At 41.9% G+C, this 71640-nt stretch overlaps 3 protein-coding genes across 3 annotated transcripts; all 3 read right to left on the bottom strand.

Moving 5' to 3' along the window:
- Nucleotides 1-16078: 16078 nt before the first annotated feature.
- hace1 (HECT domain and ankyrin repeat containing E3 ubiquitin protein ligase 1) lies at nt 16079-43565 on the bottom strand. Its single transcript, XM_079561311.1, has 25 exons — nt 43173-43565; nt 41741-41795; nt 41462-41551; nt 38462-38566; nt 36940-37015; nt 36609-36740; nt 36262-36344; nt 35254-35350; nt 34379-34480; nt 34172-34278; nt 32831-32981; nt 30320-30503; nt 29846-30023; nt 28448-28516; nt 28253-28340; nt 26947-27058; nt 26738-26835; nt 26533-26620; nt 26285-26434; nt 25980-26176; nt 21500-21631; nt 18934-19032; nt 18180-18250; nt 17372-17485; nt 16079-16481 (listed from the first exon to the last, which is right to left on the bottom strand). Exons 1-25 carry the CDS (start codon nt 43249-43251, stop codon nt 16379-16381), a joined length of 2760 nt encoding a protein of 919 aa, XP_079417437.1. The 5' UTR covers nt 43252-43565; the 3' UTR covers nt 16079-16378.
- A 1458-nt stretch (nt 43566-45023) lies between these two features.
- popdc1 (popeye domain cAMP effector 1) lies at nt 45024-59314 on the bottom strand. Its single transcript, XM_079561357.1, has 8 exons — nt 59161-59314; nt 52924-53171; nt 51231-51355; nt 49382-49569; nt 49166-49274; nt 48921-49088; nt 48698-48839; nt 45024-45175 (listed from the first exon to the last, which is right to left on the bottom strand). Exons 2-8 carry the CDS (start codon nt 53153-53155, stop codon nt 45054-45056), a joined length of 1086 nt encoding a protein of 361 aa, XP_079417483.1. The 5' UTR covers nt 53156-53171; nt 59161-59314; the 3' UTR covers nt 45024-45053.
- A 4592-nt stretch (nt 59315-63906) lies between these two features.
- popdc3 (popeye domain cAMP effector 3) lies at nt 63907-70613 on the bottom strand. The gene is made up of 3 exons (XM_079561362.1): nt 69934-70613; nt 65874-65982; nt 63907-64477 (listed from the first exon to the last, which is right to left on the bottom strand). Exons 1-3 carry the CDS (start codon nt 70437-70439, stop codon nt 64052-64054), a joined length of 1041 nt encoding a protein of 346 aa, XP_079417488.1. The 5' UTR covers nt 70440-70613; the 3' UTR covers nt 63907-64051.
- Nucleotides 70614-71640: the final 1027 nt, after the last annotated feature.

The raw sequence follows: 71640 nt of genomic DNA, 5'->3' as shown, positions 1-71640 counted from the left end.
CATGTTTAGTTCATTGCCCATTACAAAATAAAAACATAGTCCTAGGGTTTAGTGGTTCTTTTGTCAAGAAAATAATTAATAGGTGCAACGGGCATGTCCAAATATGGACAAAACTAATTAACTTTAGGTTTAAGTGAACAGGGCATATGATCAAATATGGTGCCTGTCTTTTTCAAGCTGTCATTTCACTTATTTCACTACGTCCTCCAAAACCAACACATAAATCATCATTTAGCACAATTATTCACCAATGAAATGTGTGAGTTTCATCAACTTTCCATGGTTAGTTTTCAAGTTATGTAAAGAAATGTTTCATGAATTTAGCCAGACTTCAGAGAAAACAGGAAGTTGAGAGTGCTGATTGGTCAAATGCCACAGTAGTGGGCTCTGTGATGTAGGGTGATCTCTTCTGATTGGCTGAATGAGGACGACACGCTTCTTTACCTTATACTGATGTACAGCAGGGAGGCCATATGGAAAGTGGACGGAAATGACCAAAAAGGGTTAAACTGGGATTATGCCATTTAGCACGGCAAAAAGTTAAAAGAACTTGCAGTCACTTTTTTTCTTTCATCATGTCAGTATTCTACAGGGAAAGATTCAAAGTGATATCCATAAATAAATTGTGTTGCCCCATTCACCCGCAGAGTCTGAGTCTGAGTTAGTTTGCGCACATATAGAAATTCTCCCTGCCTTCCGCTCAGACAAAACAGATCTCCAGCAAACGAGCTCAAACTGTTTACCCACTCGCTCCATCTCCAAAACATGCCCAAACTTTACAAACTTTCCTGACACTGTTTACGACGCGCGCTCAGTCTGCGGTGAAATCTTATGTGGACGCCTTAAAATCTCAGTAAATCCACGTCTGTCACCTGCAGTGGTACGTAAAGCTGTGCAAACAAACAACAAAAGAGCAGTAGATCCAGGCGGCGCCAATTATGGGAAAGTGCAGAACAATAGGACTTATATAAGGATTTAGGTTCGTATTAGCTCTTTAGCTTAATGCTCTCACTAAAGCAGACACAGCACTATCCTCAGCTCAAAAAAGGCGATCGAAAAATGTATTTTGTTTTGTTATTATTATTATTATTAGATGAAGAAGAAAAAGAAATAGATGACAAAGAAAAGAGGAGGAGGAGAAGAGAAGAAGAAGAAGAGAGGAGAAGAACAAGATAGGAGAAGGAGAAGAAAAAGAAAGGAGAAGAAGAAGAAGAAGAAAGGAGACAAAAGTAGGAGCAGGAGGAGGAGAAGAAGAAGAAGAAGAAGAAAGGAAGAGAAGAAGAAAGGAGATGGAGAAGAAGAAAAAAGAAAAGTAACAGTGATGAAGAAAAAAGAAGAAAGGAGAAGAAGAAGAAGAAAGAAAAGTGACAGTGACAAAGAAAATCGAAAAGAGATAAAGAAGAAAGAAAAGGAACGGATACAAAGCATACGACAAAGAAGAAGAAAAATAAAGAAACATATTGGGCAGAAAATGGGCTGGCAGTAAAACCAAACTGAGATGAAAGAAAAGAAAGACAAAGAAAGATGAAGAAAGGCGCTCATGCTTCACATCTACAAGTTCCCTGGTTCGATTCCCACCTGGACGGGGCCTTTCTGTGTGGAGTTTGCATGTTCTCCCCGTGTCTGTGTGGGCTTCCTCCGGGTACTCCGGTTTCCCCTACCACTAAAACATCTATAATAGTTGAATCCTCCAGCCAGGTGGTACTGACCATCAGCCTGGCTCCACATCTGGAAATGGGCCCCTGGGCACAAGTTCCGTTGTACGTTTGTTCTATAATGACAAATAAAGCACCATATCTGTATCTTAAAGGGGCTAGATGCAAGTTAGCCATTTTATACTCACTATTGCCACCTCAGGTCATACGTGTAACTGCACCTTCTATATTAAGCTTGTGCATGACGGCACTTCGGACCCGAATTAACACCTTTTTGAGTGACAGTGCAGGATTTTAGAGGCAGTTGTGGTGAATATGTCTAAACCCACACCTTAGGACATGGCTGGAACATGTAGGGGGAGGAAATACTTAGTTTTAACATGTTTAAACTCTGTATAGTCTGTATAAGAAGAAGAAAGGAGAAGAAGAAGAAGGAGAAGAAGAAAGGAGGAGAAGAAGAAAGAAAAAGAAGGAGAAAGGAGAAGAAGAAGAAGAAGAAGAGGAGAAGAAGGAGAAGGAGAAAGGAGAAGAAGAAGAAAGGAGAAGAAGAAGGAGAAGAAGAAAGGAGAAGAAGAAAGAAGAAGGAGAAAGAAGAAGGAGAAAGGAGAAGAAGGAGAAGAAGAAAGGAGGAGAAGGAGAAGAAGAAAGGAGAAGGAGAAGAAGAAAGGAGGAGAAGAAGAAGGAGAAAGGAGAAGAAGAAGAAGAGGAGAAGAAGAAAGAGAAGGAGAAGAAGAAGAAAGGAGAAGAAGAAGGAGAAGAAGAAAAGAGGAGAAGAAAGAAGAAGGAGAAAGGAGAAGAAGGAGAAAAGAGAAGAAGGAGAAAGGAGAAGAAGAAGAAGAAGAAGAGGAGAAGAAGAAAGAGAAGGAGAAGAAGAAGAAAGGAGAAGAAGGAGGAGAAGAAGAAAAGAGGAGAAGAAAGAAGAAGGAGAAAGGAGAAGAAGGAGAAGAAGAAAGGAGGAGAAGAAGGAAAAAGGAGACGAGGAAGAAGAATAAGCCGCTCTTCTCACATGCATCCTTCTGAACCGTCTCACCTTTATTGCTCTGACATTGAGCAATACATGTTAAATGTTTGATCTGATTATTACAAAACCTTCAGTGTTTTGAACCAAACTGGCTAAATTGTTCTCGCAAAACCTTTTATTTGTTGTTGAAATCTTTAAATAAAACTCCCACTCCCACACTCATTTCAGATAAAAGCAAAGCTCAAATCTGCATCCGCTTATTCCTGCCCCAGAGAGCGCTGACCTGTTTTTTCTCCCCGCTCTATAGCTCTCGAAGCGTTGGTGTCAAGTAGGTCGAAAGTTCAAAGTCTCTCTCTCCATCTCCTTCTCCTTTCTCTCTCCCCCCTCAAACTAAAAGGTCGGGCGATCAAAGTGCGCTTCCACCGTTCTCCGTGACCTCTGTGGCTCAGTCATGAATACACATCAGCTCCGGGGTCGCCGGTTCAAGTCCGTAATCCTGTTTCTGAGCGTGACCTTTTCCCGCCTCGCCCCGACATTGGCGACGCTGTAGCCGCCTCCGCGCTACATCACACCAGGGACAGAGCACTGCAGAAAAAGAGGCGGCTTGTTTAGATGGAAGTCCTTAACTGACTCTTCGAGGCTTCATGTTCATGGGTGGAGAAAAACTTACCTTGTGTATTGTTGTGTTTGTGCATGTCTGCTACAAGTGGAAGACAAGAAGAAGAAGAAGAAGAAGGAGAAGAAGGAGAAGGAGAAGAAGAAAGAAGAAGAAGAAGAAAGGAGAAGAAGAAGAAAGGAGAAGAAGAAGAAGAAAGGAGAAGAAGAAGAAAGAAGAAGAAAGGAGAAGAAGAAGAAAGAGAAGAAGGAGAAGAAGCAGAAGAAGAAGGAGAAGAAGAGAAAGAAGAAGAAAGGAGAAGAAGAAGAAAGAAGAAGAATGGAGAAGAAGAAAGAAGAAGAAAGAAGAAGAAAGAAGAAAAAGAAAGAAGAAGAAGAAGAAGAAGGAGGAGAAGAAGAAGAAGAAGGAAGGAGAAGAAGAAGGAAGGAGAAGAAGAAGGAAGGAGAAGAAGAAGAAGGAGAAGAAGAAGAAGAAGGAGAAGAAGAAGAAGAAGAAAGAAGGAGAAGAAGAAGAAGAAGAAGAAGAAGAAGGAAAAGAAGAAGAAAGGAGAAGAAAGGAGGAGAAGAAGAAGAAGAAGAAGAAGAAGAAGAAGAAAGGAGAAGAAGAAGAAAGGAGAAGAAGAAAGAAGGAGAAGAAGAAGAAGAAGAAGAAGGAAAAGAAGAAGAAAGGAGGAGAAGAAGAAGAAGAAGAAGAAGAAGAAGAAGAAGAAGAAGAAGAAGAAGAAGGAGACAGAAGAAGAAGGAGAAGAAAGGAGGAGAAGAAGAAGAAGAAGGAGAAAGAAGAAGAAGAAGGAGAAAGGAGAAGAACAAGAAGAAAGAAGGAGGAGAAGAAGATAGGAGACGGAAATTAAGAAGAAAGAAAAGTATATAAGTAAAAAGAAAAGGTAAATATTCAATTTAAAATGTTTTGTGTGAATGAGGCACAGGCTGATTTTTATTTTCTTTCTGAAGGTCTTGGGCAGGAATCTCCAGCCTCCAGCCTAATAGCAAACGATAAAAGTAACAAAAGTGTTGTGTTGAAACATCCTCTGAATTCCACCTAAGTCACATATTTGCATTTGATATCAAAGCGCGAGTAGCTTTAAAGTGACAGCCTGTAAGATTGCAAGATGAGGAGAGAAAGAGAGCAACATGAATCAATAAAAGTAAACAGTCAAGCTCCCTCACCCTCCCCTCCAAAATCACAGGAAAGCTCACCTCATTGGTCAAAGTCATGGCACCAGGGATTCTAAACTAATAGTTTATATGATCAGCAAAGGGAGGGACTTTTGTAACAATAATAAAAAACAATAAAAAATAATAATAATGGTGCCATCTTTTGCCAAGTCAACCACAACAATAAACCTGGGCATCTCACTGGATTGATTGTTGCCTTTTATCAGCCTATGCTGGTAAGATGTCTTCAATGGAAATCACTAAGCTTTCATTTTTGTCCACTGGCAAGCTAACAAATCAATGGCAGCTTATTTAATGCAGTTTGAGAGCAGAACTGTTCAGAGCGGGTCCGGTGATGGTGTGTTATAGAATAGGGGCAGAAGAAAGGGAGAAAGTTTGGTTTGGTCGCAACTTTTCCTAAATTCAAGCTGTTGTCTTAATAAAACAACGTTGCAATTGTTAAGAGTACCATACATATTAGATTTGATAACTTTACATCCAGGACAAAGCTCATTAAATCAGAAAACAATCTTCGATACCCTTCCTTTGTACAGTGCACAAAGATGGCCGCTGCAGGCCTTACGCACGACGGTTGCTGCAGTATCGATCGACTGTTGCTCAGATCCTCCTCCAGTTTTTCAGATGTGTTTTCCCAGAGCGCCCAGGCTTTGGAGCTGGAACGTGTCCAGTTTAAATGCTGTTCTGACCTTTCACTCCTCGGCGCGATGCCTCATATCTGAGACTAGATGTGGGGAAAGGTTTAAATACACAATGCTGAGCTGATGTTAAAATATTCAAACTCTCTCTCTGGTCTTGAAGGGGTATTAAGCGAAATTGACCCGTGCTTTGTTAACGCCTGCTGCAGCGATTTAATATTTCACTTGTCCGTCTGAGTCATGGGTATTTCATATTTACTGTACATGCTTATCTAGTCCTCTCAGGTGGATCGGGCGGACTAAACCAAGCCTGAACCTGGATGTGATCAGACCACTGGACTAAGGGGGAAGGGGGAAGGAAGAACATGAACATTGTGAAATTCATTTATATAGAGCAGTGCGTTCAACACTTGATCCAGACTCTAAAGTGTAACCGTGGACTTTTCTCCTGATTGCCGAGTCCCCTGTGACAGAGAGTGATTCAGCCCCCGCTCTGTCCCCGTCCAGGCAGTTATTACTTCTGCACCTACAACCTTATATATCTTCTATAATCTACAAGTCTGTGTGTCTACAGATGGATCTGCACAGAACAAAGGAGCTTCTGCTGCCTTTGAATCTACCTCTGGCTGAAAGTAAGTCAGTTCCACAATGGGGCACGACAGCAATTTGACCTGGATAGGAAGATTTATTGACATGTGTATTAGTTTTGCTGATCGGACCCCGGCGGTAGACAACGGTATGTATGAAAGTCAGTATGGATGCTTGGAGTTCGGGATGCCTTACCCCGGAGCCTGGACGCTGGTGGTGGTATGGAGACCCATGAAGAAAGCAGCAGGGAGAAGACGTGGGCAGGAGAGGTGGAGACGGGGCGGAGGTGGGTCGCAGCACAGCTGGGACGGGAATGATCCATGATTGCCGGAGGCTTAAAGCGGGACCGAGGGCGATGATTGGCTGCTACGGAGGTGCGGCTCTTTACACTGATGGCTGAGGTGGAGGTGTGGCCCTCACGGAAGCGATCATGGGCTGAAGGTCGGTGACGCTGAAATTAGTCTACCAGGTTGATTCACGCCTAGGCTTCATTATACTGTTTGGGATTACGATGGGAAGTACTAAAATTATAAATTGTGTACAGTTTGAAGTCTGTTGGGAGCGGTCTTATTAAAACCAGTAAAAACATAATTACAATAAGAGATTAGATAAGAGCATGGGTTTTCATTTCAACATCCGCTTCACACATTTTCCTCACTTTTGATACATTCTTCAGATGAAACAAATAATAGCAACTTGGTCAGGTTCTAAAACAAAACCTGACCCCAAGATTTCTTTTGATCAGGTTTTTTTAATCAGGAGACTCTGGTTTGTTTGAATTTATGTGAAGCAGGGTTTCCGTGGGGCATTAAACATAATTAAAAGTTATCAAATTAATTATGCCAAAATGAAGGCCTTAAATGTCATTAAAAAGGATTCACACTGTCATTAAATCAAATGGTCAACTATTTTTTACTGTATAAGTCCATAAAAATACAAACAATATGGCCCAAAAACACATTCAGTTACAGGTTTGGCTGAAATTGTACAATGTTTGGCTCCAAAGTTCTCCATTGGATCTAATTTGCTTTTAGTTTAGTTTATTTGTTTATTTGAGCAGTAAACATTCTGCTCTAAAGGAGTGGGCCGAAGCAAAGAGCTTATGTGAACACCCCCAAAATCAATACAGTAAAAATTCTCATTTCACAATAATACAAGGAACATAGTGCAAAGGCAACAAAACAACAAAGAAAAAACTGCAAAATAATGGACTATTCACTCGCAGTATCCGATCAAGATTTCTTTTACATAAGGCATTACATGGCTGAAACGCATATACTGTATACATTCTACAAAAAGGAGTAATACTGATTATGAAACTACAATTATAAAGCTTTCCTATGTTTGATGGAATTTTAGCACAAAAAATAAGCACAGATTTGCACGTACATACTTCGCTGCTCCCTGTAGAAACCCTGTGAAGGTAATTTGAAGAGTGCCTGTTTAGGACACACAACACAAAACTCTCATTTAAAGATCAATATATGTAAAAGATTAGACACAATGTCAAAATCATGATTAAGCTCATCAAGAGGCATTAGGTACAACAGATATAAAACAGGCCCCAGAACTGAGCCTTGGGGAACTCCACAAGACAGATTGGCCACATCAGAGACATGTTGTTGATGGTAACGCAAAAACTCTAGTCCCAATCTTTAGGAATGATTAAATGGCACATGTGAAGCACTTGATTCCCTCTGCACAGTGTGTTATATCCGTATGGGACCGGCTGCACTGAGAGTGTGACCACATACAGGGCAAAGTACTAATGTAACAAAGCACAAGCAGAGAAGCTTTGACAACAGTTCCAGCTCATCAAACTGTCCCATAATCCCAACGTTGCAAATGATTAACTTCTCAACTTCCCCTTCTGCTCCCAAATTTCCATATTTTTTTTCTTTTTCAAAGTACACTCTTTCCAGGACCAGTCACAGAAGTTGACCCGAGTCCACCCCGCCGTTCTTATTCCAATCCATCACAGAAACAACAAAAGTGCCAGGCCTGTAGCTGCGGAGCTAAGTGGGCCATTTACATAAAGAGCCTAATCAAGCTGTCAGCGCCCGCTCAGAGAAGAAACGATTTAAAACTCCAAAGAGGTCAGAAATAGTGGAAAATACTCAATAATCGCGAGTTGTCGGAGTCACGCAGACCAAAGGGAGAGATTTAAGGGGGATTTCAGCAGTTTTGGAACAATGACCCTGACTCTGTTTTGCCAAAGTCAGAAATTTTCTTCACAATACATGTCAATATGAACAATTCTGCATTTTTATATGGAGCTTTGTGCCTGCGCTATAGTAACCAAAGGAGTCATAGGAACAGAATTACAGCGACACTTCTCTCACTCTGTACCAGGGCTGCAGTCGTGACAGGGTTGCAAATGGCTGGAAAATTACAGATAAACTTGTGTGCTTAACCTTTTTTTTTGTCTGTTGATATTCAAAACCAAATTGGACACAACACTTTGGAGTTTCGAGTTGGAATTTCTTATAGGTTGTGGTTTCTGTGCTCCACATTGTTTTACTGGATGCTTTTGTACGTCTTTGCCGTGTTTTTGTGAAGTTCAGTGTTTTTTTTTTTTTTACTGCAGAGAGTCCATAATGGTCCACCAAGAGCCTCCACACCTGCAGCACAGTAGAGGCGACACAAGAGTTGCTACAGGAAACAAAAAAAGGGGCAAACGAGGAGAAGATGGTGAAAGACTTCCTCTAAAGACATGCTGGTCTCCCCTGGCCTTAGCCAATCCATAAACTGGCCGCGTTAGATTGGTTGAATTTCAGCCTGCCATTCAGCGAGCGGGGGAGGCGGGGCTTGTCGGCCGCATTTGCTGGTTGTAGTTTGGCAATGGCGGCGGATACGGAAGCTCTTCAATCCGTTCTGGCTCGGCTCCCAAACATCCAGAAACTAAAATTGAAGCCTTGGAATGCGCAAGGAATCCCCCAATAGTTATGATTGAGTTGTGATCGCTGCTTCACTCACTCTGGCGCATTACATACGTCACGACCAAGAGCATTAGCGAAAATCAGATCCAATAGTTTCAAAGGAGTTCACCCCTCCCACCTGATAACAAAGCTCAATTGTGAAGGTCCAGACCCTTGTATGAAACGCAATGAGTACGGTCTGGTAAAACCAGGCGTATGCTGGTCAGGTTGGCCCCACTGAACACAATTTTGCTACACGCTTGTACAATGACAAATAAAGCACTTACTTGCAATGTCATTCTGTGGGTTCTTTCTAAGGGAAAAATGTTTTTTCAAAGAAATACAGATTTAACACAAGTTGGAATCCAATGTAATGCTTTTCAGTTAGTTCATTTGAATGAAAGGCTGTTGTTACATTGTGAAAGAGGAGTTCAGATGTAGTTTTCACACATGGATTGGCCACAGCTTAAAGGAATATAGGCCGCCGTTTTTACATAGTGAGATATGTTCTTACCCGAGCTTAGACGAGTTAATTTGTACCTATCTGGTCTTCACACTTGCCCTCATTCACGTGAACACAGCACAGACGGCCTCCTCTCCTCTATAGCTCCAAACGAGGTGAAGAAAAAAGCTACCAAGCTCTTCCACGTTTCCCCTATTTAAATATGGTTACGTAAAGTGTTACACGATAAAGTATAGATACACAAAAGGAAACAATGTGGATTTTCTGAGAGGATAAAAAGGTGTATATATATATACATATATATTGTACGCCGGCAGTAATATCTTCACTTTACTGTGTGGATGTCGAACTACTACTGGTATTATTACGCGTGAAGACCAGACAGGTACAAATGAACTCGTCTAAGCTAAGGTAAGAACATATCTCAGTATGTAAAAACGGTGACCTGTTCCTTTAATCCTATTGAGGATCTGCTGGAGGAGGCTTTGCACAGTGGTCACACTCCCCCATCATCAAAACGGGATGAAAAATGAATGCAATACTGGATCCTTTGACATTGCAATAGCATATTGAAACAATGCTGTATCAAAGCTAAAGGCGCTACAACCAAATATTAGAGTATGTGACCTTTTTCTTTGGTCAGGCGGTGTAGAACAATCTCCAGAGACTGACAGACTCCGAAAACAATATAATAGACTCTCCCCCAGGTGAATCCAGAGTCGAGCCCATTTCCAAAAGCTCTTCTTTGTAAACCCAAACAAAAGACTGTCCTTTTCAAAACCTGGTGCTCAACATAACGGTTCTTTCTCTGCTGTGATGGCTTAAGTGTAGTCGAATCCTTATGCTGCAGTTCATATCTGTGCGTTAATTCCCGTTAATTTCAGTGAATGAAAAAAGCACGTGTTAGACAAAGCTCAGTAGAGAAGCCCACTGCTTTATTGTACAAATAGACAAAACCAGTTCCATTGGGTACAATCTTAAAGCAACTGATGATAAAATACATCGGCATATATATTTACATACGGTCCTATGTGATTTGTATACAAAACAATACTGGTCTTATATTCCAAACAACGATACAAACAGTCCCTTTAGTCAGCAGAAAACAATAGAAATCCATAGAGTACATTCAACAGATAAAATAAAACATTTTTCAGCATGTGGCTATTGAGTAAAACACTGTGCGACCAGACTGCGTAGATGAATGAACTGTTTGAAAAGCTAAAGTGAAGGTCGCGTACGGATTTAAGGTAGAAATGTTATCTTAAAGGCCCTGTAGCTGTTTTGTTTTTGCTTTACAAACAAAAAAAGAGGGAGCAAGTTTCAACTGCGTGTCGTGGTGGGACAAACTCATTCCAAACTTTCCGAACGCATTTCTCAGAAAGTTGGGAATGAGTTCTAAGCACGTTCCGCAAACTTCAGGAGCAAAATGTGGCTTTACAGTCATGGCGACACTAACAAGAAGTTCACGCTCTTACGAGAAATGTTATTAGATGTTGCTAGAAAATAAAATCAGGTCCAGCGTGTCATCAAGAAAGCACAGCAGTGTGAGCCAAGCCTTGTACCATCAAGAGCCTGGGAATCGCTACGACAAACTTTGGCCGCAGCAACAATTCACTCTTCAAACCACGGCACAGTGGAGACATTGTCATTGTATGACATTAGAAAAAATAAAGACACTTAAAAACCCCTTAACCCCCACCTTCACCTAGCACATTTTCTCCAGATTGACCCAAAAACAAATATATAAAAAGTAGGGATGTAACGATTCACTCAAGCCCTGATTTCGATTTCCGATTTAAGTTCCTGATTTAATTTTTAAAAATAAAATTAAAGGGACTATACGGAGTTTAAAATGGTAAAATGATCTAATTTCATCCCCTAAATGTTCCAACAATGTGCTAAGGTGTAGAATGAGACCTGTTCACCACAACTGCCTAAAATCCTGCACTGTCACTCAAAAAGGTGTCACTTTGGGTCCAAAGTGCCGTCATGCACGCGCTTAAAGCAGTACTAAGTAACTCTTGCCCCTAGAGGCCATAAGCACAACTGCAGGTATCGTAGCAAGTTGCGATTTTTTAACTTATTAATTGTCTTGGAGAGTAAATACTACGCTGACAGAAAAGACAAAGGGAGGGATATTGTACATCCAATTATACAATAGAAATATTTTTTTTCATTCAAACTTGGCTGTAAATACTGTTTAAAGTGACGCTAGCCCGCAGTTAGCTTTGCCCGTTAGCATGCTAGCTTCTTCTTTGTGATTCTATTAGTTTGTATTGGTTGCTCCGGTCCGGTGGCAGTCAAGTTGCAGAGACTCCAGGGGGAGATGAAAGACCCTCCAATCATCCCATAAACACTTGTACTACCCCCACAGGGACTACGAAAAGGATTTATTAAGGTAAACACGTTACTTAGTACTGCTTTAATATAGAAGGTGCAGTTACACGTATGACCTGAGGTGGCAGTAGTGAGCATAAAATGGCTAACTTGCACCTAGCCCCTTTAATAACTCATTCATACCAATAGATGTTTCTTTTGTTTTAACATCTGCATTGTTGTCCTTTTAACGGACTGTAACTGTTTAAGTAATTGAACTAAATGGTGCGTTGATGTGTTCCTCGGAAACTCGGGCAAACGACTTCCCCAGTTGGTGAATTCACGTGGAAAACGACTTCCACACCCGACTGCGGAAATCAGCTGATTTGTTCTTTATCGACTTTTTTGTCTGGGACCCCAAAAAATGACACATAAACATCACGGGATCCCATTGTACAAAGGTATTGCCTCTTATACACTTGATTTGTTTAAACAGTTTATTTTGAATAATTGAATGGATTTCACTAATTATAGGCTGTTTTACACAAATATATGCTAAAAATCTGAGGTAATTCCAAGTTCCAAGAAACACTGCACTATGTAGTTTCAAATAGGATATATGTATTGAAATCTGATTTAATTTGGCTGCAAACGTTAGAGAGATAGATTTAACTTTTGCGTGACAACACATTTTAAATTCAACATTCGATTTTGAGTTTAAAATAAATATGAATGAATTAACACCTTTTTGGTTTTGGGGATCGGAAGATTTAACTAAATAAGGTAATAACTACAACTACAACATGAAACGACTACATTTGGAATAAAAAAAAAAGTGCACTTAATGCTTTAATGTCCTATATTTTACAAACGCTTGTTATATTCCTGTACAACCTGGCCCACAAATCGCCATTGTTGCCAGCAGAGGATTTGAAGTGGACCAGCTAATTGCAAGACGTGCCATGTAGTGAAGGCATTCTGAGCGCTGAGATGCTAGAAAGCCAGTGTAGCACAAGTAGGACCTTTAAAACGAGCCCAAATGGGGACGTTTTGGTCTGTGGCCTGACCCTATAAGCTGTTGTGGGATTTATAAACACAGATATATTAATTATGTATGTGTTTCTGCGGGCTGAAAAACGCTGAGCTCGGCCTTTTGCCACTAAACGCTCCGACTTGGCACCGAACAGTAGCTCCGCCATTGTTTATTTAGGCGCTCGAGCCAGCTTTGAAAAGGAATGTTTTGTGTTGACGTAAATTATTCAATCAACTTGCCTTCTGCTTTAGGGAAGTTAGAGAAAAAAATACATTGAAAGAAACATAATAGTATTGTCAAGTATAACGAGGAAATAATAATTTACGCCACACAATGCCATTTAATCATTCCCAAACAGACTGGAACAACAGTTTTTGTGTTATCATCAACAACATAATGTGATGTGTCCAATCTATTATGGTGTTCCCCAAGGTTCTGTTCTTGGGCCTGTTTTATTTCTGCTGAACCTTAGGCGTCTTGGTCAGCTTAATCGTGATTTTAACATTATGTCTAATCACTTTTAACCAAATGGGATTGTACTGCATCAACAATTAAACAATTTCACGAACATAATAAATAAATAAAAAAAGATGGCATCCTTGTTTTGGCAACAGCGGTGACAGCAAAGTACCATATTTTCCGGACTATAAATTGCACTTTTTTTCATAGTTTGGCTGAGGGTGTGTCTTATGCTCCGGAGTGACTAATATGTGATTGTTTTATTCTTTTTCATTCAAATATATAATTTCACATGCCGCTAGAGGGCACTTCAGGCTAATCGAGCAGCAGAAAGAAAGTTTGGAGTGAGCGAGAAAATTGCGAGGGACTTGAAAAGCGGAGGTCACTCTTATAGGGAACGAGTTTCCAAACGAGAGCTTGAAAAACGTGCTGCCGGGAGAGGCTTGTCAGCGGTGCAATTGCGCCTCTGTGCCCAGGTCGTTGCCATGGCTATTGTTCGAAAGTGACACTGAGGATGAAGATTTCAATGGATATAGCTATTTGGAGTGAGATCGAGAGTTTGGTATGTTCTTTATGCTATAGTTTATCTGAACTGTTATGTGACGTTAACACCTATTTAATTCATTGTTTATGCTCCATGTAGCGAACCATCAATGTGTTACGTTTCTTTTTTTTCTAGGCATTTTTTGGCTGGTGCGTCATATACTCCGGAGCGACTTATAGTCCGGAAAAAACAGTATGTAAGTTTACAATATTTCAATATAATAACATCAATTCACTGATTGCAAAGATAGATTGAACATGCTCATTTATACCGAATCTCTTATGTCTCCGGTCCATCCTATGCACCTCTGCGATAGAGTTCTTAATGAACTTCATACTATTCAGCACGTTATGTCTCCGTCAAGTCTGTGTGAATAAGCAACAAGTCGGAAGCAGCCAGAATAAATCTATCTAGTTTAATCGCACTTTTACTCTTACAAGGTGGAACTTTAGCCACTTGTTTCTGTCCTTAAGACGCTCCTGAAAAAACGTTTTTTTCCCTCGTCTCCTTTGGACATATTCAGGCAAAAACAGTGAGCCATACGCTGAAACGAAGAAGTACAGATCAGAGGAGTTCAACAGTAGAAGAAGAAACCAGGTAGAACTGACAAAGGGGATTAAACAAAACTGCATGAATGAAGTGAAACACTACTCCAGGTACTTTTTTGATGTTACAGCATGTATCCTTTAACCTCAAGCTCAACAAAGTCTGATTAAATGTGATTGAAATACATTTATACATGGGATATTAAAGTGGAATATGACGGACTGGAAACATAAAAGATTCAGTGTGAAGGATCAAGCCGGTAGAGTCGAAGGAAGGTATGGGTCCCCTCTTAGTAGAAGCCATTGTGAGCTCTTTGGAAATCATGCCAGACTTGGACGGTGTTGCTTTTGGCTCGACAATGACCTGGACAGGGCCCGTTCGACTGGCTTTCCTGCGGACACTCGATCAAAAAGTCACGGGTAGGACTTGAATCTATAAGATCACGTTTTTTCCCCATGTTCTTAAGCCAGTAAAACATAATGCATAAAGGAATCAACTCAACTATACAGTGCTTTCAAATTTCATACTGAAATCCATCTCTTGGGCCCGGCCTTTTGAGACTTTGTGGTTTGCACTTTGATGGACACAACTTACCAAACCACTATTTGACAACAAAGTTTCATCGACAAGGCTTAATGGTACAAATGCATTCCATAAATACGTCTAAGCGTGAAAATATCTGCTCCGTGTGTTATAAAAATAGATAGAGGAGTGTATTTCTGCAGCAGCTCGGTTCCCATCCAGCAAAATATACAAAGTGAGTCTCAGTGGGACAGTCGCAGATACTTCAGGTTCCAGCTTTTGACATTGTGGAATAACATCTTTCCCAGGACTTAAATTGAGGAGTTTGGACGAGTTAGATTTATTAACTTAGATGTTGATCATCTTGACTCATTTGGTGATGTTTTGGTGGCACAGCGGCAGAATGGTTAAAGGATTGAGAATCAAGCTGTGATTAAAATACAAACACAATTATATATGGCAACTGAGCAGCATTTAGCTGCCGTGATGGTTTTGACATGATGCACGCTCACAGCGGGGGAGAAGGAGCATTGTCGAAGAGATCAGTATTGAACCATCTGTCCGCTGTGTTTATTGAACGTAAAGTTAAAATTGAGGAAATGCAAATAATCTGCTCCTACTTGCATGTCTTACTGTGAAATATGAGCCTTAACATTGACGACACAGATTCTTCTTTGAGACTTTTACGCACAAGTTTAAACACATTTAGTTTAGCTTCATGTTCACTGGTTCTATTCAGGAATCATATGATATAATTTATATTTTTTCCAAACTAAAATGAGTCGTATATGTTTAAACACCAAAAGAATGCAAATGAACAGAGATTCATCAATGGTGGGCAAGATGAGCTTTTGACGGATATTTTGTGGCACCAAAATGATGGAGAGAAAATAATCGCCAGCGAAAACAGTGTTTTCAATGCTTTGGTTTCTAACCTTGCCTGCAAGCAAAATTCTCAGCATTGCTGTGTGGGAGGGTGTAACATTTGCACAACAGCATCCAGCAGTTTTATCGATACTAATTAAAATCACGGTGACAACAGAAAAACTCGAGGAGCTGCTACAGACTCGCAAACACACGTTTTTCAAAACTAAATATCTAATGGATTTTGAGGTTTGTTGTTCCGAATCCGATTGGCTAAAATGAGGCTCGATCTGCAGCAAATGCTACGTCAACGGTTCGTCCCAGCCCCAAACGCTTTAAACAGGATCAATCCCAGATTAACTAGTGGCTCTTGTCCAGTTTTCTGGTTTCCTCAATCAACATTTAAAACAAACAGTTGGCAAATCTGGTAAAACAACGGCCTGATAGCTGACTGGTTAGAACTCTTCTGAAAACGAAAAAATTCCTGGACTTTCGACTCAACACGAACATCAAACTGAGGACTTGGGACCCGACTCAGCCTTTTGAGTTTCTGGGAGGCAGTGGCTCGTGACTCAACTTGAAGTTCAGGCGAGAGAACTCAAGTCCTTGGCACCACCGACCTCGTAACCTCGTACGCTTTTATAAACAAGCTCTGAATAATGGTTTTCAGTTCGAAGGTCGATGAATGCCTTAAGAATCAAGCGACTCCATTGAGTGGACACAGCTTGGTAAACAATAAGAAAACTCTTCCTCTTAAATGTGCAGGACATGTGACTCAACTGGATTCTAACCTTGTTGAAATGATTTGGACTTGCACATTAAAAAGGTAGACTTGTAACTTGATGTCCTGACTTGAATTTGAACAAGGACGACTGATACATACATTGTCAAATCATCCGCAACAAATCTAGCTTCGTCCAAACTCCTCTAGACACTAATATTCTCTGTTCATGTCCTTAACTCATAAACACAGACAGTAGAGTAGGTTGGCTTGTTGTATGAGGTTCTGCTTAAAGCCATGAGGTACCCGGCAGCTTTACGCCACAGTTCAGCCTTTGTGGAGCTACGAGAGGCTTCGTTTTAAGCCATGGTGTAGCCGTAGCTTCCGCAGTGCAGGGCGACCAGCAGCCTGTCTCTCAGGACGTCCTGGCTCGGGTAGTCAGGGAGCTTCAGCATGTTGATACTGACAAACCAGAGAGAGAAACATGAACACATTTAAGATTTGAAGTTGAATTTCTGATCAGATTTTGAGTCTAAACTAGAGCTGCTTCACTCCAGCTGAAAACCTCTGAACCGTTTCCATATTGCCAAAGGTGTTATTGTTAAATAGACGTGGACACAGCACCCTCTAGTGGAGACAGGCTTTGTTGAGGTTGTGTAAATTCAAGAAAATCAGAATAGAAAGGGCAAAAGCTCTGAACTCTCGCCTGAACCGAGCACATTTTCTCCAGTAGACTTTACCCAAATCTAAAAGCTTCTTGAATAAAGTGTCAAAACAGCGACGAAAATGAACAAAAATGCGACAAAACCGCAAGAAAAAAGTGATAAAAGAGTGATGGAAAAGAGACAAAAAAACTGTGACGAAAACCCATTCAAAAAGCAACGGAGACAACACGGCAACTGTGTGAGGAAAAAGATCAGTTTAGTTTTTTAGGTCTTAGCTTTCAAATGAGGCGTTACACACTGGCCTATAGGCTGTGACCTTTTAGATTTGGGCAAAGCTGAACTGGAGACAATGCATTCGGTTAAGGCGGGGGTTAAGAGGTTAAACAACACATTATATGACCATTACAACATACAATGAGTTTACAATGTTACCATTACTTTTACTTCAATCACATTAGACCATTTTTATGTTTCTAAGAATATGTCAATCCCTTGTTTCATGCCCAAACCTTTGTCCTTGGTTATTCAATTCCACAATTTAGTAGCGAAACGTCAGCTTCTAATCTAGTAAGTCCACCTGAGTTATTTTGATTGATAGATTTAATTCCACGACCGAGATGTTTTGCAGATGTTAATTTTCATTTCTGCCAGTGCTCCATGTGTTTGGTGTTGATGTGATGCTCTTACCAGGTGCTGGACGTGGGCAGCAGGTGGGCGGTGTATGGCACTGCGGTGATGGTAAACTTCTGTAAACCACTTCCTCCCATCAGGAACGCGAAGCCTCCGTGAGGGACCCGTGAGCTGAAGTAAAGCATAAAGAGTTCTTTAAACAGTATTTAACTTTGTGAATAATATTGTACTTGTGCAGCAATCATTCTTTCACTTTTCCATTTGAATGCGTGGAGAAACCCCAATACACACTAACGGAAAACATCTCCCTCACTGTTCTCAGTTGTCGACAAAATCACTTTTGGCTCGCATTTCTGAGGTCCATGACTTGGTACAGGTAAGTCCTGACTGTATTCTGTTTACAGCTTTGGCTTTGTTCATGAACATTTTGCAAAACGTTGTTATTTTGTTTTTCACGATCAGAAGAAGCTAACAGGCTAATGGGCAAAGCTAACTGTGGGCTAGCGCCACTTTACTAAAAACGCAACATGCTACGACACCTGCAGTGGCGCTTGTGGCCTCTAGGGGAAAACATTACTTACAGCTGTCCTTTAAAGGAACTAGATGCAAGTTAGTCATTTCTATACTCACTACTGCCACCTCAGGTCTTACGCGTAACTGCAGGTTCTATATTAAGCTCGTGCATGACGGCACTTCTAACTTCTGCAGGATTTTAGAGGCAGTTGGGGTGAACAGTTCTGAGCTCATTCTACACATTAGGACATTGCTGGAACATGTGGGGAGGAAAATACATAATTATAACATGTTTAAACTCCTTATAGTCCCTTTAAAGACACAGAAATAAAAATGACAAAAAAAAACATACCTCCCCGTTACAAACTGTAGCAGTAGAACTCTCTCCTCTTGGGTCAGACTGCGAACCACGGCCCAGAACCACTGCAAGAATAAGACGTAAAACACGTGTGGGAGGAGGATGTTTCTGCAGGACCAGAAGAACTAACAGAGCAGGGGAGAATTCACTATCAGTGGGTGTTGGATTGAGTGAATGCGCCGGGTTTCCTTTTTAAATGTCCGGGAGTGTTAATATTTGGGTGGGAAAAATGATACATGAACAGCTATATAAAAATAGCATTACACACAAGAAAGAGCCAAGTTGTTATCAAAAAAGTGACACAAAAAAGCCACAAAAAAATCAACAAAAGCGCAACAAAAAAGTGATGAAGGTGCCACAAAAAAAGTGACAAATAAGAGATGAAAGTGCAGCAAAAACCTGACAATAAACTCAACAAAATAGTGGCAAAAATGAGATGGAAAAAGACAGTGAAAAAACAATGCAAGAAAAAATATTTTCAAAATGTCACACAGAACATTTAGTTTATAAAATCTCGATATAAAATCCAGTAAAAGTATGAAAATATTGTTTTAGCCCATTAGCTGATAATAATTTTTACCCTTTACCATCTTTACACTTTTTACAGTACAGCCATCATTGAAACCAGAAAAAATGGCCTTAAGCTGCTCCACTAATACACAGCTTTTGTTCTTTGCTGATTCCGACCATTGAAATGTTAATTCTGATTTGAATGTGCTGCCTGGCTGTTCATTAAGCAGAGCCCCACCTGAATGACTGGTTCCTGTGTGTCGTATCCGCTGGTGTAGTCCGTGTTCTTGTACCAGTCCTGCACATCGATCTCAGGCATCCCAGACAGCAGCAGCTCCTGTACAGACAAACAGCAGCAATATTGTTAGGTGTTCCTGGCCACATTTTTTTGTTTCCCTCATTTTTTGAGAACCAACTTGGTGGAATAACCATTAAGGAAGAGAGAGAAGTGGATAAAATGATGTTTTCCATTTACTTCATCCAATTATGTCATTTCTGAGGTCGGGACAGGCGTGGTCACAAGTGTTGACCACTGGACGCAGTAACAGCACCCGCAAAAAGGGGGCAGTATGTCAATGTTGGACGTGAACACGGAAACGGCTAATAGACTGATGAATTTCTGATTTGATCTGTGTTAACCGCTTAACAACGACCTGAACACATTTTCTCCAGTTTGGCTTTACCCAAATCTAAAAGCTTAAAAAAGAAGCGGCAAAATAGCGACAAAAACAAGGATGAAAACGCAACTAAATTGTGACAAAAAAAAACAGACAAAAAAAAAAGTGATGAAAGAGCAACAAAAACGTGGCAAAAACACAACAAAAATTAAGCAGAAAGAAAAAGACGCAAAAAAGACAAAAACATGACAAAAATGGGACAAAACGACAGAAAAACACAACAAAAACAGCAATAAAAAAACCAATGAAAAAGCAACAAAAAAACGGACAAAAAAGTGACGAAAACACTACAAAAAAAGCATTGAATAAGCAACAAAAACATAGCCTGGCATCCAGACTAATCTCCGATGTTTATTAATTAATAAACAGGAGACTAGTCTGGCGACCCTGTCGTAGAAAAGCTACTGCTTGAGGCGGGACTAATGTGGGACAACCGAAGCGCATATCAGCCAATGAGAACATAGCGGATGTGACGACAGAAACAGCGACAAGAAAGTTGTCGTCATTTGGACATTAACAATGGTGCTCCTGCCACACGGAGTTCAGTAAATGACCTCTGTCGTTTATGTCAGAAAAACTTAAGAATACAAGCATACCGGAGCATTACGTGAAGTGGTTGCTTGTGTTGAAAAACTACAAAACAAAGGCGCAACAACGTGACGCCCGTTCAGGGAGCTGCTCTGATTGGTCGGTAGGCTCCATATCGCTGAGTCACTTCCTTTGAAAGCGCGCAATGGAGTGTTGCCAGACCCTCTTCTGTAAAGAAGCAGAGTCTGGATGGCGAGACTAACAAAAACAGCCCAACATATGACAAAAAAGGGATGAAAACATGACAAAAACGCTTCAAAAATGTGACAAAAGCACAGCGACGTGACAAAAAATGTACGATCAGTTTTGTAGGCCTTAGCTTTCAAATCAGGCATTACACTGTTGACCAGTCGAGAAGCTTTTAGATTTGGATAAAGCTGAACTGGATATAATGCACTCGGTCGGCATCGTAGACTTGGTTGAGCCGCCTCTCTTCCTGTTTGAAATGTCAGTCTCGCTCTGACCAGTGTGGGAAGCAGTAGCCTTGCAACTAATCAAGGCTGGGACAGAAACTATAATTGAATCGCCTAAAGAAGTAAAATGAAATCAGTGCTAGAGTGCAAAGAGATAAAGGAAAAATCGCCCTAAAATATCGGTAAAAAATATCGGCCATGCATATCGGCATCGGCCTTAGAAAAACCCTTATTGGTCGACCTCTTATTTGAAGCTGTTGGCGAAGCATTAGATGAAGAGCTCTAAGGGAAGCAGATCATACCCCCATAACTTTTTATCAAGCCTCTTAGATGAAGGTTCTTGAGTCGTCTTCTGTACTTTGGAGATAAAGTGTAGGACATTTCGCCTCTCACCCAAAAAGTGTCACTGACAAAGCCTTTTGGATGACACAGGGTCAACTCCAGAGTATATACAGACAACTACGGAGTATAGAAGATGACACAGACATCTTTTTATCAAGCACATGGTTTAAATTGCAAAATCAGGACTGGTATTTTTCCAGTCTCCACTCCACAAAGCTCCACAAAGCTCCACAAACAAACAGCCCGAAAATACTCAGTTGGACAAAAACACTGAAATGTTTTTGTGTCTTTTTTCTTTGTGTGTGAATTGTTTTGGAAGAGAGAAGTCATGTTTCCCCCCCGTTCCCTTTGCTTGCTTGGCATTTCCCCATCTAGGCAACAGCGAAAACGGATCCTTCCCTGATCAGTGAGAATGTATCCTTGAAGCCTCCGTATCGTGTCCCGGTTGTCAGACACGGAGCGATGACAGTGCGACCGAGGCATGTCCAACAAACGCGCGGCGGGATAATCAGGGCTGCGAATCGATCCGCGGAGCGCAGAGAGGGAGAGGACGAGAAACTGCCAACACAGAAAAACCTTCATCTGATACAACAGCAGGAGGGAGGGGCCTCAAGGTGACCCCGACGACATGCTTCAGCCTGAGGGATCAATGGACGCCACGCACGGACAGGAGCACAAAAGCCCAGGGAATGTAATAACTGTAATTGGGTCGTAATGTTGCCGGGCTGTAGTCGCGAGGTCAGGACGTCTCCTTTTTCGAGGATGGACGCGTGTTTGCACTGACCAGTTCGTACTCGTCGAAGAGCTGGATGAGCGAGGGGGGGATGAAGGTGTGGAAGCCCTGAAGGAAGGCGTTGATCTGGGGCTGGATGGCTCTGGTCATCCGCAGCTCCGTCACCAACTGCACATACTCCCCCTGAAGACAAACGCCAGCAAACAGCTCACACAATGCAGTTCATAAAACACAGTTACCAAGGAGGTGATAAAAGTCTACAGTGCAATATGGAACTCATAAGAGGCTGCCAAATAAGAGAGGGCACTGGTACTGTGGGCTAAAGAACAATGAAGAAAACAGGCTTTTACAGTATTGGCTATAGGCATATTGAGTCTATGCATATGAGCACCTTTACCTCATTATCTTAAAGATGGGGTATTATGTTTTTTTCAATCACATAGCACCAGTCTATATCACACTACAACGATGACGAAAACTTCTGTTGGTTTGTAAATGCAGTAAATTAGAATAACTGCCTTGTGTAAATTGCTCTCTCAAAAAGGCTGTAGTGAATATCTCGAAATAGGCCTCTGTCTCTTTAAGAACCTCTGGCCCTTTCAGACACGCCCCCTCCACACTCTGTCTGTGGCATCAGTGGGGAGGGGGTTCTGCTGAGGAGCAGTGGTTGGTTACTCGGCTGGTGACGAAAGCTCGGAGGCTTCTCCAGGAGGTGGGGGCGTTCCTAGGAGGACTCAGGCAAACCTATCCCTAAAATGGCCGCCATCAGAGTTTTTACAGATTACTCAAAAATACGTGAATGTACAAAGACAACACTTCAGGCATGTTTTTAATGAGGGTATGATATAATAACATGATGTAAAGCTTGAAAAAGTCGATGCATAATACCCCCCCTTTAAAGGAATAGGTCTCAGTTTTTACATACGGAGATATGCTCTTACCTTAGCTTAGATGAGTTCATGCATAACTGTCTTTATGCGTGCCCTCAGTCACGCAAATGAAGCATTTAGCTGGGAGAGGCCAAATGCCAACATGTCTTTGGTGTATTTGCGTGACTGAGCGCACGCACAAAGACCAGACAGATAGGCATCAACTCGTCTAAGCTCAGGTAAGAACATATCTCAGTATGCAAAAACGTGGAAATAGGTGGAAAATACATTCATACATGGGCACTAGGGATGAGCTGTTTCCTATATTTCTCATCACTAATAAAACAAATCTATTTTCCCTTAATCAATGTTTACTTTGGTCACGGAAGGTAATGGGTGAGTTATGTCTCTTTGAACAGCGGTAAATGTTAAAAAACACATCTGATCCTGACTTAAAACTATGACCCTCTTTTTATTTAGTACCAATTGGAGCCATTTTCACGGGGAAAAATCTGCCCTAAAGTTGGTACAAATCAACGATAAGTTTTTACTATGTGGTATTTCAGACAAAAAAATTATCCATGAGAAGAGATTTTCAAAAAACGTAGTTTTAATGTGGTCCTAGAAAGCAGCACATGTGATGGTCTCGGTCAACTGCAGCACAGAGGGAGGGAGGGGAGGCTTTTGGAGTTAGAAGAGAGAGGAGCTGTGGAGATTAGACTTTGTCACATCTAAATGATCAAAAATAGAGAGCCAGGTCTGCGCTGCTGATGCAAACATATTTACAAGCTCAGAGAACTACATTTGAAAACAGGATTATTGCACTCTTTTACACGAGTTTAAAGCATAAATCTCAGTCAGGAGGAAGACCTCAGCGATGAAGCTTTGTGCGATGTGGATGAGCGATTGATATGGGACACACTATATGGTAATGGTAAATGGTCTCAACTTATATAGCGCTTTTCCACCTACATTAGGCACTCAAAGCGCTTTACAGCAAGGATCCACTCACCCATTCATACTCTCATTCATACACCAATGTACGCAGACACTGGGGGCAATGTGGGTGAAGTGTCTTGCCCAAGGACACAACGACGGTGTGCACTTTCAGGAGGTGGGATTCGAACCCCCGACCCCCGAGCGATGATCAGGTATTACAGGACTATGTTTAAAGTAGGGCTGGGACTATGTTATTGATGAATTACGATTATTAAATTATATCATACGATTTTAAATATTAATCCAAATTAATCGCACTTTATTTTAGCGGCACAGACACTTCTTCAGTTTCCTTTGTCCTGCAAGAAACAATCTTACTGTCAAACTTCTCACAGTTAAGCGCCGACATAAACGCAATTAAAAAGATCATTCCCCCAAAATAAAAGTGTTTGAAAAGATCACACAGGCCTCACATCTCCAGGAAATTTGTTAAAATGTAGGAAAGTACAAAGAAGCATCTAAAACATAAACGCAACCCTGAAATAAATGATGCTTAAATGCAATTCACTACTTTAAAGATGTTATGGTCTTACCTGTTAAAGAAAACAAAACAACTTCAAGAAACATGATTCACCTTTGTGGCTCCTTCATGCTACAAAAACACATTTGAAACATTGCAGAACTATTTTGTATGTAACCTCTTTCTCTATATCTATCATCCCTTATGTTACAGTGCCCTCTAGCGTCCGCCTGCAGTACTGCGCCCTCTAATTAGGCCGGTTCCGAGGTTTGAAGCAGCAGGAGACGGATCAATCGCTCATAGAACAGATATAGACGAGTTTGGAGAGGGGACTTCAGCTGGTCATTAACGCTACACAGCCACGGCAGAAGATATTGGAAACTGTTAAGCCCCGAAGAAACTGCTCGAGGTTGTTTTGAATATGAAACTGAAATTAATATGGGTAAAAAAAACAGACTCCGGTTTGTCGGTGTGTTTTGCACCAAAACAGATACATAAGAGGATTTTTTCACGTGCGCAGGTGAACTGGAGTTTCGAAATCCCCCAACGTGGATGTACGAGAGGAGCGATGATGGTTTTCTGTTTGAAATATAAAAGAAATGCACGGAATTTGAAAGTAGAGTGCAATGAAACGTGATAAAAGAGTGAATACAAGCTTTCACTTTAATTCAATGGTGTGCTAGCAAATAAATGGCGCCGAGATGAACACACATTGAGCATAAAATGTCGGGTAGGTACGGTCTTGTTTTCTCTCCTCAACGCAACAAAATCAATGAACGACCAAAGTGAATAGGATTACACAAACCGGCGAGGATAAAGGTGGGGCTGTCATGATAATTACTATATCGACTTATCGTTCAATAAATAACAGATAAACAATACATTTTTGGCCTCGATGACCTGGTCTGTTCATTTATTACATTTTCCCCCAATTTACACTTGTAACACTTTGATTACAAATTGAGTTACATGATATTTCATGCTTATTGCAGCTTGTGTGGTATTTTAGGATATGACTACGCACTTTTAGTTGAGTTGACAGTATCTAGTATCGTTGAGAGTCAATAACATCGTTTTACTGCGATACTTTCCTGCCACATATTGAACTTCAAATTTGTTATTGTGACAGGTCTAACTGACAAAAAGCTTATAACATGATTAAAAGCTCCAAGTAGATTTACTTAGATGTGTCTCCTTTAAAGGCCTTATACTTCTATATTTCTAACCTCTCAATTCTTGTAAATGAGATTTGGTCCCTAATGTATTGCCTGATGAAATAGCAAAAATGATAATTCTTCACCAGAATAAGTATGTTTAACAACTTTCATGGAGCATATAACAACAACTACTGTAGCAGCTAGTTCACCATCGCCAAAAAGGCTTTATAGCTAAAAATCATGGCGTTATTATATCATCTGGATTGTTAAACCTCGGGTTTGCTCAGTGGCTTCTCTGTGGTGATGCAGTAGAAAATCTCCCTTGGCCCAGAAAGGATTTTTACCATAAAACAGCCATGAAAAATGATTTCAATTGAAAGGGCAATTCAGAAAGGTTGGATTTTGAGGTGTATAATTATGTCTTTTTTAACTTCATAGACTTTTCCTCCATTTGAAATTTTGATATCGCTCTAAAAATAACTCAGACTTTCCGCCACGTTTAAAAAAAAGCGAAACTTTCGTGAAAGTCAATTTCTGTGAGTGAAAAAATGAAAGGTCCTGTTTTCTTCATTTTGAGATCAATAAAGTCTTATCTTTTCTTACAAACAAGATGATCAGTTTATTAATGTAATTTGTAATGAGAGACTTCTACACTAAATATCCTCGGTTATATGACAGGCTATTTAAGTTACATTAATATAAACAACTCACATAAAGCTATCTGATCATTATAACTATTAAACATGATATACAACTGGTGAAAGTTGTGTTTTTAAAACGGTGAGAGCCAAAGCTGATATCGGTTCAATATGAGATATTTGTAGCCGATACCCGATATATCTTATTTTCCCAGTAACGGCTCCAATATCCGTTACCAGTATCGGATCGGTGCATCTCTATTGTTTTGTATTGTGATCCCCAGGGCTATAGGCTATAAATACTGTCTAATTGTAGGCTGTTTTATTACTGTGAGATTGTTTATACCCCTATAAAATACTAAAAGGACAAAACAAGTTGTCTTCCACAGCTAGAAAAAAAACCTTTACCTTGTTGTCCTGCGTGACTTGGATACTGGTTCCCCCCGGTTTGAGAGGCACCTCCTCCATGGCTCCGAACACGTCGGTCTCCACAGAGAAGCTGAGCTCCAGGCCCAGGTCGCTGATGTCGTTGTCCAGGATCCACTGCAGGTTCTTGGCATACTCCGGGTCGATGGAGGACACATCCTGGTAATTCACGGGGATCCCTGCAGAAAACAAACACTCGAGTTAGGTCAATAATGTAACAGAGTGCAAGTGCCCTGTCTCGGGACACGATGAGAGAGTGTTTGAGTAAGAGTGAGACTTATTCTGACCGAGGATGTGTTTGTAGAAGGATCTGGTGAAGTAGATGTTGACCAGCTGTCGGTGGTACAGAGCCAGACCCAGGATCTGCCCCGCGAACCGGAAGTAGCTCAGGTGGTCCGGGTTCACAAAGGAGTTACTGTTCGGCTGGAACGTGGTGCCTGAGGGACGCACGGTAACAAAATGAGTCGGAGAAATTCATGTATGAATTCTTTCTTTCATACAGGATCCAAGAAAATGAAAATATACGGATCCGTACCATCTGCCGACTGCGTGAACAGACCGTAGTCCGGGTTGATGATTTCGCTGGACAAAATGTCGAACCACTCTCGAACCACCCCCTGACCCTGGAGAAAGAGACAAAATAAAGTGAAGTATGCAAATGGTAAACTTCCAGGCTGGGAACCTTCGAATGCTGGTATTAGGATAATGGACGGCAGCTTTAATCACGGGCTTTGACTGACCATGCCCTCCTCCCCGTGGAAGCGCACAGCGATGCCCTGCTTCAGCTTCTCGTTGGTGGATTTGGAGACCATCTCACAGCTGCTTCTGAATATGGATTCTGGGGAAAACACACGACCAGAAATGAGCGAAATGAGACGACTTTTACTACAATGCATATAGAAGTATAGATATATTTGCCAATTCAAGCCCAATAAAGTGCAGTTCTTACCCCTGTGGATGAGAAGAATGTCGTTCTCATTGACCGGCCTGTGCACCATGTCCGAGTCGGGCTGTCCCGCCAACAGGTGCTCGTAGAACCACTCGCAGCGATCTTTGAACGGCTGAAGAGTAGCACAAACAGAGGGGGAAAAAACATATACTGTCAGTGTGCAGGCATAGTCCCTGTTCAGAGCAAAGAAGAAATAATGGCAAAAAAAAAAAAGAGTATTTTGATCGAAGACTGACAATATTCTGCTATTTTAATTTCAAAACTCCACAGCACAATTACATTTTCAAGATCAGAGATTTTTCTTGTCAGTTTGGGCTCGTTTACATAATGTGTGCTTTTGATAATTGCTGTTCAGAGGGAGACAGAAGAACAAAGATATGAAATTCAGCTTGTTAACGGCAGAGATGGGTAGAGTAGCTCAAAATGTACTCAAGTAAGACTTATTTTGAAATTATTATACAGAGAGCTAACTTTGTCCCACAGAAGCAGATGAGCGCCGCACCTCACATGCCTCACAGCGCACCCCCAACACACCCTTCACCCTCATCATCCCCTCACCATGTAAACACAAACATGTGCAGGGATCGCTAAAGTTTCAATCAGCAGATGCAGCAACATTTAGCAGCTAACACAGCCAGAGAGGTTTACAAAAGAAACATCTGAGCACCCTTGCTCTGAGCTGAAATCCTCATGAAAAGTCCATGTTGTTTGTTTAATAATCTAAGTGTATGAGGCGTTCGAGGGTAGCGGGAATTTAAAGCTCTGCAATTTATTTATCTTTATTTAACCAGGATAGTCCCACTGAGATTAAGAATCTCTTTTTCAAGGGAGTCCTGGCCCCAGAGGGGAATCTATTTTACATGTTTTTAGTGGTAGGGGAAACTGGAGTACCCGGAGGAAACCTACGCAGACACGGGGAGAACATGCAAACTCCACACAGAAAGGCCCAGTCCAGGTGGGAATCGAACCTGGGACCTTCTAGCTGTGAGGCGTGAGCTCTAACCGCTGCGCCACCGTGCCGCCCAATGTATCACAAGGACAGGAGTGAGGGGGGTGGGTGAGGAGGGGGCAGAGCAGGGCTCACTACTGACACCTTCTGACAAAAAATATTCCAGGAGCTTAGCTGAGAGTAGCTTTAATTTAATGCTTTTTAATGACTTTTAAGGCCTTAACTTTGGTCAAATGAATGTATTGTATTTTAATGCTTCTTAATGCCTTTGAGAAACTGTTTGAGTGGAAAAGTCTGTTTAACAATTCAGTAGAGACATAAATTATCAGATAAATACGGAGAAAACAATGCTCTCACCTGTGCTTTGATGATATGCATGAAACGGGACATCAGCTCGGGACACTCCAACAGGAAGTGGAAGTGGTTGAAAATGATCTTTGGGTTCCTGAGGAGAAAGAAGATGGAGAGGGAGAGAGGGGGGAGGGTGAAAGGGGGGAGAGGGGTGAGTTATGGTCCGGCCACAGAGCTGACAGCAGCGCAGAGTGAACTCACCTGGTCACAAAGCACTTGAGCACCTCGTCATGTTTACACACAAACTCAATGAAGCGCGGAGACGTCATTCTGAGAGAGACGATATTCAGATTTAAGCAAAACAGACCAGAAAAAACGATAAGATTATAGAACTACAAAATGGTTTATTAAATGACATTATTATTAGTCTTTTTTCTTTGAAAAGCCAGAATGAAAACATGGCTTGAAAAAGTAAGGCAAGGGATATTCATTAATACCACACATCTCATACACAAGGCAACTCAGTGCGCCTGTAAGTAAGCATTGAGCACGTCACTGGCTTTTAAGTCTTCCACACTTTCTTCCTCCAAGACAGAGTTTTGTCTTGCACAAAAATTGACCCTGGAGCATCTCAAAGGCGCCATGCAAAAGGGCCTGTCTCACCGGAGAGAGTTGTGCAGACGTTTCATGGCAGTGATTACAAAGGACATACAGAGCCTATCTCACCATCCTGGAAATTAGTTGGGGAATAGTCGGAGACTAGAGTCGCTGCTAGTCACAGAGATGTCTTCGATATGTCCCCTGGCAAAAAGGCAAGTCTCCAGTCTCAGTGAGAACAAACAGGTTTGATTTCAGCAGAGTCTCTGCATGGTCTCCTAGAGGTCTACATGGTCTCAAGCAGCTGTGGCAATGTTATGAACACTATTTGTTCGTCGCATTGGAGTCTCTTTGAGATCTCCTTGGTATGCGACAGGTGTTGGAGACATCGCAGGGACGTCACAGAAACGTCTCACAGTTTGAGGACAGCAGGCCACCATTGCTCTGCAATTGCTGTAGTGCTTCCATATGGCCGCTAGTCTCCTATTGAAAAGCACTGGACTTTAGACATGTTAAAAACTACTTTAACGCCTGTTGTTTTTAATGGTTTTAAACACTAGACTAGGCTAGATATTCCTCCTGTGATAACGCTGGGTTAGTCACAATTAAAGAAACCAGGCTGATTACGCAAGGGCCGAGTCTACAGTGAAGATCCCGCCCTTATGCGCTTTTTAGGAACATACTTTGTCAGAGCTGGGGAGGGGAGTCTGTAAATCTGCCATGATTTCCCCCTCGACCGTAGTCATTATGGTAAACGGGGAGGAGTGAGCAGAAGCTGTCCACAATATTTACAGTCTATGCATAGACCTCTTGGTTACCATGCGGAGACCATGCTAAATGAGACCTATTATCACCGAGACTACCTGGAGACTCGCCTTATCTCCAGGGGACGTCGTAGAGACATCTCCGTGACCAGACACCAACTATCCTCTGACCGGTGAGATAGGCCCTTAACCACCCATACAGCCGCTGGTCACAAAAAGATTGATTATGCACAAATATCAAGGTTGCTTCTCCATAACGCACCTTTAAGCTTTTTATCTCAGTTTGACAGTGACTTACCCGTGAGGCATCTGGCAAGAGCAGCTCATGTAAAAGGCCTGTATGACGGCGCTCAGCCTGTTCGCCGTCATGGAGATCACATCCTCTCCGTCCACACACGCCTCTGCCTCCATGACCAGCTGAGCGTCCAGGGAGGGCGGCAGCTTGGGGCTGAGGTCGGGGGAGAACGGGGATGGGTCTAGATACATTAACATAGAAAGAAAGATTAGAAGTGAGCGATGACTCAGGTGAAATTTACATTAAAAAGCCTTTAATTATGCAAGTGACCAAAAATATATGAGTTGGTTGAGTATTAACATTTATCAACAGGCCTCCGTTTGCTATTCTTCTCCCTCCGAGTAAAACAAAACCAGGCTGAACAATAAACTAGTCATCTGGGCTGGTTTGAGACAAATTGTGCAGTATATGGGTGAACAGACCAATCAAGCTAAACACAGGACTACTTGTACTACATTTGGCCAAAGACATTAAGACCTTCAGAAGGGCCCGAGCCGGCCGAAGGGGACGAGGCAGCAGAGGAGGCGTCCCTCTGTTTGAGCAGCAGGGAGGCGATCTCGCTCCCGGAGGAGGAGCCCGAGGGGTTGGTCTTGGTTCTGGCCAGCTCTGTGGAGATCAGAACCAGCCACTCGTCCAGAGAGTGCCACAGCAGCTCCAGAGGCTGACCGGGGGAGGGGGGAGACAAAAGGAGACATTCAATTCATTCAATTCATTCAATTACAAACAAAAACATAATTTTTACTTCATCTGGTTTAGGAGAATTTGGTTTTAATCGATCAGTCGAACTTTATTTATATGGCACTTTTCATACATTCACAATGCGGCGCGAACGATTCCCATCAAGAGTTACTATAGCAACAAGACTGTCCTTCAGACACTGTATATTGAAATTAAAATTTGAATTAAAAGCTTCAAGGCTGTCCTCTAATCATCCCTCTAAGCCATGTTCACATTTGGTCCACTTGAAGCCAATCCTGTTGCATTTTCTGGAAAATCCCCTATAGTTTTTTGCAGTTGGAGCATACACTCTGACTTTGGTGCGCATTAACAATTCTAAAACTACGAAGGACCCAAACTAACAATCGTTATTTTTAACGGCATAGGACATATTGGCATGGCATAAACTATTTTAGGGGTGCAACAGGACGTACTGCACCTCTCCCAACACTGGAGAAAAACATCTTCAGGCCCGACCTCGGCCGTGTATTTACACACACGGGAGAGGGGCCACTCTTTTGAGGACCGATACATGCCCATCGGATAAAGAGCAGCTGTGGTTTGAGAGGAGTAAACAAGGCCATATATGAGAGATGAAAGTGCAAGGCCATCAGCAGATAAGATTATGGGAGATATAACTCTTGTAGAGCTAGAGAACAGAGGAGAGTGAAGATGAAGTGAAAAGGTGGATTGTCCTCAACTCAAAGAAGTGAATGGAGCGATCACGTTCAGTCCTGTCGCACTAACAGCTTATTGTTCGGAAGAGTAAAATGTTTTTATTGGTGTATGTTGAAGGTGCATTATGCAACTTTTTATGCGAAAGAAAAAAAGTTAACTTTCCATTACAGTGGTCTGCTGAGAGAGCCCCTGACCAGAAAACCTATTGGTTTTGGTCCTGAAGCGTCCTAAAGACCAATGTGATGGAAAGCAAAGGCGCCATACTGACCACTCATACAGCCGCTGGGTCAGAACAAGGTCAAAGAGGCACAAAAAAAAATGTACACAAAAAAAGTGGCATAATGTACCTTTACATGGCACTCTCTGTAGGTGAAAACAGTTAAATTCTATGTGCCTCGGTTCCTGAGAAATCCTAGCTAAACACAGGCTAGTTTTGATCAATATCACAGATTTTTTTTCTAGAAACGGAGATAATGGGGCTTTCATGCAAGACTCTCCTTTCTGATTAACTCCTCTCTCCAACACATTATGAAACATGTTATTGACTGTTTTATGGCTTGTGCATTTAAACAGCCTGGTTCTGGGATTAAAGACTTTAACAGGATGTTTCTCAGTCGTCCTTGGACTGATTTCAACCTTTCTCAACACTCAGAGAAATGTTAAAGTCTCAATTGTTTCAATCTGTCCATGAGAAGCTGCTCTGCTTTGTCAAACGCGCTCCAGAGAGTGAGAGAGAAGTGTCGACTCTACAGCTGTTCGCTACGCAACACCACGCCCCCCTCGGACTAAAAAAAACAAGAAAAGAAACGCAAAAATATATATACAAAGTCCATCCATGTCGTAATCTATTTCACTTCTGTTCATCACAGAGCTACCAAAATCACACATAAGGTGTATTAGAGTGTCTAGTTTCACATGGGACTCATGCATGTAAACACGCCACACTGGCTAATTCTGTCATCCCCACTTATACTCCCAGACATGCTCAAACTCATCCTGAACTATTGTGCATGTTTTTAGTGTTAGGGAAACCGGAGTACCTGGAGGAAACCTACGAGAACATGCAAAGGCCCCGTCCATTGATGGAACCCGGGACATTCTAGCTGTGAAGCACGAGCGCTAACTTCTGCGCCTCAGTATCACCCAGTTATACAGCACATCCAGAAAGAGGAACTTTTGAAAAGTGTCAAGAGCAACACAACACAATCCACATTTCATTATGATTAGGATTACACCTTATGTTCATCTCAATTTGAAGCTCTTTCTCAAAATTATGCAAGGAATTAGTTAGAGCTCAAGCAAATCACCACATCGCCCCCAAGCTTGGAATTAACTTGTTTCAGTCAGCAAGCTCCCCGAAAAATCTGATTCTTTTTTTTATCAAGTCAAGTTCGTCAAGCAGTACTTTTAAAATCCAGGTTTGAAATTCTCACATCTAAAGCTGCCGCGTATGTGGCCGCGCTCTCCTCTCTGTCCATTGGCTTTGCTCGCATCTGTCACAAATAACGTCATCATGATATGGAACAAAAAAACAAAAAAGAGACAGACATAAATGGATGTTGTTGATGTGGAAGTGTAGCGGATGGTGCGGACCTTAAACACTTGGCTTCGGGGCGTCTTGTTGCCGTTGTAGCCCATGTCGTTGCCGTTGTTCGGAGACGAGGGCCCGAGGCGAAACACGTGGCAGAAAATGCGGACGATCCTCAGCAAACTCTTCATCTGAGCTTCGTAGCTGCTGGACAAACTGAGGGCGGATAATACAAAGTCATTATGGCAACAGAAACAGCGTGCAATTTCATCTGACGTTGAAGGGACTAGGGAGTTTAAAAATGTTCAAATTAAGTATTTTCCTCCCCCTACATGTTCCAACAATGTCCTAATGTGTAGAATGAGCCTAGACCTGTTCACCACAACTGCCTCTAAAATCCTGCACTGTCACTCAAAAAGTTGTTACTTCGGGTCTGAATTGCCATCATGCACGAGCTTAATATAGAAGGTGCAGTTACATGTATGACCTGAGGTGGCAGTAGTGAGTACAAAATGGCACAGACCACTCGGGATCATCACGATGAATGGGGCTGAATGGAACCCCAGCTCATTACAAATAAAGAAATCATGAGTCTTACATTTTGTACTACACAGTTTCATTGAACTTGTAAAAATAATTGTTCACATTTAAGCCACTATAACGTTTTTGTTTTTTTTGTCAGTAGTGAAACAAAATTACTTTTGTCCTCCTCTATCCCTGACATTTGTGGGAAAAACACAGTGCATCTAATTAAAGCATTTGCATCAATTTCATGAACGTGCAGATTAGTTTTTTACCATTTCGGTGAAAGTGAAACCGAAAAGGGACTCTGCAATTATAAACCTGTCCTTGTGAAGAATTGGAGTGCTACAAATAGGTTAGGAATTTCAATTTTGTGGCTTCCTCTTTCATTGTTTGTAATGTAAACAATAAATCATTTAAAGGGCCTTTGTGAATGTGAATATACCACTTTCTTGATGCTTTATGTACTACAGAAAGCTTTGCCGTGCCATTAAAGCAGTACTAAGTAACTCATGCCCCTAGAGGCCATAAGCGCCACTGCAGGTGTCAGTCTTTTACTCATTAATTGTCCGTGAGAGTAAATACTACGCTGACAGAAAAGACAAAGGGAGAGAGGGATATTGTACATCCAATTATACAATGGAGATAATTTTTTTCACTCAAACATGGCGATAGCCCGCAGCTAGCTTTGCCCGTTAGCCTGTTAGCCTCTTCTTCGTGATTCTACTAGTGTGTATTGCACCTTCAACCCGGGGGCAGGGAAGTTGCTATTGTGGTTTTCTGGCCAGAGACACCAGGGCGAGATGAAAGACCCCCCAATAATCACATTTACACACATAAGTTAGTAGCAAACCAATAGTCGCATTTTGAACAAGTAAAAGCACCTGAGCAGCTTGTGTCCGTTGGTTGTGGCCACTTCAGCCAGACTGATGAGGATCCTGTGGTAATGAGAGTCGCTCTGCTGGGACACATGCTCCAGGACCTGCCGCAGCTGAGGACACGGTGACAGCAGTATTTAAGTAAGGGCTAGTACACACACAGGGATCATGTTATTTCATAGTAATAGTGGTGGTAGTGGAAAAGGGCCGTACCATGCTCTCCTTGATGTCGTCGTTCTGCGTCATCTGAACCAGCGTCTGGAACAACCGGCCATGATGCTGGATCAGGATCTCACAGGTCTCTCCGTATCCGCCCTACACAAAAATCAATCAACTATGGCAATATCTCTCATCAAACAAATACAATGGCACAGACTTTAACTCTTTACAAATTTGACATGTTAGTTCATACCCTACAATCTGAATATATGTATATAAATTAAACTTTTTAATTGTTGATTTCATATTGCTAAATTTAAAGGGACACTGAGTAGTAAGTTTTATACTCCCTACTTTTTTGCCCCTTTAAAAGTTACTTATTAATTGTAACAATATATAAGATACCTCTGACTATAACTACTCTGTTACTGAGAGTGAATTACTCCATTGTAAGATCAACAAAGTCTTATCTTATCGAATCCTAACTCCTAATGCACAGATAATGCTATTTTTGCTATATAATGCTATATAAATCTCCTCTTTGACTGCCTTTAATCAGCATCTCCCAGCAAAATACTCAAGTTTGTTCATTTTTATTTCTTTTCAACAATAAAAAGATTTTTTATTCTATTTATTGAGTGGGATGTTATGTGGTGGGGCTCCAGTAAAAAAGAAAAAAAACTACAGAATATCAGTATGTTTAAAGCAGTGTTCCCAATTGTTACTGTTTTTGTTAAAACTGAAGAAATCAAAAAACAAAACAAAAGTTTTTTGTCAAACTGACCAACAAATCAGTTTAAACTATAACATGATGCATTACAGCATGTACAGCATTTTCCTCAAATTACAATACACTCTGAGGGACAAAAAGGATTTTCAATAGAACAGCAGGACAAAAGTCAGGTATCAAGTGATAAAGCATGACTCACCTGCACGCAGAGGTCGAGGGGCGTGACGCCGTTCTTGTCGGGGAGATATTTGGCTCCTCGAGAGAGAAGGATCTGAGCCGTGTCTCTTTGGCCGTGACTACGAAAAAAAGTGCAATAGTATTTATCTCATTTGGTTCTCAACCAACTAAAACGTGCCAAGCAATAACTCCTTATGGAGAGAGGACATGTTATACAGAGGACATTATTCAGGTTTACACAGGGAGTAGCTAGTCTGATTTAAAGATTTTTAATGCTCAAATATGATATTTTTAGCCACAAATGCAAAAAAAAAATCTGTCTGTGTATTTTTAACTTCTTCAGACCTGCAATCATTCATCATGCATCTTGACCAAAGATTCTGAACAATTTCAGCCAAAAGCTAAATTAATCACTTTTTCTTTTCTTTTTTTTTATTTGACAAACATAGGCAGTAAAAATATTGGAGCAATGTCAATATTTTAAGATATTTTAAGAAATATGTACATCTATATTTAATGCCAGTTCAATTCAAGATTAAAAAGATTTATTGTCAGTTAATTTGAAATGAATCAAAATATTCATTCTCTCAAGTCCTTGTTGTGAATCGGGGGGTGGGGAGTCGGGGGTAGAAGCACGGGGAGGGCAGGGAAGGGAGGGAGTTCAGCTTCTGGATAGCCTGGTGGATAACACTGGAATCAAATGTAATAAGATAAGATAAGATAAGATAAGATAAGATGATACTTTATTAGGGTTAGGGTTAGGGTTAGGGTTAGGGTTAGGGTTAGCATTAAGCCATTAAAACATTTTAATGGCTTAATGCTTTTTAAAGCCCTGAAGAATTCCTGTTATTACAACTAAACCACTGCAGCTTTTTGGGATTAGCTTATTGCGGCCATTAAATCCCATTTTAATTTTATTGCAATTTTCTCTGTTTGGTTATTTTGGGAGGCTCGACCTGGAGTTTGGGAGTTTGAGAGCCCTTGTGTAAGAGCACATGAAAGCATTGCTGAGTCATATTTATCCACTGACCTGCAGGCAAAGTAAAGGGGCGTGGCTCCGGAGACATTGGGCCGGTTGATGTCAGCTCCACTGTCCAGAAGACACAACACCGTCTGATGGAAAACAGAACGACTGTATCACATGAAGACTAGTCACCGACAAAGCTTCAGCAAAGTGGAATTCAAAAGTACCAATACTATGCTACAGAAAATATCTAAGCCTGTGACAGTTTTTAAAAAGTTATCTTGACATGATGCACTTCAGTCATGTATGCATTTGAATTGTTTTTGTTGCTCAATCTATATAATACAGAGAGCAGGAAAGAGATCTAAAACGTATATTAACTTTGAGGCATCATTTTGTGGTCGAGTCGTTACCGTTTTGTGCCCGTTCTGGCAGGCCACGTGCAGAGCGGTCTGCCCCATGGCGTCCTCCACATCCACGTTGGTCACGTGTTGAACCAGGTCATGGAGGAGCTCAGTGCGGCCGTTCACCGCCAGCCAGTGGATCTAGAGACATTTCAGTATAACAGTATGATGCAGAAAATGAGATAATACTGAACATTGGTCAGCCAGAATATTACGACCACTTTCCTTGGGCAAGACACTTCACTCCACTGTGTTTAAACTAATGATTGTGCCGCGCAGAAACTCTGTAGGCAGGTGGTCATAATGTTTTGGCCACTATTACACTGTAGGTTTGTCTTACCGCAGTGAGCCCCTCGTTGTTGCAGATGTTGACGTCAGCGTTGTATTCCAGCAGTTTGCCCATGCACTTCTTCTGACTGAGAGAGAGCAGAGTTGAAGTTCTTCGTAAAATCATCATGGTATTAGTTTGCAAATCCTGACAAATTTAAACAGTACTTTCACCTCAACTCTGGGAATAGAAGTGTTCAAATGTCAGACTACGGTCACAGTACAGTAGCTTTTGCGAAGCTGTGGTGCATTGTTAGAAATGCACTGTCCACAGTAAGAACATCCAAATTTCACCTGTGTCCATCCATTTAGCCGAGGTCTTCGCAAAGTGACCACAACTTTATTGAAGCTTGGAACCCCTGTCCTAATGGGTAGAATGAGCTCAGACCTATTCAGCAAAACCGCCTAAAATCCTGCGCTGACACTCAAAGTTGTTACTTCGGGTCCAAAGTGCCGTCATGCACGAGCTTAATATAGAGACTGCAGTTACGCATAAGACCTGAGGTGGCAGTAGTGAGTATAAAATGACCAACTTGCATCTAGTCTCAATAAGGTCCAACAAAAAAATTGTTTGAGGGCCACATTTGTCCTCCGGGCCACATTTCGGGTAAAACATGCAATACCAATGCAATTTATAAAACTAAAAAGTAAGACTTATGTAAATTATGTGCATTGCCAGTACATTTCTACAACATAACTGTCAAAATTAAAGGTAGGGTGTGTGATAAAAACGCAACAACAACAGAGCAACACAAATGTGGCATAAAAAGAACATCTGAAAAGAGATGGATAAAGTAAAAACAACACAAGGCAAAAGCTCTGTTTAGATCAGTTGTGTTGGTCTTATCTTTTAAATGAGATGGAAGTTTCTTGTCCAGTCAAGAAACTTTTAGATTTGGGTAAGGTTGGCCCAACTGGAGAAAAGTGTTCAGTTCAGGTGGGGGTTAAGAGGTTAATGCCCAGATACTATATTTTAATGCCACAAAAATGCATTAAAAAAAGCTGCACATGTTACTTTTCTTGAGATTTGCAAACATTTCATCAAACAGAGGAAAGAAAATTGGACTTTTAACAATAAAACGTTCTCAACTTCAGCCAAAACTGCAATTGATTATGTTTTAAACCATAATCTGGTATTTTCAATGAACACATACATTCAGATTTAATGCCAGTTTGATCCAATTCAATGCCTGTATGTACAAACATCTTAAAAATGTTATGTTTATGTTGTTGTTTTGTTTTTGTTTGATGATCTAAAGGCTGCCTGTCTGCCAATCTGGATTTAAACATAAAGGGTCTCTCTTCAACTCCTAGCACCTCGTATGACCACAATAAGTTCCACATTATAGAATGCATTATTAAACCGTTTAGTCTGCTGGCTTCCTGGCAATCGGCGGATCTCAACTTTCACATCGATGCTTGTCTTGCACGTGGTGTCTGATTTCAAAGATACCACGGGAGCAAAGCAGCAACAGTGAAAGGAGGTTTTTGTCAGAGGTAATTTAATGGGACAGGGCTGTCCACGGCGTCCGTACCCGTTCCTGGCGGCCAGGTGCAGCGGGGTGCACCCGGAGATGTCCTGGTAGTTCGGGTTGGCTCCTCTCTTCAGCAGCAACACCAGGCACTCCACCGACCCGCAGCTGCAACACAAAGTTAAAGCTAGAGAAGCCACTCTCTTTCTTTTATTTCATCGCCACAGACCGGGAAACGTGCATAATTAAAGCGAACAATTGGAATGTGTGGGAGGGATTATGAGCAGAGAAACATCAATTCAGCCTTTTTAAATTTCTGATGCCAACATAATTCGTGCCAAGGAGACTTTACATAAAAAATAGCAGATCATTTGTTGTCCTTGTGAGGAGACGGATTTGCAATGAGTGCAAACCATTCAGCAAAGATGACTGGATGTTCACACTCTATTTAGTCTCCATGAAAATTTGGACAGCTTCAAACATAAGGTGAGCTGATCAATGCAAATATGTTATATCAGGGGCTATAGGGTTGGGCACCGTCAAACAAAACCAGTGTGTATCGAAAAAAAAGTTGTAAGGTGAAGAATGTGTGCTCAGTGCATGCTTTCAAATTGGTTCCCTCTCTCTTTGCATACTCCTTCACATGTAGACTAAGCCTAAACCAGTTCTAAACAAGGTCTGAGCCATTTTCAATGCATTGACGCTGGGAAACAAATATCTACCTATTGGTCTGTTAAAATGCATGAAAATGCACCAAAATGCACCATTAAAATGAAAAAAATCTCTGTTGGAGGCACTCCAGGCGCCCCTTTTAAATGTGCCCCCCCACCAGTTTGGCAAGGGCCACGGAGCAAAAATTGGGGTCATTTTTTTTTTTTTTTTCACTAAATTATCATTTTTTTTAAACTAGTACTATGTTTAAGAAGTTACTTCTGCATGTTCAATTAAAAAAAATGCTTTCATTTGTCCTTTCATTATAGAGAGAGAGAAATCCAACAGACATACAGTATAAGTACAGATGTTGTTAAGGCGCTATATAAATAAATAAATATTGATTATTTGATTATTGAGTATATGGGGGCCCTGAAAAAACTTTAGCCCCGGGGCCCATTTTACTTAAATCCAGCCTTGACTGTAGAACACGGGGGCAGGTGCTTAAAAGTGCCTTAAGCGATGTCTTTCTTTTTGAATTCTTTTTCATCGGTAGGTGGAGTACTGAACTCTGCTCTGCTCCACCACCCCGTCCTCTCACCGGGCTTTCCCCTGTCGCCCACGCCCCCTCACTCCCCGCCACACTGTTTAGACCACACACTGCTCTGATTGCATTCAATGACCTACGGAAATCTCATTAATCTTGTGAGAAACACACATTCATCTGCATAAATAAGATTTAGGATCTCGTCTTTTTGTAAACTTCTGTCATATTGCTAAACCGTTAGCCGCTAACTGTTGCTGCGTCTTCTGCGTCGAACCTTTGTTCACGTGTTTTTGCGGAGGGGCCTGTGGGGGTGTGTTGGGGGGTGTGATGTGAGGATCTATTATAATACGAGCGATCGCTTTTATTGTTTACTTCTGCAATTTTTGCCGGATGTTTTGGTGAATGGTTGGCAACAGCTGATGCATACAGGCCTCTAACTCGGTTTTATAAAATGATAGATCTGTTACAGCGCAAGAGAAGCAGTGCACTGTTTATGGACATTGTTTTTGCTGATTATAGGATTTTAATAAAATGTTTATCAAATATGAAAATGTAAAATGTCTACCACGGCCAACGGATGTGACGACATCGCGATCGCTCGTATAAACGGGTGAGGAGGTGCAGCGCTGGTCTTCTTCTGCTGTGTACGAGTGTGACGCACAAGGTGGTGCATCTAGAGGCGCTTATTGGTAATGCATCGGTGCTGGACCGGCAAAAGGGGATCACTTTAAAAAGTCAAATGAAATGACGGATGTAAACTGCTTGAGTAGATCATATTTGTGAGGAAATTAGTCTGCCGTAAATTTAAAAAAAATAAAGTATCACTGAATCAATCTTTACAATAGGCGTAAGGCTGGGATTCTGAAGTAATTTGTCCATTCTCAATTATATCGTCAAATATATCATTATCGTGATATATGTTTTTATATCGTGATATAGATTTTAGGCCATATTGCCCTGCCCTAACTCATGGTATTGAAAAAATAAAAAAGATCAAAAGCAGGTACTGAAAAAAAATTGTATTTCTTTAGAGACCAAGTTTTGATGCCTGTTGGGTCCAGGGACGGCATTAAAGGAAGTTACTTGGTGGTTTTAGCCAGGCCCGGATTTACAGGGGTGCAAAAGGGTGAATTGCAACCTCATCTTCAAATGTTTGCACCCTTGTTTTAGTTGCATCACAATGCATTTTAATGACAAGGATCTCTAGTGAAACTCTGACACACCCTCAGTGAGATTGTCCTGGAGCCGGCGCTGGTTTCAGCTCAAATAAATGTTAAATCTTTCATTAACATCATTGTTCTGGTTTCTGGTTCTAGACGACAAATACTTTAGTATAGATATTGAAAAAAGTATTGTTAAGGTATTGTAAACTAAGCATCGTTAAAGTACAAGTATTTTTTCCCCAGTGTAGCCTATAGAAGCATTTTCAAAAACAAATATACAAACATAGGCCTTCAACAGTAGCCTGTAAAGATTCTCTTAATACATTAGTGACCCAATAATAACTTTTATCTCAGCCTTAGTTAAAGCTAGAGCTATTGGAAATGCTAGTCAAGCTGCGGCATTTCGCACGTCAATCTGAAATGTGACTGAATTGTTGAGGTAAGAAGCTTTCAGATGAGGTATGGCTGGTTCATATTCACTAAGATTAATCAGTAAGTTAGTATTTAGTTTCCTGGCTGGGCATCCCTTATTGTGAGAACTCAAATTAGGGATGAGACATCAGCACCCATTGCCCCAAATTCGCACTCACACACTCATTTTCATGGATTTCAAGCACCCATATAATAAAAACGTAAGGATTTCAGTGTAATATTCTGATATAAGAGTCATTTCTGCTGAGCTAGACAAAAGGAAAGCCTTACTTGGCAGCGATGTGCAGCAGGCTCCTCTTCACTCGTCCAAAAGCGTAGTTCACGTCAAATTTGGAGTTGAACAGCAGTTCTGACACTGACCTACAGGGGGCAGAGTGAAGGGGGGGGTCCAGTATTAGTTGTTTCTGCAAACTATGGTTCTAAGATTCATCGAGGATACAATGCTCACATCTGAATGGCCATAACTGTGCTTTGTAAAAAATAAGTGCAAACAGGATTTATAAGCAATTGCAATTCTCAGCTCTGAAGCAGAAGAGTGTCCAAAATCACCTGTGTTGGTCAGCCATCACCATGGGCATGAGCGTGTACACAGCGGTCTCATTATCTGTGGGCAAAAGAGAACAACAGTGCGTTTTTTTTTAATTCAATGACTTGTAATGCAGTTCCTCATTATACCGCAGGTTCGGTTCATGTTTTAGTAAGTATGCATGAGTGCTCTATTTGTCTTTGTATGACGAAATCACATTCAAGTGTTGGGTTAGTTCTGAGCCGCTGGGACTGAGCGCGTGGCCATTGTGAGCCAACCGGGCCAGCATGTTTTTGGAGGTCGGGGGAAACCAGAGCACCTGGAGGAAACCTGGCTGGCTGCCTTCAGTGCTCCTCTGAAACCGTGCAACGCCTCCTGGGTTTGTCCCTGTTACAGAACGTGGTGTCCTGCACTGGTCAGCTTCTCCATCTCCTCCTTTGTCTTCCTCCTGCGCAGCTCCCTCCGCTCCACAATCTTTCACCATCTTCTCCTCCTTTTTTATTGTTTCTTAAAGCGCCTCTTGTGACGCCTCCGCAGTGCTCCAGGTGTGGGGGGTTCTTGGTGCCTCTTCAGTGTTTCAGAAGAAGAAATCTCCATCCATACATCCATTTTCTTCCACTCTTCTGTTTCCAGCCCCTTATGGCTCCTCCTGCAGGTGGTGGGTCCACGGGGGGATGGCCTCACAATTAAACGGGCCCATTGGTTTCTCATAAGGGGCTTCTGAACCGCTCTTTGTCTGACCCTTCACCTAGGACCGGTTTGCCATGGGAGACCCTACCAGGGGCACGAAGCCTCCGACAACAGAGCCCCCAGGATCATCCGGGTGCTCAAACCCCTCCACTAAGGTGGCGGTTCCAGGAGGGGAAGAAGAAACCTGTAAGTCTCAAATGTCTTTAGCTTATAAGTTGAAACATGGGGTCTTCATGACTAGCACAGACTCTCTGCAGTAAAAAAAATCTAATGAACCTTTATTTATTTACTTATTCATCAGCATGTATCTTTCTTTGGCTTTGCTCACAGTGCTGAACTCGGCCCCCACGTAGAACTTTGTGGAACTCTCAAATAAAAAAGATGATGATGATGAACCTCACAAAAACACAGCAAAGTAAAAGTATCCAGTATGTACTTTGTAGAGTAGTTTTATCATTCAGTACTTTTTACTTCTACTTGAAAGGAAGTTACTTGTGCCACTGTGAGGACATTTTTAAAGTTACAAAAGCTTCATGTCAACCTAATATATACTGTATGTAGTATGTATTTCTTGCTTTTTCTTCATAAATGTATATATTTAGTACATGTCTACGGGTTTTATTAGTGTGTGTGGAAATATTAGGACAAAAAGAGCCATTTAGTTCATTATTTTTTCCTTGTCCTCACATTTCCAACACAAGCGAACATAAGGAAGCCTGGTCAGTACAATGCCTTTATGACAGTGGGAATAAGGGTCCGTCTCACCTTCCGGGAGCTCCACGGTCCTAGCCCGGCGGAGGGAGCGTGTCAGTCGGTTAAGCTGCTCCATGGCCCGTTCCATCATAGGCGGAGCATGGGCATAATCCAGTCCGAGCGAGGTGAGCTGTCCGCCGGGTAAAAAAAAAAAAGGCTGGGCTGGACCGCGGGAGGTTGGTGGCTTCTTTGGTGGAGGTGTGTACGGAGGGGTAGCCTGAGCGAAGCCTGGCTCAAAACCCTGCTCCTGTTGGACTTAGAGGCGGGATGGAGAGCAGCAGATTGGGTCCGGGGTGTGGTCCATTGTCGCTGTGCCTAAATGTAAATGAAAGAAAGAAAAAAAAAAAAAATTCTCAGACAGATTTCCATTTACGGAGAGTCATTTCCCTCCGAACAACGCTCAGCCTCGGCCACTTCCTGTTGTGATGATGTCAGAAAGAAGTGCATGCTGGGTAATGTAGTTTAATGTGTTATATCATTTGAAACTGTCTTTTTTTCTTTTCTTTTTGGGATAAACCAGCGGTTGTCCACTCCTCTAAATGCAGCGGTTCGAGTCCCGTTGGCAGATGCAGAGTGTCGTTGTGTCCTTGGGCAAAATACATCGGCCAATATAACAATCATACTGCTCTTTTAATAATGAAGGATAATAATTTAGCACCAAAGAAAGAAAGAAAAGAAAATAATTATTATTTTAAGGATTAGGATTATTTTCTTATTTATTAGGCTATTATTTTAAGAACTGTTGATCAGTTTTTGTCCAGAAGAGGGAGACCTAACCCAACGAATTAACTATGGCAGCAAATCAAGGGCCAATCTCATAATAACAGGATATCCTGGGTCATTTTTTATTTGGAATAAAGGTAGGGGTCAAACTCAGATTAATGCTTTTTAACTTCTATCTTTATAGCTCATTCATTACACACCATTACTAATACAGTATAAAAAGTGGTAGGATGTACAGTAACAAGGATGACATTTTCATGCCAATTTGAACTTGATGTAATGAACATGATGAGGATGATTATTGTTATTATTATTATTAATCATTATATGATTATGATTTGTTTGTTTTTTATGGTGTTATATTTCTAGGGTTGACCCAAGCAATAAAAAATGTACATCAGTAACTAGGGTTAGGGGGGACATGTTATGCACCAGCACTGCCACAGCAGTAAATGAGAATTTGGCAAAGACATGTGTTGCCTCCTTGGGAATTTCAAACACCTGTGCACTGTGTATGTTGGATCATGTAGGTCAGAGTTACGGGCTCAGTCTGTGAAGAATTACTACGCCAGATTTTACGTTAAAGGAACAGGCCACCGTTTTTCCACACTGAGATAGTGTTCTTACCTGAGCTTAGACGAGTTGATGCGTACCTGTCTGGTCTTTGTGTGTGCGCAAAACGACCAAAGATGTTGTTAGTATTTGGCCTCTCCCAGTGTATTCCTATAGCTCCATGCTGAAGTTGGAAGCTACCACGCTCCTCCACGGGCATAAAGACCAGACAGGTACTCATCAACTCGTCTAAGCTCAGGTAAGAACATATCTCAGTATGGAAAAAGGTGGCCTGTTCCTTTAAGATGATCCAGTTGCTTTGATTTATTGAACTCATAATTAATATAACTGGATGTTTAAGCACCTATCACATGTACAAAGTGGTGTCTTATCACATATTTTTATTGAAATAACAACACAAAACCACAATTAAACAACATTTCGTACAATAAACCGGAGTCTACCCAGCTGCCGACAAACACACGTGAAACACACAGTGAACATTTAGATCCAGTAAGAAAAAAGAAGTGGAAAAAACGACTCAGATGTCTGATATTTTACGTGACACAGCACAACATTCTTGACTTGTCCTCACATGGACACAGGATAAACTTAATGTTAGACTTCTTCAGTGGAGGTGCTGGAAAGGCGGCTGGCTTTGGCCTCCTCGAACACGTCGTCCTCCATTCCCTCCGCGATCGGCTTCATCTTTGTAGACGTTTTGGTGCTCGGGGACTTTTCTGCAACAAAAACAAAACACAATTGTTGAGCTACCAACCGTTTTGCAGTCACGGTGGCGGTTCGTCACTGAGAGCTCTTGTGTTGAGCAGAAAGAGACACTTCTGACTAAAAGCATTTTGAAGAGAACCCCGTTTGTTTTTTTAATGTGACATGACTGAGTTTCAAACATTGGCTTCGACTAAAACTGTTGGCTACACTGACAACCACAATTTCAGATTCGGGGCCAGTCGCCTCCCGCGGGAGGTATTCCAGGCATGTCCTAGTGGGAAGAGGCCTCGTGGAAGACCCAGGACACGGTGGTGGGACTATGTCTCCGAGCTGGCCTGGTGTCGCCTCGGGGTCCCCCCAGAACAGCTGGAGAAGGTGTGTGTGGATCGGGAAGTCTGAGCATCTCTGCTGAGACTACTGCCCTCGCGACCCGGCCCCGGATAAAGCGGAAGAAAATGGATGGATGGATGGATGGATGGAACACCACATTTATTCCACTGTTGTAATATCCATAAATTGTTATATTTTGGTATGGATTTCAAAATAAAGGCTCAGACCTGAAAAATAAAGGTTGTAGTAAGTTGCTGTTATAATAATTAATAACTGGTGCCAATTTTATGCCAATTCAGTCATAATTGTAGAGGCTATTAAAGAGTAATATCCATAAATGTTCTTTTTAAACTTTTTTTTTTTTTTTAAATGTCCAGATCTAAAAAAATAAAGGTTGTAGTAAGTTGCTGGTGTAATAATAATAACAGGTGCCAAAATGTAGAAGATATTGAAGATTATCAATAAATTGTCATATGTGTGCATACATTTCAAAATAAAAGTCCAGCACTTCATTTAAACTAATTTAACATTTTCTCTTTTTTATTAATGACATGTGGTATGATTGGATGATGACATTTTAACAACATATGCATTCTCTTGGTATTAGCAAAGTCACTGTATTCTACATACACTCTGACTAAAGAGTAACTGTACCGGAATATAGTTACTCAAAATGTGTATTATAAATACGTAAGGTTCATGTACATGTATTCAGTTACTCCCCAACACTGCTCATAGAGATTTTAAAAGGTGAAATACTGGAGTTACTGTTCATATAATGCACTTGGACGTTGTTGTGTCCTTGGGCAAGACACTTGTCCCTCCATGACCCTGCCTGCAGTGTCTGCCTACATGAATGAGTGCCTTAGTTGAGTAAAAGTACAGACACTAATGGTCAGATATTACTCCAATAAAAGTAAAAGTAGCTTAATCAAATTAAAGATAAAGTATGGAAGTATTTGCTGTCAACAGTGACTTAGTAAAGTGGTTTCCAAAGTCGGTGTCGGGACCCTCTGGGGGGTCGCAGAACACTGAAGTATAATATTTTTTTTTTACTTTTCAGAGATTGGACTTTGTGTATTTTTGATTGAAAACAGCATATTTTAGTGAAATTAAGCCATAATATCAAAATTCAACATCCAAACTAACACAAATAAACCAGATCTGAAATGTTTTGCACCTTGAATTATTATAAATGCTAATTACATTTTGTCCCAAATTGTTAGTTGAGTGTTTTGGGGGGTCGCGGCCTCAAAAGTTTGGTGACCCCTGACTCAGTAGAGTGGACGATTTAAAACAAGAAACTTTACGATACCAATAACTGTTGACTGATGGATTGATTGTCGACCGGGCTCACTCCAGAAGGCCGGCACTAAACCAAGACTAAACAAGCCTAAACTTAACCATGATGAAGAGTTCCTGTCACTCACTTCCCCTTTATCTTGTTTTGACTTACCAAAGCAATATTAAAGCGAACGCCGAATGAAACCAGTTGTGTGGGAGGCCGTCCACATTTGCGATCAATCTATGAGTAAAAATATCCAAGTGGCTCTTTAAAACGAACACATAATTGGTTTTGCATGGTTAAGTGGTTATATAAAGCGTTTCATATGATTGCGCAGAGACAATATCATTTACATAAAAGAGTTGACTTTTCGAAGGAAGCGTCTAAAGAGGTTGTTGAGAATGCACTGCCTACATGCACACGCGGCTTTAAGCAGAGCACCAAGTTTATATTTCACTTTTAATTGTGTAAAATTACTATAATTGGTCTCTCGGTGGACAGAAAGATGCTTCATTTCCATGTTCCCCAACGTTTTTTCTGCCCCTTAAAACTCCCCAGTGAGTTAATGTTCCAATCATGTCCCCGACAGCTGTGACAAAAATGCCACCTTTGCAAGTTAAACGCCTCATTATGGACTGCCCATGGATTTAAATGCTTCTCCTCATGGGAGTTTAGGGGTAATTTCATGACCACAAGTTGCTCCACTTATCGCAGTATAGGTTCATGCAGTTACCGGCTCATTATAAGTTACCATGGAGAAGATACTTAAGCATTCAGAAGTTTATCCAAGCAGATATGGACGGGTGTTTGAGACTACATTTGAGGTCAAGAGCAGGACAGTGTGAAGCTGAGCCTTCTTCTTCACACTGTACCCTCTCCAGACTTACAATTTCTGAGCTATAAGATTGTGGAAGTTCTCAATCTGACACTGCTAACAGTTCTCTCTGTGACTCTAACCTTGGATGAAGATCTTCTGCTTCTTTGTTCTTAGAAAGCTGCGCTGAAACTTCTCTGCTGTATAACCTGCCTCAAGCGCCTTTTGTTTCATGCTCTTGGGAATAACATCACTCTGTTTGCATCTACCCGTCCTGGAACCGCCTCCTTAACGTGGTGGAGGGGTTTGAGCACCTGATTGAACCTGGGGGCTCTGTTGTCGGGGGCTTCGTGCCCCTGGTAGGGTCTCTCATGGTAAACAGGCCCTAGGTGACTGGTCAGACAAGAGGCTGGTGCAATGTGACTTGGGCTCCAACAGCTGCCCGGAAACAGAAAAGTGGGAGAACATGGATTGATGGATGGATGGATGGATGGATGGATGGGTGGGTGGGTGGGTGGGTGGATGGATGGATGGATGGATGGATGGATGGATGGATGGATGGATGGATGGATGGATGGATGGATGGATGGATGGATGGATGGATGGATGGATGGATGGAACAAATATCCAGAAGCTTTGGCAAATGAACTCTTTCAAATCCAGCCTTGATTTGTGGGTTATTGTTGTTGTTGAAAGAGTGTAATAAAAAAAACTCATTTGGGAAAAAACAGGCTTTTGAGTTTTGTAATGTAATGCACTTTAGGGCTGAAGTAGCCTCTAAACCTCCCCTTATTATAAGTTAATTATAGAGAAACCACAGAAACGACATCAACGCCATGAAACTGACATACCGTACCTCACTATACTTTACTTGTTTCTGTGAGTTCTGTTTCCCCCTCCCAGCAAAGTTATGAGTCAGGAAGTCGAGCTGGCTTTTTATTTGGGGCTTTTTTTATCAACAAAGAACTCCCAGGATATAGGTACTGCATCGCTTGCATTCTATAAAATTTTCTGGGTGAAATTTCACACGATATGGTTTCAACGTACATGTGCATGATAATGAGTTTCCCCGTTACCGTCTCAGTCATATTGGAGTTTTCTTACGTAGAGAGGATCCAGCGGAGCCTCCTCTCAGGATCTGGTGGAGCACGTCGTCGGTGTCGCTGGTGCTGGCCAGACTGTTCCTCATCTGCATCATCGAGAGCTGGGAGCAGAGGGACGGCTGGCGGTCCATCTTCTTCACCGCCTGGACACAGAAAGACATGCCAATGAGCCAGACTCAAAGTCATCCTCTGCCTCCTCTTCTTCACAGTTTTGTGTCTTTGACCTTGTCGCTGAGCGTGGGGTCGTTGAGCGAGTACAGTTTGTTGGTGATGTCCTTCCCGATCAGGAACCGGAACACTTCGTTCAGAAACGTGTCCGACTCCAGGAAGTAGGTCAGCCGCTCCCTGGACCAGCACAAAAACTTACAGTTCTCCTCCGCCATGATGGTCACCTGACACACACGACATAGTTTATTAATTATTTAAAATGTAATGCTTTTTATTCTGTTTTGCATAATCCAAAATGTACCTGGAACTTCTCTCCTCGGTGCATCTCTGTGGATCTAAACTCTGGAGAGTCGATGAAAGAGTTTGTGTAGATGTTGTGGAGGAAATGGCTCCTGTATGACACTTTCATCCTACAAACAATCAGTTCACTTTAAAGCTACTTTGGATATACTCTAGTTGGCAAAAATGAAACTTAGCATATAAACTTAGTGATGTAGGATTATGAAAGAACACTGACTTCCCCTTGAGGAGGATGCTGAGGCGCTCGTCCACTGAGGTCTTGTCCTCCACAGCGTAGGCCTGGCCCTTCTTCAGCGTCTGGATGGTGCAGAACTGCCCCGTCAGCCTCTGGAACAGGGCCTCTCTGACGTGGAGCGGCTCGAACATGCGCTTGTACACCGACCGCAGCTCGCGATCGATCTTTATCTGGCAACAGCGACGCAGCAGAGTCAGAGAGTCAGACAACATTTACATTACTTTTAAGTCTTCATCACTGGAACTTGCTGACGGAGATGTGGCTCCCAATCCATGTCAGACACTCACTATAGTCATACGGAAGTGTCTTGCCCAAGAACCTAAATAGGGATTGGACTCTCTATGACGCTCCAGGACCAATTTTAGTTCAGTTTTTCTTGGGGTTTCTTGTTGGTTCACTGGGTGGAATGTAACCATGGAGACAGATCCATCTATACCACAAACCCTAAAAAACAATTGATCCGTCTTCGAGGCCACTGGGATGAAGAATAAAGGTGCCATGGCAACCACTCATACGGCTGCTGGCCCACTGTACCGTAAATACACAAATACAAAAATAGAAATGAAAAGTGTCTGCGTACAGTAGTGTATGAATGAGAGAGTGAATGAGTGAGTGGTTCCTTGCTGTAAAGTGCTTTGGGCCTAATGAAGGAAAAAACATCTGTATTAGTGGAGAGCATTCACCATTTTACCGTTTAAAAAGTTGCCTATTGCACTTTTAAAGGTGCATTATGCGACTTTTTAAGCAGAAAATAAGTTTATATTAGCGCCTACTTGACATTTCAGTGACCCAGTGGCTGTATGGGTAGTTAACATGGCACCTTTGTTCTGGACCCCAGTGGCCTACAGGACACTCCAGGATCAATCGTTTTTTTTTACGGTTTCTGGTAGGTTTTCTCTGCCGATCGGGCTATCTCCATGGTTACAAGGAACGGGAAACATTTAAACCAGAAACCCTAAAAAAACCTGAAATAAAATTGATCCTGGAGTATCATAAAGGCCATTGGGATGGAAAGCAGGGGCGCCAAGCTAACCATCCACATGGCCACTGGGTCACTACGCACTAATATCAACTTTTTTTCCGCATCAAAAGTTGCATAATGCACCTTTAAGTTGAAGAAGTACTTGCTGTCGACAGTGACTTAGAAGAGTGGGCGACTGAAAACAAGAAATTGAATGGTTCAATCCCAACTTATGTCCTTGGGCAAAACACTTCACGCTCATGTATGAATCTGTGTGAGTGTCTGACAGCAAGGTCGTCAGCCTAAAACAATAATATTATGAATTTAAGAGACATTTGGTTTGTATTTTCAAAATCAAATGTGGGGGAAAAAGGGTTCTGTCATTTTATTCAGAATGAAAAATCGGGTAAATCGTCCTTTTACTAATAAACCTTCTAAATATAATTGACCCACAAACCTACAAAATATGACACAGCCTACGAGCTAAACTACACCAACGTGAAGTCTAGCTCTCTTGTGTGGCAGTTTGGGGAATCAGGAAGAAGCATGGTGCTGCTGTGGATATGTCTCCTCGTTTTGAAAACTCCTGGTCTGATTCTGTCAGCGAGCAGACCTCCAAATTCCCTAATGACACCGCGGATTTCATTTAACCGCCTTGGATTTCCATAAGTTCAACAAAAAAAACACCCAGGTGGAAATGCTGATTCCTGCCCCTGTCTCCGCCATCTTCAAAACCGAGACTGAAGCCTTGGCATGAATAAACATCAGGAGAGAGCGAGAGACGAGAGCGAGAGACAGACAGACTGATAGATATAGATAGATAGATGGAAGTATGCATGGATGGATACGAGTGGGAGGCAGAACACTCACTGGTCGGCGTTTGTAGACCAGGAAGAACAGATGCATGAAGTTGACGATGAGGAAGACCAGGTTCCACACCAGGACATCCAGGTTACAGCGATACAGAGCCGCCCACACCATAAACAGAGCGCAGCCTACAGGGGGCGCAATACACACATGAACAGAGTGCAACTTTGAGAGGAGGGCAATTTAATTCATCAGTACATGAACATGAAAACAAGGAGGCTGGACTATTAGGCTGGAAATGTAGTGGTGAAAAAGCGTACACCCAACAAGGAGAACCCATAGAACCATCTTCTCCCACATCATACAGGATTGGGTCATGACACACACTTCCTCCAGCTTTTCTGGGAGACGTAGTCCCTCTTGTGTGTCCGCGGGCCTCCTACTAATGGGACACGCCTGGCACACCTCCCCAGGTAACCCTAACCATGACCAAGAGGCATCCGAAATAGATGGTTATACCTGCAGAAAGAAGGGAAGGGACCGTTCCCTTCTTTCTGAACCCTGGTGACTAACTACGTTTTTCAACAGGAGCAGTATGGGACTTCGGTTTGATTTGGTGGGGGTAACCCCTTCGAGTTTGTGTTTGTGGTTTTGGAAACCGTCCCAGATCCGCTGAGGGAGTGTCTGGTGGTGTTTGGCGGAGGTCAAACTACTTTCTGTATAACTTTCAGGGTTCATTTTGATTAGAGATGTTGAAATCTTTACCTCTACATGTTTCAGCTGCCATCGTGGCCATACCATGCCTTTGCTCTGCCCCATCCCGTAAGACCTTGGAAGCTAAGCAAGGAAGGGCCTGGTCGGTACTTGGATGGGAGACCGTTTGGGAAGCCTGGCGAATGTAGTGTGTGAGTGAGTGGTTGGTGGTGGTTGGAGGAGCTGATGGCGCAGTCAACCCAAGGGCAGCTGTGGCTACAATAGCAGCTTACCACCACCAAGCATGGAATGAATGAATAATGCAATATAAAGCGTCATTGAGTGTCCAAAAAAGCAAAACTGATCTAAAACTGATGCATTATTATTATGTATTATTATCATTATCTGTGGGCCGTCATCAGAAGTATCACTGGCGTGCTGTGAAGTGTCACTTATCAGCTGTTCTTCCTTCTGAGGTGGGTGGCAGGGGGCGTGGCCAGTCTGACGGACCTGTCAGGACTGGCCACGCCTCGGAAGTGACACTTCACCGCCCGCCGGTGATACCTCTGATGACGGCCTGCAGATGGCGGCTGAAACATGGAAAGATTTCAACATCTCTAGCGTCTGACTTAACCCTGAAAGTTATACTGTAGTATAAGTCGACACAATGAACGTTGCTAAGTTGAAACTACTTTCTGTTTATCACCAACTTTTTGGTATACGTTTCCCCATTTCGTTATAAAACAAAACGCTTCTCCAGAGCCAAAGTTGATCACTGAGATGTTGAACGGGTGGTTACAGCTTACTCACAGAAAATCTCTGCCAGTCAAGCAGAAGTTGTGACATCAAAAATGTATCTGCTCGAGAACTGATAATGATCATAATGTAAAAGTTATATAAGTTAAAAAGCAACAGTATTTCCACATCACTGGTCTCTCGCAGATTTACTGATGTGTCTATACTTTTGCCTGCTTCTTCACAGTATCATACTCCCCCACACATGGCGGCCTCTCTGATTAGATTAGATTAGATTAGACCCCCGCGTGCTGTGCGTGCCTCGTACCCGTCATGAGCATCAGCCGCAGCAGGATCATGTGCAGGGCCAGAGTCGTGGGGATGACCAGGCCCAGCAGGAGAGACAGGTTGCCCAGGTGGAACAGCAGGTGATGTGCATGCTCCCACTCCTCGCACACCGTGGTGTTCAGGTCCACGCCGGGAGCCCCAGAGGACGACGGGAAAGGGCTGAGCGTGGTGAAGGGGAGCGGGGAGAGAGAGAGGGCCGGAGTGGAGGACATCCTGGAGCAAAGTCACCTTCAGGAGAAACACAAGACAACAAAGACATTAAGATTAAAAGCTATTGGACATTTTGGCGGAATTATTTTCGGAAATCCTGACTTCAGCACATTTTTAAAGTCACTATGCAATTCGTTTTAAACCTATGTTCATGAAAAATGTGTCATCTCAGTCAGAGAGAAGATTGCAGTGATATGTTGTGTTTTCTTAATATCGAAATAACGATAATTTGGCGATGTATCGTGCAGCACAACTATTATACAAATACAATGATACCAAAACATGCAAAAAGTAACAGTGGCTCAGATGGTGGCGTGTGAGAAGAGGAGCTGTAAGGGCAGATTACCAGCCACATGTTGGTCAGTCCGAGCCCGACCGATATATCGGCTGGCCCATCCATCCATCCATCCATCCATTTTCTTCCGCTTTATCCGGGGCCGGGTCGCGGGGGCAGCAGTCTCAGCAGAGATGCCCAAACTTCCCGATCCACACACACCTCCTCCAGCTGTTCTGGGGGGACCCCGAGGCGACACCAGGCCAGCTCGGAGACATAGTCCCACCAGCGTGTCCTGGGTCTTCCACGAGGCCTTGTCCCACTAGGGCATGCCTGGAACACCTCCCGCGGGAGGCGACCAGGAGGCATCCGAAACAGATGCCCAAGCCACCTCAGCTGGCTCCTTTCGACGTGAAGGAGCAGCGACTCTACTCCGAGCTCCTCCCGGGTAACTGAGCTCCTCACCCGATCTCGGCGGGTGCGCCCAGCCACCCTGCGAAGGAAACTCATTTCGGCCGCTTGTATTCGCGATCTTGTCCTTTCGGTCATTACCCAAATCTCATGACCATAGGTGAGGGTGGGAACGTAGATCGATCGGTAAATCGAGAGCTTTGCCCCCCGACTCAGCTCCCTCTTCACCACGACAGACCGATACAGCGACCGCATCACTGCTGAGGCCGCACCGATCCGTCTGTCGATCTAACGCTCCATCCGTCCCTCACTCGTGAACAAGACCCCGAGATACTTGAACTCCTCCACTTGAGGTAAGGACTCCCCACCGACCTGAAGAGGGGAAACCACCTTTTTCCGGCTGGCCGATATTGAAAATGTCATAAAATCGGCCGATATCTCCGGGACCGAAAGTGATAAAGACTTCCTGTTTTCAGTACTGGAAAGAAAAATGAGCCCGCCCACAACTTCCTAAGCCTCAGGGGAGCAGAGGAACATGGCGGTGACAATTGTTTGTACACCTATTTTACATATTTTAGTTTATAAACTTTTGCGTATAATTTCGGAACCATGAGAGATAGAGAATTACTGTTTTTTTGTTTTGGAATCTACTGATTTTTGTTTTTCAAACAAGCTCCCTCCCGTTGTCGGATCATCAGATGTCCTTACTCTCCAAGGGTTTATCATTTGTCCCAAGCAGTCCAGTAAATGCATTCGGCTTAAAGGTGGACCTCTTCAAATGTTTTAGACGTATAAAACTACGTCATTTTTTCTCTAAAACAAGTCCATCTACATACACACAGCCGTTGTTTAAAGCCAAAAGTACGTTTTGTCCCAACACATCAAATGCATCTATAAATACGTTTTGTAGACTGGTCGAACAGGACATTAAGAAATGTGTTGATAAACCCTATACTCATTACAATAATAATAAAAATTTGTCAAAAGAGGAAAGGACAGCCCTAGAAGAATTAATGAATGACAGGGACATTGTTATCAAACCAGCTGATAAAGGAGGTGCCATTTGTATCCAAGACCATGAAAAATACAGGCAGGAAATTCTCTCCCAAATATCAGATGCTCGCTTTTATAAAAAGCTTGAACATGACCCCACTGTGCCCTTCCAAAGACAACTGTTTACATACCTTCAGGAAGCCAAGTCCCAAAAGTGGATTTCTGACCATGAATTTGAATTCCTGTACTGTAAATATCCCATATGCCCAATAATATATACTCTTCCCAAAATACACAAATCCATGAGCAACCCTCCAGGGCGTCCTATTGTTGCGCAAAATGACTCTCTATGGTCCCCTCTGTCCTCATATGTGGACCACCACATCAAGCCATTTGTGCACAACCTGCCGTCTTACATAAGAGACTCTACGGATTTCATAGAGAAGATTTCTGACCTTAAGGACTTACCGGAAAATGCCCTGCTGTTAACGTTGGACATTACAAGCCTCTATACTAACATTCCCCACGAAAGGGGTTTAAAGGCGCTAAACCATTACCTTCAGCAGGGTAGTAATTCATCAAGCCCTCCCAATCAGCTTATTTTGGACCTGACTGAATTCATTATGAAATACAACTATTTTTGTTTTGAAAAGGTATTCTACTTACAGACATCTGGCACAAGCATGGGCACCATTTGTGCACCTAATTATGCTAATTTGTTTGTTGGTTTTTTTGAACAAACATGTGTGTTCAACTCTGTAAAAAATCCATTTGTTGATAAAATTTTGAACTGGTTCAGATACATTGATGACATCTTTTGTATATTTAAAGGTAGTCCACAAGAAATAAGTGAATTTGTATGTTTACTTAACGGTTTCGAACCTGGTTTGGTGTTTACACCACAATACAGCACTGAACAAGTCAGCTTTCTAGACATGCTGGTGATGAAATCTAATGGTTCCATAATTACCTCACTTTACCGAAAAGAAACAGATAGAAATACTCTGCTATTAGCTTCAAGTTTTCATCCCACACCACTTAAAAAGGGCTTACCTGTTAGCCAGTTCTACAGGCTAAGACGCATCTGCCACTCTGATGATGACTTCATGAAAAAGGCTGATGATATGAAAAAGAGATTTCTAGAAAGGGGTTACCCATCTCCATGGATTGAGAAGGCATATGACCTGGCTCTAAAAAAAACACGTTCGGAACTGTTGAAAAAGACTGAAAAGAAGAAGAAACTGTTCTCTGTCACCTGCATAACTCAGTATTCGTCCCACTCTGCTGCCATAAAGGACACTTTTAAAAAATATTGGCACATTTTAACATCCGACCCTGAACTCTCCACTACGTTCAAGGAACCCCCCCTTTTTGTCAATAGGAGGGGAAAAAACTTAAAAGACTATTTGGTCCGTGCCGATGTCAGTCCCAAAGTCACATCTACCCAGACATTATTGACACCGATCCCTAATGGGAATTACAGATGCGGGAGTTGTGCACAATGTAACAACACTTATAAAACCTCTTTCTTCCAGCATCCCCACAGTGGTAAAAAAATACCCATCCGCAATGTTATAACTTGCGCTTCAACACATGTGGTCTATTTATTGCGTTGCCCTTGTGGTTTAGCATATGTGGGTAAAACCATAAGAAAATTAAAACAAAGAATAAGCGAGCATAAAAGCTCAATACGCAGAAATGACAGAGAATATCCAGTAGCTGCCCATTTTAACGATGCACATCATGATGTAAGTGCTCTACGTTTTTGTGGCATTGAACAAGTCCCTCCTCCTTACAGAGGAGGAGACCATGACAAACTTTTGAAGAAAAGAGAAGCCTACTGGATTGAAACTTTACAGACCCTTACACCCAAGGGATTAAATGATGAGCTGGTTTTGAATGTTTTCCTATAGAGACTCCAGTGTCATGCCATGTCCACAGGCTGCGTCCACTTCCTTGGTGTACATACTGTTTTGTATATATTTAGGCACATCTTTGAACTGTCTTATGTATTGCATGTGCCACAAAAAGTCTTTACTGTATATATATCTTTACTGTATATATGTATATATGTGTATTTTTCACTGCTTTTTTCACTATATCCTGGCTTTGTTTTTTTCTGTGATTGGATGTATGTTGTATAAAGATGCTGCCTATGTTTAGCCATAGGCCATTATGACAGCTTCCTGTGATGCAGCAGGCCACACCCTATTTAAGGATGGCTTCTCATTCACAAAAAACATTTTGCCTGACGAAGGCCACTGGCCGAAACGTTGCATTAATAAAAGAACACTGGTGTTGCAAGTATACAGTGTGCGAGAGATTTTTCCTTTTCTAAACAAGCTCCCTCTGAAAAAACTACTAAACCTAATAATACAGCGCCCCCTGCTGTCACAGTTCAACACTGACATGTTTAGAAGCTTCATGCACAGGATTATAGACTGTTCTAAAATTTGGCCAATAATATCAGTGGTGCACACCGGCATCGGCCAAACAAAATACCCGATAATTGTTTAGTAGTTTAGTTTAGTTTATTGAAAGAACAGTGTGCAGTTACATTAAAAAGATGCTGCACCAGATTTGATGACTTTTTGATCTGTGTGCAAATCCCAGCTCTCGTAAGTGCAGACTTCACCCACCACACCTGTGTATAAATGTAGTGTTCGAGTGATTGGCCGATGGCGCAGATTGGCAGCTGAAGCTAAAATTGCAGTGTACCACGACTGACTGAGAATAGAAAGAACGAATAATGACAACAGTGTAGCACTTTGAGAAGCTGGTGAACTCAGGCTCGTAAAGCGCAAGACAAGTGTAAGGCTTTATTACTGAGCAGCTGTGGCTGTAGCTTCAGCACTGCGGGTGGGGTGAATGGAAATTCTATATATAGTGTAGCATGTGAGTAAATGACTGTTTGGAAAAGTGTAGTATAGGCTATAATATATAATCAATGCATTTTTATTCTTCGTGAAGGGCCTCTGTTGTCCAAATATTTGTGGAGAGCAGATGCTACCAGGTGGAGGCGACTTTGGCTCTTCTTGGTGTTGTGGGACCAGTCCAGTTTATTGTATTATTATATTATTCCAGTTTACAGTCCACAACACGATTTTAGGATTTTGGTCAAACTGGAGAAAATGTGCTGGGTTCAAAGTGCTTACAAAGTGATTAAATACAATTCCCGCTCACCCAGCCTTGCATGCGTCCCACGTAGCCTATTTGTAACTGAAGTAGAGCAGTCGTAATTGAGGACAAGGCTATCTAGCGTGCAATTTTGGGCAGAACAAGAATACTGAATACATTGCTTTAAAGCAGGGGTAGGCAACGTCAGGCCCGGGGGCCAAATTCGGCCCTCCAGCACAAAACCTTTGGCCCCAAGAGAATTTTGAAGAAACATTTATTAATAAATCAGGGACCAAATACATGAAAAGGGCAATAAAATATTTTCACATTTCCCAGCAAAACACCACATTAGGTCATGTCTTATGTGCAAAACTTATATTTGTAGAAAAAAGGTGCTTTACTTTGGGCTACAATTGTGTGTTTCTCTCCATTACAGAGATTTCAAATGTTAGGACTGGGCTCGTAGTGTTTCGCTTCAGAAGGTTCTCATCATTATGATTACAAGAGCAAAAAGAAGCTTTTAAGTCAACCCAGTCTAGTCGATGATATCTCTTATTTTATTGTATCTTCTATTATCATTTTTCACTTGGCCTTTTCATACACTGTCAGAATTATCCACCTCTTATTTCTCTTATGTGCAGCACTTTGGAAACGCTTGTTTATAAAAATGTGCTATATACATAAAGGAGATTGGATTTCCATTGCAGAGATAATTCAATACTGCAAAAATAAAGGCTGTTTGTTAACAGGAAGTGCAGCAATATACAGTAAGGCTCTCCAATAACAGCGCCTCGTCACGTGAAACAACATGTTATATTCTTTCACTGAATAGACCATACCATACGACCACCAAGATAGCTACATTTGAGTGTTGTACAGTGTTTGCGTAAAGGCAGATTTATGATTAATTATTTTTTCACGAAGGAAGATGTGCTTGGCTTTATACTTCCCCACAAAGTTTGGCTACAACCAATATAAATCCCCTCATTAAATGCAATGTCCCAAAGCATTTCGGAAAGTCCAGCGCACGTTTTCCTGTGAGCTTCTCTGGACCCGAGTGTCAGTGTGACAGACCCCAGCAGTGTCCGCGGGAGGAGGGATCGACAGGGGTAAAAATAGCTCCAAAAAACACGCACTCACGTCCTCTCCAACATCAGCTCCAACATTTCACTCCCGACAACTTTACAACAAGAACGCGGGCAAAGCACTCACCTCCTGCGGTAGAAGCGGCAGCAGCGGCGACGCGGGGGGAACGAGGACCGGGAACGCGATGGCACAGGGGGAGCGCGCGGCGAGGAGACGCACGGTCCGAGACTCAGTGACTGCGGAGGGGGGGGGGGACAGGCGCATACCGAGCTGACAGACGCGGACTAAACATGGGCAAAGAGCCGGAGATAAGGCTCCTGCAGCGACACGGGCCACCGATAGAGGGGGCCAGAGCACATGCGAATTGCGAATGGGAATGTGTACTTTTCTTCCCCCTCATCATGGGCTACTTTGACTGAAAATAGGCAGGTCCAAGCTGAGATTTTTCAACACAGAGAAAATAAATGAATATGGTTTTCTCTTGAGACCGCTGTAGAATAATGTTGATGCACAAAAACAAAAAATAATCTAGTCTGTGCTTGTTTTATACAGGTCTTTCCTTTGCCATTATAATTATACACGACGAGCAGAACATCCTGAATGACCTGGTTATTCAATGGATTTCTTCTTCCCTGATGGCACGGGCGTATTCCAAGATGACAGTGCAAAGATTCACCGGGCTCACACAGATTTAGAAAGAGTTCTGGGAGCAAGAGAAAAATGTATTCTGTATTCTTTATAATCCATGTACTTTCAAATATCAAAGGAATACCTCACAGCACACAGTCATTAAATTTCAGTTTCATAATCATAACAATAAGGAAGAGAAGACCGAAGCAGCTGGGAAAAAGTTTAGTTCTTTGTCTTTCTGGGCTGTGAAGGCGTTTGCAAAGGACTTTTTTTTTACATTTCTAATTAATAAGTTCATAACAGCTGGTGTAGCAGGTCTAGCTGCATGTTTTTAATCATAAACCACTTTTATGCATAATGCAAATCAACGTGAAAGTTTTCGAAGTATTCAGAATACAGTACAAAGTTAGGGAATACGTTACAAAATACACTTTAAGGCAATGTATTCAGTATTCTGTAACTAAATACAATTGCATAGTATTTTGTATACTAAACTAAACAAAACACCCACTTTGTTTTTTCTTTTTTGATGCAAAGCTCAAGCAAACAGCAAGCATCAAGGGAAAAAGGCAACAGTTTCAAGTGTTCACCTCAACAATAAACTGGACTGGTCCCACAACACCAACAACGCCCTGTAAGAAGGGCCAAAGTCGCCTCCACCTGGTCGCCTCTGTTCTCCATACACTGCCGTGTGCTGGGCCCCGGGCCGCCCAGAGCGGGACCAGACCAGACTGAACAAGCTGGTCAGGAGGGCCAGTTCTGGACTCTGTGGAGGAGGTGAGGGAGAGGAGGGTGTTAGCCAAGCTCACCTCCATCATGGACAACACAACACTTCACGGGACAGGAGAGGTGCTGAGCAGCTCTTTCAGTGGAAGACTGGGACACCCTCAGTGCAAGAAGGAGCGCAACCGCAAGGCCTTCATTCCAACTGCTGTCTGACTGTACAACAAGTAACATGTGCAATAACCCCCCTTTGCAAAACTATGTGCAATAATCTCTATCAGCGCCACTTTACCTGCCCTGACATTTGTATTATAGTCCATTTATTTTTACTGTTTATACTTTTTGACTCCTTAAAGTTTGGGGTAGTCATTGTATATAAGATACCTCCATACCCTTGTGCACATTTCCTGTCTATTCTGCACATACTTCTGAGAGTGAATTTTTGTCCATTGTGAGATCAATAAAAGACAATACCCTTTTTAATGCTTATATATATATATATGTTTTTTTTAGTATAATATCTTAGATGTTAAATGATCTTAAATGATGTAGAGCTATATGGACAAAAGTTACCATAAAGGAAGTATCACAAGCTCAGATGAATGAACACTTTTTTGGATAAAGAAATTAATAAATAAGCAAAATAAAACTGAATATTCCCTTTTCACAGGAATGACTCTGGAAAAAGGGATTACGGTCATTTGCTCCAAGGTGGTTGCCAAATCATTAGATGGGAAAACTGCCATACTGAGCAACAGTTTAATTAAACACTGTGGCATTCAGATTCAAGGCTACAGCAGGTGAGAACGTGAAAAGACACCAAAAAGAAATCAACGGGAAACTGACGGGAAAGGCAGGACACCAGCATTTAAATCATTTGGACACAGCTAAATGAATGGAAATATTTATTTGTTAACTTTAAAGCACAAGAAACAACATTACAACCCTCATATGTTCCCCCAAGACTGAAATTGCACTCCGTGGCGAGGTCTACAATGATTACATTCATTCACAAATTAAAAAAACAAAGACAGAAGAAATCCTCCGGGGGCAGTTGTCGCTACATAATTAGCTTTCCACGACTAAACAAATAGAGCAAATAATTAATTGTTCATTGTTAAGTGCTTTGGGTGACTAGTCTGTGGGGGAAAAAAGCACTAGACCAATTAAATTACCCTCTCAGTGCCAATAGAATCGTAATGGCAAGCTTCTGCGAGAACAACAGCAAACACGGCATAAAGCAAATCATTGGAGGATTCTTATTTTGCACCAAACGACGATTTGGTTTCAATGAACTATTTAAGACGATAAAGTCACAAATTAGTTGTAGCATTTTAGCTTCATCCAGAGCCATTATTGCAAACAACACTGCAGAAATATGCACATTCAGAGGCAGGACTCTTAGCGTCTGTGCTGGGAGGAACTCGTTAGAAACATGTTACTTTTGTATCACTTTAGTTCAGGTCACCTCCTCTCAGCCTCACCATTGCCTGATTTCAGTGAACTTTACAGCACAGGAGGTTTCGGTGAGCGCATTTAGAGAAGATAAGATAATCCTTTAGGCCATACATGTTGTTGTTTGTTTACTTAAAGGGGCTGGAAGCAAGTTCGCCATTTTATACTCACTACTGCCACCTCAGGCCACATGTGTAACTGCACCTTCTATATTAAGCTCGTGCATGACGGCAATTCGGGCCGAAGTGACACATTTTTGAGTGACGTACAGGATTTTAGAGGCAGTTGTGGTGAACAGGTCTGAGCTCACTCTACACATTAGGACATGGCTGGAACATGTAGGGGGATGAAAATACTTAATTTTAACATTTTTAAACTCCTTATAGTCCCTTTAAGTTATGAGAAAGGATGAAGCTAGGGCTGGACGATATGGCCAAAAATTTAAATCTCGATTGTATTTTTACTCAGTTTGGACGATTACGATTTTGATCGACTTTATAATGAATAAACTTTAAAAAGTCTCCTGATCGTTCATTAGAAAAAAACTGCTCAGAGTCCTGCTCACTAATATTATTTTTTCCATAATGTAGCTACACTGAGGCCCACTAAGATAGCATAACCCTTTGATTAAAAATGGTTCTGTTTTAGATATTCCTCAAAAGTAAAACCTCTTAATAAGCCATGGAGTTTTCAAAAGTGTTTTAGTTTTATCGTCTTCATGCCTCTGCTGTGATTGACAACCGTCTCCATGGAGACTCAAGGGAAAGGGGCGGAGTTAAATGGTCCGCTCAGAGCAGAGTGAGAGAAAGTCACAGGAGCAGACCGGAGGAAAGCGGGAAAGAAAACTCCACTGCGTCCTCTTAAAACACAACATGCGGCCTTTGTGAAGCAGCAGATCGTCAGAAAGTCGCTGCTTCTTCTTCGCTGGTGTGATTTCGCTAAGGAGCGTCTGAAACGCTGAGAAATTGGCCGCACGTAGGACATGAGTCTAGGAGACTCGATTTTACGATTTAGCCATTTTCCAAATCGTCTGTCTTGTTTGTCGGTTCACTGTAAAGTGCATCACCTCTTCTTGTCAGAGGCGAGAACTTCTTGAACTTATTCTTTCCTTAAAGGCACACTGTGTAACATTTTGGATTATACCGTTGCCAGAAATACAAAACTCCTAATCCAATCATCTCGACACAGTGCAGTGGGTCATTAAAGAATGGTTTTCTATGAGGACCAAACCTATTCATATCTTACATGTGGCTTCCTTTAAGATCTCCATGGAGACGATGTGGAGACGTCCCCCTCCCAGTAAAGTACAGTCAGGTCTGAGGAGAGTTACTCACAGCAAACACACATGTTTGTTTGCTTTTTTTTTAAACATCCTTTTTCTAATATATATATATATATATGTCTGCAAAACAATAAATGTTTGGATTCTATTCTATTCATTGGATGAAATGTTACACGGTGTGGCTTTAAGTTGAGATAAACTAAATAGTGTCTGTATTTCCAGCCAGACGTTGTAGATTTTGGTTGTTTTTCACATTTTCTGACATTTCATGGGTAATAATTAGTGGTGGGACTCGATTATAATGTTCAATCTAGTTGTAATTAATTAAGAGAAGCATATTTTAAACGCTTCTGTGGATTTTCCAACATTTTAACTTATTTGAAGTGGAGATGTGAGGCTTCAAAGGCGCATTTGATTTATTTTGGAGCATGATCTTTATAAAGTTTGACAGTAAAATTGCTTTTGTCTTTATGCCGTGTTCGTCCCTAAGCAACGTCTTGCAGGAAAAAGGAAATGAGTAAAGTGTCTGTGCCGCTAAAGTAAAGTGAGATTCATTTCAATTTATATTTTTAATTCAGACTAAGCCTTTAGGAATTAATTTTTAAAAAGTCCTGGCTCTAGTACAAACACATTTACAGCTCAATAGTTGCTTGAGATGCGATTATAATCCATTAACCAGTTTTGCAATAGTAATTGTCATCCTACTCTAACACATTACTTTTATAATTAAAGAGCAGAGTAAAGTAAAGCGACTTATAATCCGGAAAATAGTAACTTTTAAAGGTAGCAACATTCAGGTTGAGGTGTCCTTCAAGTAAAGTTTATAAATGCTGTACAACATGACTGTTACTTGAACACATTTCTAGCTTCCCTCTGCTCACATCACAATGTTTATGACCGACACAAAAAGCACAGAGAAGCTCATTTTCAGGCTGTCCTCTCGTGCTCAGGCACCTGCAGCAGCACCTCCACCCCGCCCTGCTCTGAGTCGGGGGCCGGTGGATGTGGCTGTGTCGCTGGTTTGCCCCGGTCAGTGACAGGGGTAGGGGGGCGGAGCCGTGCGCCCGGTTTGTCCTGCCCGGCTGAAGGGGGCGGGGGCGGCTGCAGCCCCTCTGCCCCGTCCTGGTCAGCGGGCGGGATTGGCGGGTAGCAGAAGGTGGGCAGCCGCAGGTCGTAGCGGTAGCCGGAGCTGTCGAAGGCCTTGTCGTTGAGGGAGTAGAGTTTGTCGGCGATGTCGTTCCTCACCACCAGAGCGAAGATCTTGGCCAGATACCGGTGTTTGGCAAACAGAAGGTACAGCTTTTTCCTCCGCCACGTCACGTACCGGCACCGGTTCTCTGCACGCAGCGTCACCTACGGAACAGAGAGGGAACTACAGTTTTACAAGGTCTTATTAGTCAGACCCATTAAGCTGTGGGTTTATGATTATCTGTCTCAGAGCTTAAATCTTGCCGTTTGGTGCCCATTTGAGCCCCACCCACTCTGAGTCGCTGGGATTTGATTGGCAGAGGTAGGTCAGACACCGTGAGTGACAGTAACATGAAGCTAAATAATGAGCCCTTTATTTCCTGTAAAAAGGCTGGGGCCTCATTGCTCTTCAGTCACCGAGAAGTGAAGAAGGAAGTCATGGAGATTCTGCATTACACTTCTGCTGGATGTAACAATAAAAGACTGAAATTCAAGTATTCCTTCGTAACAAGTATGAAAATCCTGTTTTTATATAATTAAAATGTTAATTAATTATAAATGAGAAAAAAAATGTCATTTGTATCCGCTGTAGAGTCATGTTTGTCCCAGTTCCTCTGCTCTGAGTCATGGTGCAGCAGGACTGATGTGGGCAGATGTTAAAGAAGAAGCTCATGTGGTTAATTTCTTCAACACAGTTACTGTAGTAAATATTTTTCTTCAAAGTAAAAGTACATCTACCACAGTCCTGTCCACATAATCATGGTCCACATGACCCACCATGACTCAGAGGAACTGGGACAAACATGACTCTTCTTCAGATAATATATGTAGATATATTTTCAACCTTATAAGCATCAATTGTGTGATTCAAAATGTAAAAAAAAGTTGAATTAGACTTTTCATTTCATTTTTTTATTTACTACATACTTTAGTTTTACAATTCACATGCATGTATAAACCTCTGTCTAAAGCAGAAGCTCCATGACTTCCTTCTTCATCTGTCACTCTGTGACTGAATGAGGCCTCAGCCTTTTTACTGAAAACAAAGCCACACTGTGTTTAGCGTCGTGTCACTGTCACTCATGGTGTCTGACCTAAAGTCTAACTCTGGAGACAGTAAATTCACATTTACACTGAGAAGGTTGGAATGGCGCCCCCTAGTGTCACCTTGCATCCAAATGCCCAGACCTTAACAGCGGGTCCTATAAGGGCTTACGTATTTCAAAGAGTTAACTACTTATGTCCAAGTTTTTTTTCACATTTTATAACCATAGATCCACATGTTGAGAGGTCAGAGTAAAAAAACAGAAAACCAATGATGTCAAAGAGTTGGATATAAACAATAACAAGAAAGAACTGATAAAATCCTTTCAATATGTCTGATTAATTATAAACAACATTCATTTTAATTAACAACAGACTCAGGGGGCGCAGGGGGTGTTTCATTATCGTGTCCCTGCAGCGAGACACACAAAGCCTGAGTGTGGACGGTGCAGTTTTCAGATCACACTCAGTACATACTGCACTGATTTGTCTGCACTTGTTCAGTGTGAGGTTTCACCTGAAAGATGCCCTCCTCTGACGGCCTGAGAGAGTCCCACTCTGGAGAGTCCAGGAACTGGAAGGGATAGATGTGATGGAGGAACTCCCCGTTCACGGTCACTCGGATCCTGGACACAGAACGTGAAGAACAAAACCTTGAACATGACCTTCAGAGCGTGTTGGTTTGTAATTCTCTCTATTGTGAGTTAAGGGGCACAATATCCAAAGATCTGACTTTCTGATGGATGGAGCTGAGTATCATTCAATTGTACTGGGCATTATGAAAAAGTCATGAGTAATGAGTAATGAGTAATGTGTCCATTTTTCTGACCAAACAATACAATAAGTGATAAGCTAATGGATTTGGTGCAAGTGAAGGCTATACTTCTTTTAGATAAATCTTATTTGGACATTGAATACGTTATAAGCATGCTACTCCTTTTGAAATGAAGACTAGAAGTGTAGTCTGTCACTTTAGGCAATTTATCCTAATGAGGAACTCAGACAGTGTTACTTACATGGACGTGAGACACTGCAGGTGGAAAATTAAAGTGCATCGTGTCTGCAATAAGATCACAGATGACGATAGCCATCCATTGTCCCATTACTTTGAGCTCCTTCCATCACGGCAGAGATACAGACTTCCTTGTGCCAAGAAAAATGTGTACAGGAATTCTTTTGTTCCCTTCGCCATCAAGGAGCTGAATAAGTTGTAACCACTAATGCCCATGTCTGTTCAGTCAGTGAATCTGCTGCTGCTGTGTCTGCAATGAACTGATTTTATTATGTACTTTGTTGGGCAAATGTATTCGAATGTGTGAGCAAGCCATGGGCAAATTTCTGCCATCATTGTGCACGGTGGACAATGAAGTTTTTCTATTTCTATTCTATTCTAAATTGAGAGATATGAGATGTAAATTTTAAGCCGTAGATCACAGTTGGTAAACATGACCAGTTTTCTTTTGTTTCCCGAGCCCCGATTGCCCATATTTTCTGTGACAAAATGTGATTAATGAATAGAGCCAGGTTCATTGTGTTGACATATTCGATGCGGGATTTGGGATATTGTCTTCAGTGTCTTAGTAAAAGAAAACGTGTAAATATTCAAAGCTCAATAAGTCAGCCTTGAACAAGATGTTGAAAAATTCTTCAGAAAAAAAATATGTTTCAGTCCAAGAGAGGAATATTTGGTTTCTGTGTGTGCTCTTTTAAAGACACAACACCTGTCCTTTATTGTATGGGGTTTCCTGTTAGCTCCTTAGAGTTCTTTTTTAAATGTACACTGCGTTCCAAATTATTATGCAAATTGGATTTTTGTGTCAAAAAGGTAAAAAAAAAGCAATAATAATGAAACTCATGGATGGTATCGTGTCTTGGGGCTCTATGAATCACTGACATAAATCTCAGAGACCTGGGATTATTCGTTGTCAGGTTAAGCCCAGTTAAGGGAAAAACTACTGAAAAAGGGTGTTCCACTTTATTATGCAGATCATCATTTTCAAGCAATATGGTAAAGAAAAAATGACTTTCTGCTGATGAAAAGTGTGAAATAGTTGAATGCCTTGGTCTAGGTATGAAAACCTTCGATATTTCATGAAAGATTAAGCTTAATCATCATACTGATAAGAGATCTGTGGATGATTCAGAGCACACTCCGTTTTGTGCCGATAAAGGCACAATATGGACGGTTTCTGCCAGACAAACACATCAGATTATGAGAACAGATGCTACAAAAGCAGCATACAGGTATTTGAAGCTGCTGGTGCCTCTGGAGTCCCCCAAACATCAAGGTGTAGGACCCTCCAGAGGCTGCAGTTGTGCATAAACCTTCTATCCGGGCCTCTCCTAAATGGTTAATTGATTGCTGATGAACAGAAACGGCTGTAGTGGCTCAGAAATACATGAAGACTCATTTTCAAACAGTCTTGTTCACTGATGAGCGCCGTGTAACCATGGATGGTCAACTCAATGGAGTAGTGAATGGTTGGTGAATGGCCACAATGTCCCAACAAGGCTGTGACGTCAGTAAGGAGGGGGCGGAGTCATGTTTTGGGCCAGAATCATTATGGGAGAGCTGGTCGGCCCCTTTAGGCCCTTTTAGGCTCCCTGAAGGTGTGAAAATGACCTTTGAAAAATATGTGGAGTTTCTGACTGACCACTGTCTTCTATGCTACAAAAAGAAGAGCTGTGCTTTCCTGAACAAAATCCTCTTCATGCATGACAACGCACCATGTCCTGCTGTAAAGAATACCTCTGCATCACTGGCTGCTATGGGCATAAAAGGAGAGAAACTCATGATGTGGACCCCCTCCTACCCTGACTTCAACCCTATTGAGAACCTTTGGAGCCTCAACAAAAAAAAACTTCTATGAGGGTGGGAGGCAGTTTTCATCCAAACAGCAGCTCTGGGAGGCTATTCTGACATCCTGAAAAGAAATCCAAGCAGAAACTCTCCAAAAACTCACAAGTTTAATGGATTTAAGAATTTTGAAGCTGCTATCACACAAGGGCTCCTATGTTAAAATATAACTTGACCTGTTAATATTTTTTTGATTGAAATAGCTTTTGATTTCAGTAAGTATGACCTCCTAATGCTACAAATACAACAAATGACCATTTTCAGTTAATTACGAGCTTTAAAATGTATTGAAACGATGAGTTGCATAATAACTTGGAACAGTGGATTTTGAGGTTTTTACTATATTTATTTTTGAAAAAAATACTGTTATCGCTAGGAAATTTTTTCCACCACATTTAAATGATCCTCTACCAGTTAAAGACTTAAAAAATATGCTGACTCTCATTTGAGTTGACAATTTAGAAAATCTTAGAAAAATGTCATTTGCATAATAATTTGGAACGCAGTGTATAGCAAATAAGATCGACATTAGCAGTCTGGTTACAATCATGTTAGTGCTGTTTGTGTGATGAAGTCAAGGCTAGTTATCAATGTGTGCCACAAAGGAACAACTTTTGGCAAAAAAAAAAGGGGGGGGGGGGACTTTAAAGGAACAGGGGGCACCGTTTTTACGTACTGAGATATGTTCTTACCTGAGCTTAGACGAGTTAATGCGGACCTGTCTGGTCTTTGTGCGTGCCCTCAGCCACAAAAAACTACCAAAGATGTTGTGAGCATTTTGCCTCTCCCAGTATGTTCCTATAGCTCAAACGGGGGTGAAGTTAGAAGCGACAACACTCTTCCACGGGCACAAAAACCAGACAGGTGCGTATCAACTCGTCTAAGCTCAGGTAAGAACATATCTCAGTATTCACTACTTGCACATAACCCATAATGCTTTGTGCCTTGGGGGGTAGCGACGACCTGGAGGCCTTTGAGTGTGAGTGAAGCTACAGCCAAACAAAGATGAAAAACAACTTCTGCTGTGCTCTTAATGGCTCCAACAATCAAAAACGTAATCCAGAACTACAAAGCTCTGCACACGAGATTAACCAGAGCTTTTATCCTGATCGACTTTTCAAAATCAATAGATAAAAAGGTACAGATTTTCTTAAACTTTGGTTTAGTGGAATTTGATATTTTTCAATGGTATTTGGAAGATTAGTCTCTTCGATGACAGCTCGCAACGCCATATTGTTTACAGCAGCGAACCCCCAAAGGCACAATGTATTATGGTAATGCGCAAGTAGGGAATGGAAAAACGGTGGCCTGTTCCTTTAACTGCAGATATCCCTGCAGTATGAGAACAATGAAAAGATCCTTTTTGAGAAAGTGTCCTTTTGAGTTAAAATTGTTTATGATAAATCTCTGGAGAAACTTATAGTGCAAAAAGAAATGCAGGGAATTAATCGTTTTCATGGTTCATGGTCATTCGTGTATAATATGAGAGTGAGAATCAGCCCGAGTGCAAACTGAGAGACAAAAAGTTTTGCCTGCAGTGCCTCTCCTCAAAGACCCACAAAAGCTAGTATGTCTTTGTATTCTTGGACAGGAAAGGCACACATTTATGGATTGTATATTTTTTTAAGTAGCCTGTCAAACCCTGCTGAAGCACAGTAGTACAGGCCTACTCTACCACCCCTGCATGTGTACCATAAAGAAACCCTCTTTAAAGAGTCACCTGCCGGTCAGTAGCACGGACAGCTTGTCGATCGCCGTCTTCCCCTCTACGGCGAAGCAATGGTCCCTCTCCAGCGTCTGCACCTCGCGCTCGCAGCACGCCACGATCTTCCCGTACTGCGTGAGCGACACCCCGACCTTCTTGAACATGAAGTTGTACAGCTCCTCGAACTCCTTCTCGAACGTGACGCTGCGCAGCCGGTAGGAGACGTGCAGCGTCTGGCCCAGACACGCTCCGAACAGCGCGAAAGTCCACAGGAAAGTGTCTGTGGTGCACGGGTCCGACCACGACCAGATCGTGGAGCAGAAAAAGCCCAGAGTCAGGAAGGTGAAGAGGTAGAGGAGTCCGTACAAGCCGCTGCCGCCCATGAAGCCCAGGATTAAAAAGATATGGGCCAAGTGGAAGACGGAGCCCTCGGAACCGTCTCTCCAGCGCTCGCAGACGGGATACGTGAACGGCGTGGGCTGGGCGGTGAGGTTCAGCGATTCGAAATCAGGAGGGTCCATGGCTGGGGGTAATAGAAAACGGCTAAAAAGTGAGCCAGACGGGCATTACGCTAACTTTACGAACGGTGGAGTGGAGTGTGTGGAGCGAGGAGGAGCGCGCACTGCCAGCTCCGCGCGCACCTGTCTCTGTCATTCCTGTCGCTGTGGAAACGCACCGGAAACGGGAGAAGCAACGCGAGAGGCCAATAACAACATCGCTCTGAAATATCACGCTGTGGGAAGAGGAAGAGAGTAGAGGTGGGCACTGGGGAGAGGAGCCTGCGCTCATGTGGCGAACTGACGTTTGGTGCGAAACATGTTAAAGCCACAATGCGGAACATTCCACGTGATGTGCTGCTCTGTCACGTGATCAAGTCATTTTTAAAGCACAAACGGGAGCAAAGATGCCAGCAGAGGTGGGTAGCCTACATTATTTCAGAATCATAATAGTTTTTATTGCCATGGTTTGAGAGCAGGTTCATAAACTAGGAATTTTTCTCAGTGCTTTTGTGCAACATAAACATAAAACATATAACAGAGAATCTATAAAAAAAAAAAAGTAATAAAACTTTGAACTATAAGGCTTATAGGGGCATAAAGTACACGAAACATAGAGTCTGTTTCATGTCACAAATGTATGTGTTGTCAGCCCATTTTCGACAAAGTATTTAAGCGCTTTCTTATTGTTGGTAAATGGTTCACTGTAAATAACAGTATTTATTCTTTTCGCTAAATTAAACACTGTCTTTTATTAATTGAAACCGGAAGCGTGTCCAGCACGTGACCTTTTGATGCTAGTTTAAAAGAGCTAGGCCCACAGCCTCAGGGCAGAAGCTGTGGCGCAGTAGTCGGGCCGTGGCCTAAGCCTTGTTACATCTGGGACGTGTAAGTGTCGTTTTATCTGTTTATCCATTTTAACTTAATCCATAGTACGCTAAAAACTATTTTATTCTTTATTAACGTGGGACCTATGTTTACCCTTTTCAATTCTGTAATATTTGAGCTCGAAATAAACTTTGAAAAGCCGACTGATTCTCCCTGGTGATTTCGAGGGGGCAACATATGCACAGTTAAACACATTACATATATATATATATATATTAACTTTAATATATTTAAGAGTACAGGTACCATTACAACACTACTCAGATAGAGGCGGAAAGTAAAATGTGTTAAAACTACTCCAAGACACTCTTCCTCTCTGTTCAAAAGAAGAACCGTC

The sequence above is a fragment of the Gobius niger genome (genome assembly GCF_951799975.1).
Source record: "Gobius niger genome assembly, chromosome: 8".
Classification (NCBI taxonomy): Eukaryota; Metazoa; Chordata; class Actinopteri; order Gobiiformes; family Gobiidae; genus Gobius; species Gobius niger.
Note: the sequence above shows the minus strand (reverse complement) of the source record. Positions and strands in the feature narration are given on the sequence as shown.

Bases quoted from the DNA above. Each gene is read 5' to 3' on its own strand.
- hace1 (XM_079561311.1), bottom strand. From the start codon at position 43,251: ATGATGGAACGGGCCATGGAGCAGCTTAACCGACTGACACGCTCCCTC. The intron at 37,016-38,461 runs GTACGGACGCCG...GCTCTCTCTCAG, and splicing joins CACCTGGCCGCCAGGAACGG to TCAGAAGAAGTGCATGGGCA. The intron at 30,504-32,830 runs GTCCGCACCATC...TCCCCCGGTCAG, and splicing joins CCCGAAGCCAAGTGTTTAAG to CCTCTGGAGCTGCTGTGGCA.
- popdc1 (XM_079561357.1), bottom strand. From the start codon at position 53,155: ATGTCCTCCACTCCGGCCCTCTCTCTCTCCCCGCTCCCCTTCACCACG. The intron at 49,089-49,165 runs GTACATTTTGGA...CGTGTGTGTCAG, and splicing joins ACCGAGGAGAGAAGTTCCAG to GTGACCATCATGGCGGAGGA. The intron at 48,840-48,920 runs GTCAAAGACACA...TTCTGTGTCCAG, and splicing joins ACCCCACGCTCAGCGACAAG to GCGGTGAAGAAGATGGACCG.
- popdc3 (XM_079561362.1), bottom strand. From the start codon at position 70,439: ATGGACCCTCCTGATTTCGAATCGCTGAACCTCACCGCCCAGCCCACG. The intron at 65,983-69,933 runs GTGACTCTTTAA...TTCTGTGTCCAG, and splicing joins TCCGTGCTACTGACCGGCAG to GATCCGAGTGACCGTGAACG. The intron at 64,478-65,873 runs GTGAAACCTCAC...TCTGTTCCGTAG, and splicing joins CAGAGGAGGGCATCTTTCAG to GTGACGCTGCGTGCAGAGAA.